Source organism: Ostrea edulis, chromosome 5 (assembly GCF_947568905.1).
Source record: "Ostrea edulis chromosome 5, xbOstEdul1.1, whole genome shotgun sequence".
Classification (NCBI taxonomy): domain Eukaryota; kingdom Metazoa; phylum Mollusca; class Bivalvia; order Ostreida; family Ostreidae; genus Ostrea; species Ostrea edulis.
In genome coordinates this window covers 36,545,646-36,617,734 of record NC_079168.1, presented here as the reverse complement: position 1 = coordinate 36,617,734, position 72,089 = coordinate 36,545,646, and the positions used below count along the sequence as shown (strand labels likewise).

Here is a 72,089-nt window from a genome sequence, read left to right as displayed (position 1 = left end):
GGGGATCACTTATCTCCAACTCTATTTTCGATTTTTGCAAATGACCTTGTTCATGAAATAAACTCTTTGGATTTGGGTGTAAATATCGCAGATGAAAAGCTGTCCGTTTTATTATATGCAGACGATATAGCCTTATTAGCTAAGACACCGGAATAATTACAATGTATGTTACAAAAACTGCACAACTGGTGCAGGCGTTGGAGAGTCCTTATAAATACTGAAAAATCCAAATGTATGCACTTTCGTAAAACTAGAACAAAAAGGAACAGAGTTTGAATTCACTATTGGAACAAATACATTAGAAATAGTAGATAGCTATAAATATCTTGGAATCATATTTACTTACACTGGAAATTATACAAAAAATGCAGAAAATCTTGCTATAGCTGGAGGACGAGCACTTGGAAAAATTATCTCTACAATAAACAATAATAAAGAATTTGAATTCATTGCTTACGAAAAATTATTTTACTCTTGCGTTTTACCTATATTAGTCTATTCGTCCAGTATTTGGGGGTTCAAAAAATTCCAGTCAATAGATAATGTTCAAAATTGAGCCATTAGATATTTTTGGGGAGTACATCGTTTTGCGCCTTTATTGGCAATCTATGGAGATACGGGGTGGATACCCAGTCAATATCGTCGATGGATTAATATGATAAGATTTTGGAATAGAGTATTGTTATTTGACAGTGAACGCATTACTAGAAAAGTGTTTGAAATGGATTATGATACATGTAGAAACAACTGGTGTAGTGCTCTGAAAGAAATTTTGCAAAATTTGGAACTGGAAAGTTATTTTGACTCAAAATTGTTGATAGACATGAATGTTCTTCAAACAAATATGCATTACTCAAATATCTGGAAAAATGAAGTATTTAAAGTACCTAAATTACGAACTTATGTGTCTATAAAATCAATCTTTGGTCGAGAAAATTATGTAACATTGGATATGCCAAAATACTTTAGGTCAATTATGTCGCAGTTTAGATGTGGTATTTTACCTTTAGGAATAGAGACGGGAAGATATTATGGGGAACCTGCTGTTGAAAGAATATGCTCATTGTGTTCATTAAATTGTGTGGAAGACGAAATTCATTTTTTACTCTATTGTCCATTGTATTCTAAACTCAGAACAACTTTGTTTGAAAACACGGGATTTAATCAAATGTCAATGTCAGATGTAGAGGTTCTTCGAATGTTAATAACAAACTACCCAAGACAATTAGCAAAATACTTGTACTCCTCCTTTTCTCTTAGACAATCTATTACATTTTGAAAAATCAACAACTGAGCTATTTATACATTATATACTTATTATACATGTATACACATGTATGTATATGTAATTATAGAAAATGTTATTATGCGCAATTATTTGCATTATATATTATTATATCAACGTTTAAAGTGGCATATAGGCCCGACGGGCCGGGTGTTTATTGATTTGTATATTGTGATGAAATTGGATGTATGAATATATGTACACATGCTACTAAAATAAATAAAATTACTTACTTACTTACTTACTTAAACTTCGTCTCAAACCATGGTTCGGGGTCCTCATAGCTCCAGATGGGAGAGGATCGTACATGATATTGGTCGTGGTTTGCGTCGATGGTCAATATATGTAGTTAATCATTTTGCGCTGCCATTTTTATCCAACAAATTAACAATATATCATTCATCAATTACATGTCCAATTTTAGTTAAATTGTCCATTGACGTGGCACTTTTGCACTGAACAAAACACCTGCAAAATTGAAAAGATACAGGAAAGAGCTTCAAGATTTATTTATGAGGATTACAAAAGCACACGTATGAAAATTTATATCAATCAAAATTGTCATCATTAAAAACCAGGAGAATCATCAGTGCGAACAATACATGTAACCTCTGGAAACTTTTTAAATTATTCACAAAATTAGCCCAGTTTTCCTACATGATTTAGTTTTTATAAAAACCATTCCAATTTTAGATATACGGATACAGCTGAAATACCCAAATCAATCTTGAACAACCAGGTATGGGATTAAATCTTTCAGATATGAGGCAGCAAAGCTCTGGAACTCTCTGCCAAATAATGTCAGAAATTTCTCATCATACAGTCAGTTCTCAAATTATATCCTAAATTGTTGTAGGGAAGTAAATTGTAAATGTAACTCATGTAGACTCCAGCCTCTCCTGTCTAAGTCTTGAAATTTTAATCTAAACTACATGTATTATTGTCACCCGTTAAATTTTACTTTTCTAACTGTGTTAGTGCTTTGTATCTTAACCCTGATTTTTCTTTATGTATCTGTGTTTTATATAGTCCCTGTATATCTGTGTATGTTTATATTTCCCATCTGCGTTATAATCAGTGTTGTATATCTTAATTACCCCATTCTTATCTCCGATTCTTTTTGTATAGATCTGTGATTTTTAGTTAGTCCCTGTATATCTATGCATGTTTTATATTTCCCAACTGTATTCATACATACTAATTAGTGTTTTGCTTCTTACTTCTTTTTTACCCCTGATTCTTCTGTATATGTATGTGGGGTTTTTTGTTTGTTTTTTTTTTTGTTTTGGTACACGTGCTGTTTTTTGGGTTTTTTCTTTTCTTTTGTTCACATAGTATGTGTCTTTTGTGTTTATTTAAAATGTGTTTGTTTTATGACTGTGTATGTATATATATATATATATATATATATATATATATATATATATATATATATATACATATATATAATACACCATTTGTGCTATGTGTTTTATGCTTGAATTTGTACATGTACATGAACTTTACACTATATAGGAACACTGTGGCTGCAACTCCTCCGAAATCGCTCAACGGATTTTGTTAAAATTTTGTAGGATCGTTTGTCACCATATGTAGATCTAGTTGATCATATTGCTTTGCTATTTTGATTCGATAAATTTTACAGGGGTTATGGCACTTTGTTGAATTTGTACATGCTGCACATATGAACACTGGACGCAACTCAATTGTAGGAATGCCAGTCACCATGTGTAGTTGATCATATTGCGCCGCCATTTTGATTCGACAAGTTTTACAGTAATTATGGGACTTTTGATATGACTACTCGTAGCAATCTTGATATTATAAAAATCAGAGTACGAGTTCTCCTGGAGACAAACTTTGTCATGTATGAGTTCTCCTGAAGAAAAACTTTGTCATTTCTATTTTAGAAATTTGGGTACGAGTTCTCCTGGAGAAAAATGTTGCCATTTTTAGGTTTAAAAATTGGGTACGAGCTCTCCTAGAAATATATAAATATTATCATTTCTATCATAGAAATCTGGTACGATTTATCTTAGAGAAAACTTTTTCACTTTGAATAGATAGTCATCAAAGGTAAAAGATGGATACGAGTTCAAACTTAATAGTATACATGTACGTATTGAATTCTGGATACGAGTTCTTGAAAAAAAAATTGAGGATCTTAAACATTATACACGATTTATGAATGAATGAAATATGTAAATAAATAAAATGTTACTTGTCTATGTTTTCTTTCATTGTTCAAAATGTTGTATTACTTAATCATATGAAGATAATCATAATTATTGCAATGAAAAACTCAACCGACAAAATATTTTTATATTGTTCCATCTTCCAGTATATACATGTATTTATGGGGTCTTGGATATATTATTATAATAATGTTGTAATTATTGTAAACCAAACTATGTTACAGTCTGCAGTTGATTTTGACACTACCCCGATTGTTTTTTTGGGGGGTTGGGGTTGGGGTTGGGGGTTGTTTGTTTTGTTTTTTTAATATGCGAGCACTTACACAATGTAATTAGATTTGCGGCGGAGAGGGGGTGCTATTCCGATCAGGATTTTTGTGTATTCAACTAAAACACTCAAATAACCCCATACCGGCTTATTTGGTCATTTTTTGAAAATTATTTTTGCACATTAATGGCAAAAATTACAAATTGTGACACCCCCCCCCCCTTGCGCTTGATCTCTAAGGAAGGATATCATCAGATATTTTGAATGAATCGTTAGAGAAAGTTGTAATTTATCACTTGTTAGTGTAATTTATCACTTGTTAGAATTGATGCCAATGACGCATGCCGAATAACGCTGTTGGAAATGCTTATTGTTACCCTGCCGACACCGCAAAAACATCAAAGTCAAGCACGTGCAAAATCAGCTGGTCAAAAGCCAAATCACCCACCTCTACAACAAAAATTCAAAAAATATTTAAATCCTTCTTTCATGGTTTCTACTCACAAAATTTCAAACACAATACTTGAATTTATACCTCACAAAAAAATTGGAGAGCCTACCTCATAAGGAAAGTCCCATAAAACATGCAAAGTTCCAGGAATTATTTTCTTTCGGCCATGATTCGACATAGAGTGATGTAACCAGTATGTGTCACATGTGTGTAAACAGCCTGCGTGCACCTCAGGAAGTAGCCTCAGCTACCAACATCAAATACTTCCTTTGTATACAACTGATTATTCCCGAAAATTACACAAAATTTCCTAATCAGGGGTACACAAATTAAGAGAAAAGAGGAAGTGAGAAGAATCGCGCAGGGGAAAAAAATCAATTACCGGTATGATACTTTTACACATTAGACGATCGATCCCAATGCCGGCTTACTTTGTAGAATATTGAATATACCTTTCTTTATGCAGAATGTGTATTGATACAGTAGTTCATATTTTCAAAATTATTTTTACCCCCCCCCCCCCACCCTTTCAAATTTTCCGTTCCAAACTCGGCTATATCGTATCGTACTCGTTTACCATGCCAAGAAATTCCTAGCAAAATCTCCGGTATAGAAAAACCGTTATAAATCAGTGACCGCAATTAAGAGATAATGGACGGCTACTATTAATCAGCATGTAATATGGTCCTATTGAAGCCAACGAATTCAGACCGGACGGGATTTCTTGGCATGGCGTGGGTATATGATTTCTAGACCAACAGGTGAAGAAGATGGGTGGTGCACGCTGTTTTGACTGTAAGAGATTTTAAACTGGTAAGTAAATTCTTAATTATTGTAATTATATTAAACCCTATAGTTAATAGTTTAAAGTATATATGCCTGAATACAAAATTACAAAATAATTTTAAACTACCCATCGAATGTGAAAGATGGAATATACTCCGAGAAATCGACGTTTCTGTTAAACGTAGGAGACGAATATCATTACATTTTTGAGTGTGACTTACTTGCTAAGTATTGCCTTAATCCTCTGGGAACTAGGGGCTGCAACCATACTCTTTCAACGTACATGGTTCTGGGTGATCCTCTTTAGCTCAGCCCGTGTTATTCCAGCAGCCTTCAATTCTTTGTTGATGCTTCTGCGCCAGATCCTTCTGGGTCTCCCTACTTTCTTTTTGCCCTGCGGGTGCCATTCAAGGGCTTGTCTGGTGACGTGGACTTTCGAAAAGTGTGGCCAATACAGCTCAACTTCCGTTTTCTAATTCCCAGGTCTATCGGAACTTGCTTGGTCTTACTTCAGAGATCTGCATTTGAAATAACATCCGGCCATCTGATGTTGATGAGGCGTCGTAGATATCTGTTGATGAATGTCTGGAGGTTGTGGGTCTTTGTTTTTGTTGCTCGCCAAGTTTCAGAACCGTATAACGATTTTACATTGGTGTTAAAAATTCTGATTTTGTTGTGGATTGAAATGGCAGAGGAATTCCAGATTCGTCTGAGGACAACAAAGGCATGTCGGACTTTGTTGATGCGACTATTTATGTCCTCGTCTGTGCCGCCATCTTTGCTGGCTACATTACCGAGATAGACAAACTTGTCTATTTGCTATTTGGGTTATGTTGGCGGTTGTTAACTCTCATCGCCTCTGTCTATTTTGTGTTGATCTGGAGGCCTGTCTTTCCTGCTTCTTTAGCAACACGGCACAACTTCTCTTGAGCATCTTGCTGCTTTTAGGAGAGAAGACTGATGCCATCAGCAAAATCCAGGTCATCCAACTGTTTGTTGAAAGTCCACTGGATTCCTGTCTTCTGGCCTGCTGTGGACTGCCTCATTACCCAGTCGATCACTATCAGGAAAATTGTCGGCGAGAGTTAGTAGCCTTGACGGACACCGGTTCTTACAGAAAAAACTTCCGTCAGCTTCCCATCAATTACAACCTGACATGTGGCATCTTTGTAAAGTTGCTGGATGATGGAGACAAAGCGTGGGAAGCCGTAGTGATGCAAAAGTTTCCAGATGGTATTCCTGTCAACATTGTCAAATGCCTTCTGGAAATCAACAAAGACTGCATTCAGGATGGAGGGTGCCTGCCACTCCATAAACTGTACAAGGATTATTCTTATTGTGGCAATGTAGTCGGTGCAGGATCTGTCTTGACGAAGCCTGTCTCTTCCTCACAGGGTCTTGTCAAGGGCGGTCTTTAGTCTCTCCAACATGGTTCTGGTTAGCACCTTTCCTGGAATGGATAACAGCAAAATGCCCCTCCAGTTGTTGCATGAGGAGAGATCTTTTTTCGGTAGCTTCACAAGGTGTCCTTTCTCCCAGTCGTCGGACACTGTTTTCTGTTCTAGGATCCTGTGTAGGAGGGGATACAACATCTCTGTTGACGTTTGGATGTCTGCTTTCAGTGCTTTAGGTGGTATCCCGTTGGAACCCGCTGCTTTGCCTAACTTGAGGGATTTGACAGCTTTGGTGACATTCGTCTTGGTTAGCGGACCAGTATTGATGTCCAAAGTTGGGTTGGTGGTGAAATATCTAGGGGTATTGGTCTGTTCAGTGTTTCTTTGAAGTGCTCTGCCCACCTTGCTCTCTGTTCTGTTTCTCCTGGGATTGTGTGTCCATTTTTGTCTTTGACTGGACGTGTTGGGTTGCCATTTTTTTCAAGAACACAGCAGGGTTAAGGTGTCCCGAGTAAAACATCATGAAATGCACCTCAGTGTACTTCACACTATATGACGTCACAGTATAAAAGTACGTCACGACGTACAAGTCTATAGTTGTATCGCTGGGAAAATGTCATATTTTCTTGCTATTTACTCCCGTTATCCAGTCTTCAAGCTGTCTATGTTTAAAACTGTTTGCCATAAGATTTTTTTTCAGTTTTCTTTCATAAGTCTCATGTTGTTATATATTGTGTACATTAAAGTAACCTTTATAATACATCGTGACCTTGAAATCGCCCCCGATTTGCATTGTCATTTAGAATAAAGAAAACCAAACCAACGTGTGTGCATATCGACTTGGCACAGGTGAAATATGATGATATTTTATTTTATAACTAGTTGCAGATTAAGGGTTTTGATACGGAAGGTATAATATTTTGCCTCGTTTTGATAAGATTTTGGGATTCACACAGTGAATTTGGGAAATGCCCAACATTTGAGTCGAGATTGTGGAAATTGCTATATATGAGAGGATATTGTACCAGTCCCGATCACTTTTTGATCATACTCTAACCCCAGTGTCTTTTCACATTTCTCTGTCCTGCTGCTGTGAGCTCATGGATGAATTTCTTCTGATCCTGTTTCTCACTTCTTTTGACTTGACGGTTGACTTCCCAGTAGTGTTCCTGTATGTCGTGTCTGTGATCTTCATCCTGGGTCTGGTTGATCTTGTTTTTCAGGTCTATCAGTTCTGTGATCAGAGTCCACGTTCTAGGTGTTAACCATTCTTTATGTCTTCTCGATTCCTTTTCAAGAGCTTTCTCGCATGTTGTCTGCCAGACCTCTCACATGCCACACCGGTGTTTTTCAACTGTTTCTTCATTTCGTTGGGAAAGTAAACGGAATTTGTTTCTTAGTTCCAGTTTGTACTTATTTTTGAGTGTTCACAACATAATATAACAATTGCCAGAAAATCTTTATTGTCTGAAAATTTAACAAAGAATTCAAATATATGTATTATGAATTGCATCAACAAATCTTGCACTGCTTAAAAGTTTATGTAAATTTCTATTTGTTGTAAAGGAATATGTGGACCTTTCGTATAATCTCATTTTGATAAAATTTAGTCTTGTGGTAGTGTTCATTTGTTGAATATTTTTTCTCCACTTTATACATAGCAATAATGTGTTGACGGTGATACCGTTTGAGCGAGCGCAGCTTCATGTATGTACATATTTTGTAATGCCCATGCTTTGATCAGGTTCAATTTAAACATTTATCTATTTGCCAAATACTCATGACATGAATTTATATTAAAAATCATTAAAACGTTGTATACATGAATGTGATTGAAATATTTTTATGCTATATATACATTTTATTTCTGCTGCCCTCACTGTGACTTGCTTAACCTTTGATGCACGACTTGTTCTGAACTGTATGCTCTCAGCAGTCGATTTTTTTATATTTTTTTTTACTCTCAATCTTTTCAAGTTACTAATTGTATGATAAAAATGCCCAAACCTTTGAACATAAAACGCATTTCAATATAATGATAATTTAGAAATAAATCGATAAACTCAACTACTGGGCATGTATATGCGCGGACCCCCCACCCCCACGCGCTCCTATCTAATTTTTAAAAATTGAAATATAATAATCCCCTTGTAGCAATGGTATGTTCCAAAAGAGAAAATTAAAACATTTTTTATAATATTGTACATACATATGTAATCCTAATTGTAACACAATGATAAAATATTTCAGCATTCACATATATAATTATTGAATAAAATTGCAACATCATTGATTTAAGCCCCTCTCCACTATTGTTGTGAGGATACATTAATTAAGATTAATTCACAAAACTAGAATTAATTAATGATTTTCAGTAGTTAATAGCAAGTGGCATGGTTGGTTATCATGAGGGAGGGGGGGGGGGGGGGTCATCATGGTTTGCATTACCGAACATGTTAAAAGGAAATGGATTCAAGCACTCATTATTTTAAGTCGCAAAATAAAAAATTAAAAATTTTAAAAAAATTATATATATAAAAAAAAAAAAAAAAAAAAAAGACAATGATTTTTAAAAAATGTTTTCAATCCGACCGAATTCCATCGATTTTTTGTATTTTTTTTTTAAATATCACTAATTCAGTACCAGTGCTCCCTCACACATAAATACACGTATCAACACTTCGCCTCGAGTAACGTCCCTTTGCGGGGTCAGCCAAAGGTCTATCGGTGAAAAACCAAGTTTTCCTTCTTTACCTTACCAAATGTAAGATTTATTACTTTGAATTTTAGCCAATTACCAAGTTTTTCGTACAAGTTAATGGGTTGCCCCAATCTGGGGCATTATTGTAGTTGACTGCAATTGATGGAAAAATAACAGATGTCAAAGCTACAGATAGGAAAATTACAAAGGCCAACGTAAGGAAATACGATTTTTATCCGGGAGATGGCGGACAAGGGACGTAACTTGTGCGAAGTGTTGATACGTGTATAGGGGAAAAGAGTACCAATTCATTTCCCATAGACCTCAATGTTACACTGTAACCTTTGGCCCTCTCACTAATTAACTATATCGATTTAAAACAAAAATGACCGCAAACATTTCAAAGTTCATTCCTAGTGTTGATAAAAAATGACAAAAAATATATAGGGTCCCGTGCCTTTTATAGGCCATATTTGTACTTTTTTACAGCACATGGCAATCTGCAGTAAATTACACACTTCATTTTAAGCACACCCCTACCATGGTAATTTCCTCAGTCATTTCTCGATTTGTGCGATAATTTTTAATCCTGACAATTAATTTGAACCTCTATAATATTTCTTTCAATTCCAAATAATTTCACTCTTGATATTAGCCAATCACGCAACACCTAGACATTTATACCTCCGCTCAATCTTGGGTCAACTGCGTCCGCATTCTCTTCCACAGAGTTATCGGTCCTTTCTCTCCCTTATATAAGGGAGAGAAAGGACCGATAACTCTGTGGAAGAGAATGCTGCGTCCGGGTTACGCATACGGGGGTTTGGTACCCTCATTCCATAGATTCCTATTGAGAATTTAGTATTTTAATCAGATTTGTGGTTTGCAGTCGATTTATACACAATTTGTATTCGATGCGTTTTAAATTTTACGAATAGAAAATCGTGAAACGCAAACGTATTGATTTGTATTTGGTAATCACTATTCGTTTTACGAAATATCTTTATTCCGTATTTTTAAAAACCATGTAAACAGATATGGCCACTGATGACAGTAACGATACCTATATTATTTTTGTCGACGAAACAGATGACATTTTATCACGGAAAAAATAATTGTTAGAAATAAATATTTTTCATACAATTGGCGATATTCTTGCTGCTAACATAGACGAAATGCAGTGCTATTTGGGTGTTTAAGGATGAGGGGAAGGTACCGTTGTTAGCGACTTTACTACTAGATAGCTAGGATGTTCTATCGTTAAAGTGATAATGTCCCACGGACCCGGTTTGAGTGTGGTGAGGGCCTGTTCCGAGATACAGTTAGATTATTCTAATTAGTGACTTTATACAATAGCAATACATGTCATATTAAATGTATTTGAATGCATGTACGTGCATCTCCGCCGTAAAAAAAAACAAACAAAAAAACAGGGAATAGAACAGCATGAAAAATTGCCAGATGCTATTGATATTTTAATGAACACCCGTAAAAACAAATATAACCAATTCCCAGATGAAAGGTATGCATATTTCTCAGAAATTAGTATACCTTGTGTAGTGGTGTAAAGAATTTGAGTATCAAATTAAAAAAAAAAGAAAAACAAAAATCACTTTTTTCGAAACAGGTGATAGAGAATTTCAAGGGCATGTCTTTGTGGGGAAAATGAGGTTAAAAATTATTTCATGGGATATAAACAATCTGAAATAAAAAATGAAATTGCTACATAAAATTGTAATAGTGCGTATACATGTATTAATTTGTTTTATATTATATTTGCAATTTGTAAAATCGTTGTTGAGCATATGCAGCAAAATTACTGAACAGCATAGTATAAATACTGGATACAGCAAAATTACTAAACAGCCTAGTACAAATACTAGTTACTTTACATCAAAGTGATATGACCTTACACATTTTCTCAGCTTATGTTTTACCAAAGTGTAACAGATAATACTTGTACACTGAATTTGAAATTGCATTTTTTTTTAAATTCATAGCATACTAGTCACTCAAAAGAATTCTTTATCTAATATTTAATACATGTTTTGTTTATTTGTACTCATGAAATGATGTTAATGATTCATTGAAAACAAATATATATATTTAAAATGTTTATTTTATTTTTATATTTTTTTCTCCCGACCGACCCTAATTTAAAAAAAAATCCGTAAACCAAGAAATTAAAAAACTGTGGCCTGATGTATGACTGCACATTTATGAGAATAAAGCATTGATTGATTGAAAAAACATCCCTCTACCGTCATTGTTACTCAGCATAGTGCCTTGGGACACTGGGTGTGAATTTGGGACTGGTGATACGCGTTGTCTTGGAAACATGGACGGGCGTCCGGTTTATATACCTAAATCATACGACTGCTTTGTGGTAGTCTGGCGCATAGGAGTGGAATGGTCAAACACTTCTTTAACCACAAAACTTTGTTGCATTCCTTGAATTGTGCGTGTATAATTTATTCAGAACTATTCACTTCAATAAGGTACTCCACCAAAGGTTTCTACGTTAGTTCCACCTTCCACCTTAATGGCATCAGAGATCACAGGCAGAGTTCATTTCTAGACAAGGCAGTGTCATCGATCCTTCCTGGTTCCTATCATTCATCAACGATCTACCAGAGCATCAATCTCTCACCAGAGGGCGTATTACGCTGCGCTATTAGTGGAGCGTAGCGGGAACGATAACTCTGGGTAGAGATTGCCAGAGCATGTGTTCAGGTCATCAGGAGTGAGACTCTTTGCCGGTGAATGCATTCTCTACAGAGAATTATCATCACCGGTACCCAGATGCAAGCCTATCTCAGCAAGACTTGTATTCAATACAATAATTGAAAGTCGACTAGGTCATTGGATTCTTTCCACGCAAGGGTCAAGTTCTACATATCACCAATTTGGCGTTCCTAATCGAGAGCCCTCAATACTATTTTTACAGTTTACATAAAATCAACAGAAGATTATGCAAAGAGGGTTTGTCATACAAAGACCAATGTAACAACTATGGTGATGACACCAACCTGGAAGACCATGCAGAGTAAAGGGTTCAGACGAAAAGAGTGATGTGAACAATTTATGCGTGCCAACATCAAAGCTCATGCCATCATTAGAGGACACGCACAAGGCTTCTTAGTGCTATATACACTAACATCTGCTTACCAAAACTCATTTTTTTCTGTCTCAATAGGATTAAGGAAGTCATTTTCCTAGAGGGCTATAATTATTAAGAGAGTTATCCAGCCATTGAGATTATAGAACACTTTTGTAATCTCTATCTGCATACCGTAAATATATACAAATTCTCTTTTAACCTGCATTCGGGGAACTACCTACACCTACACAAGCCTGCAACAACAGAGTGTACGACAATACCCAGGTACGACATGTTTTTAATCAGAAGAACATTGAAAATACTGAGTAATTTAATCTTAATTGTCCATCTTCCCAAAGGAACGACCAAGCTAAACCCTATTCACCGTCTTCAGCATCTTTCCAGTAGTAGTACGCTACATCCAATGTTAACACATTTCATATTCTAACATTTTACTTTAGGCAAGTCTCCTCTTTCACCTGAAATACATGTACCTTGGAAAATTAATTACACTAGTACCATGTACCTAGGAAGTCGAACTTTTCTTGAGAAAAAAGAAAGAAAGGCGAAAACTTTACTTGCACCCTTACTTAGAATATAAACAACGTCTTCAGTTTTATAGTCTACATTTTTCTAAAAACATTTTTTAAAGCATAACGCGCAACAGTAAGGTAGAATTGAATTCAGGAATACGTTGTGTATTTAGATATTTGATCTATATCATAGTACAAAATGTAAACGTAAATCATAACATTCTACATTGGTTAAATACACAACTTGTCCTGAAGTGTTTAACAACATTGTCAAGACTTGTTTCATCTTCCCTCAGATATTACAACTAGAATTATGTCAATACGTTCGCTACAAAAACAAATATTTGGAAATTAAAAGCATACATAGAAGCCAAAGAAGAAAATTGGTGGCAGTCCCTTTATGCTATCGCAATTATAACAAACACAAGAAAAACAAAAGAATACTTGTGGGTTGTTGGGAGTTTTTCCAAATTGATTAATTTCATGTATTCATCATTATAGTTATCAGAATTTGGGGTGGGTGCGAACGTTCAACAAGGTTCCAGGAAAAGTTATCTTTCTTGTCCTAGACAGAATGCATACATAACTGGTCAATTTTCGCAGTCTTGTACAACTTCACCTTACAATTATTGCTTGAGAATTACAACACTGCTGAATTATTAACATTATTTATGTATGTGTTCCTTATGTTCGCTTCATATCGCTATTATGGAATCCTATTTCTGCCACGTGTTCCATCGTACCATCGTCTGGATGACATGGTGCTACGATGGCGATGATATAATGTCACTATAACACGATAACGATGGCAACGACACAATGCTATCATCGTTCCATCAACCACTTTCATGTGCATTTATTGTATTTTTACGCATGTGTGAACAGGCGGAAGTATGAAAGGAGCAATGGCTAACATGAATATTATAGCCTTCTTCTTGTGTTACTGGAATTGAACATATATCGATTTCCATGATCAAATACACGCAGATATACTTAATTAACATGTAATTATACACGTATGGTGTTAAATTTGACAGAAAGTACAGGTGTATAATATTAAAGTTTTTCCTGGGAATGTTGATATTCTTATGAATGTACCTCTAGAAAATGGAAATGGGCTCATATATATGGACTTGAGAATAACACTTTGCAAACGATTACATGGGTACTACATTTAAGATTTCACCGGAACTCACAACCTACGGAATCAAATCTCCTACCTGCGCGTGACCAGCGCGCTAGACCGCTTGACCATCTAGGCTAGTCAAAAAACATGCTTTTGATGATGATGATGATGATGATGATGATGATGAAACTCTTTCCACTATCATATTTATTTAATAGTTCATTACAATCTCGGTGCTTTGTATGCAATGAAATAATTCGAATGCAGTGTGTATCTTGTATCATCCTCTTAAATTTACGTCAAATAACGATGCCCCATTTCCATTCTCAATGACGGTGTAGCGTGTGACAGCATGGCGAGAATTCTATCGTCATCTCATCATCAAAAGGTCGTGAGTTCAACCCCGGGTAGGGGAGGTAGTGGGGGTATCTAAGTATAGTAAATTTTCTGTGCATTATAATTTTATAGATTCAGGGTTTGCTGTATTCTTTGTCACAAGAGCCAAAATATTATATGATATTTCTAAAGTTTCATGACAACTGTCAATATCCTATTTGTCAATGCACATTCTTAAGATCAGTATTAAGAAAAAGACTACTCCAAACACCGAAATGAAGATGTAAAATCATAATTATGTGATCTCTCTTCCAAAATACTGCATTCTTACATTAATGTTTTCATGTGTGGCGATAGGATTTTAAACTTAATTAAAATGGTAGTTTTACTGCATTTTCATGGGAGGGAGACACTGTGACAGTAAGAAAAAAGTTTCGATCAGAAAAAGTGCCAACCCCTACTTATGATGCTAACTGACCTGCATTTAAATCACAGAGAAGTGTGAAAATGCATATTGGAAAGATATATAAAAACAATATGTTTTAGTCAGTTTTTCGATCACTCTTTGCTTTTAAACCCATGCGTATTTAATTGCTCTCGCATGCCTAAATACACAAATTAAGGAGGGCGATGACATGATGACGATTATGCCGTCGAACCATCTCGGCGGTGGTATGATGGAGCGCGTGGCAGCTTTAGAGTTCTACTATGTTGCGATGTCAAGGTGAATAAGCCGAGATAAATGTTCATCGTAGAAAAGATAAAACCGCTAATAATTGTAATTTTCTTTCAGGTGATCAGGTCTTTCACCAGTCTATTGGAATTCCCATGGGCACGAATTGTGCACCTTTGTTAGTTGACCTGTTATATTCATATGAAGCAGAATTTATTCAAACACTTCTACGTGAGAAGAAAAAATCTCTTGCTGTGGCCTTCAATTTTACATTTAGATATATCGACGACGTTTTATCTATTAACAACAATAAATTTCATTCATATGTCGATTCGATATATCTCTGTGAACTCGAAATAAAAGACACCACAGAGTCGTCCACTTCTGCTTCATACTTAGATATTTTATTGAAAGTAGATATTCACGGCAAACTAACAACTTAACTTTATGACAAACGGGATGATTTCAACTTCTCCATCGTCAACTTCCCATATCTATGTAGCAATATTCCATTACCACCTGCATATTGTGTTTATATATCTCAACTGATTCGGTATAGGAGAGCTTCTTCTGCGTATGATCAGTTTTTAAATCCAGACAGGCTACTGACAAACAGGTGATGGTGCAGGGATTTAATAGTCTCGTTTAATATTAGCATTTCGCAAACTCTATGGTTGTTATAACGATCTAGTTTGCCAATACAACATATCATTGGGTCAAATGCTGTCTGACGTGTTTCATACCGATTGTTAGGCCGTTCTTGGCACACTGATTTTGACTACGGATAACAGAGTTTACATGATCTGGATATAGGACTCACGGCGGGTGCGACCGGTCGACAAGGGATGCTTATTCCTCCTAGGCATCTGATCCCACCTCTGGTGTGTCCAGGGGTCCGTGTTTCCCGACTATCTATTTTGCATTGCTTATAGGAGTTATGACATTGATCACTGCTCGTTGTTTTCACTTTTCATCTGTCAGTTAGGGATCGTGGATTTTCGATTGTATGATTGATTGTATCTTGCTTAAAGCTGACATGAATTAATAAATATAGTATAATTCTATATGTCCGCCATATTTCTTTGCTAATCCGCCATATTAGTTGGATATTCTATTGTTATATGTATCAGAGTTCGCATGGTATATAAGGGGACGGGTTTTGCTACGCTTCACTTCAGATCAGTGACTTCGATTTACCTGTGCGGGTAGCTTCGACAGGTAGCTCGTACATCTCCGACACTAATTTATAGGACATCAAGAAGAAATGAAATCACGTTTTGAAACACCATGCAGTGCTAAAAATTACAATAAACATTTCGTACAGTAGTAAATCATTCTAAAAGCTTTGGATAAATAAATATAGAATGCCTTTTCTTTATGTGAATGTGCGTACATTTGCAATAAATATGTCAAAACTATACAAAAACGCGGAGAAATATTTCATCTATTATCTAGATCTATTGATGAAATGGAATAAGCAAATGGTATAAAATCTATACCATTCACACTTACTTCAAGCAAAATGCAAATACAATGTACATAAATGCTACTGTACGTATAAAGAAGACATGGTCATGTATGCTCGCCATGAAAAAGCATCGAATGCGGATGACTATTTACCTGGGTCTACTCGTAATATCAGTAAAGGACCGAAGATGTACGTGTACACTTGTCGAAAATACTCAAAGTAGTAGTAAAACTCCCTTTATTAGCATAATCCATGAAACAAAACGATACACTCCATTTGTATTCCAACAGTAAACAACATTGTCCATTGTACAGACTGCGACACACTTAGCCCGTGCCGATCAGCTATCTTCAATCAGGGGAAGTATCAGAGTATAATATTTACCCTGTATTGTACATGGATCCTTATACCGTATGATTTACTTGTCAGAGTATTGCAGATTTATAAATCAGGAAATCATTTAGGTACATAAATTGTTTGTGCATAGATAATTTGCACATACAACACTGCGCGAGTGTATGGGAAGAGAGAGAGAGAGAGAGAGAGAGAGAGAGAGAGAGAGAGAGAAGGGGGATTCAAACGATGATCTTGTAATAATCGCGCTCTTATTAAGACAAATGATACTTTAATTCAATATAAGAGAACAGTAACTCAATAGCTCTCATTAATTGATAATACAGATTTATTTGATTCTTGGCATACTGATTTTGACTGCGGATAACTCCGTTTGCCTGGTCGGGATGTGGGGCTCGCGGCGGGTGTGACCGGTCGGCAGGGGATGCTTACTCCTCCTAGGCACCTGATCCCACCTCTGGTGTGTCCAGGGGTCCGTGTTTGCCCAACTATCTATTTTGTATTGCTTGTAGGAGTTATGAGATTGATCACTGTTCGTTATCTTCACCTTGCATTTAAAGCACGCAATAATTAAAAATTAAACATATCTTTAAATAATGTTATTTTCAATTACTTCATTTTATGCTAATTCGGCGCTCAATAGATCTTATATATCTATGCCATTTTGCTTTATTACATTCTGCGTTGAACTCGACGCAAATTGTAGTAATGCAATCACATAGAATTTTTTTTTATTTAAACATATTTTATTGAGAAACTCAACAGGCATAGCCTATGTAGACCCTCTCCCAAATACAAAGGTCAAGTACAAAGGTACATAGAATCAAGGGGAGGGGACAAGAGTGTCTGTCCCCCACCTTTGATAACAATATCCATTTTTTTTTTTTTTTTTTTTTGTTATTCTGTTTGGTTTTTTTATGTTTTCCGCCACACTCAACCAATTTTTCAGTTATCTGATGGCGCCCAGTTTTTGTTGGAGAGAAACCAGATACAATTTACCTGGGAAGAGACCACCGACCACCGACCTTCCGAAAGTAAACTGGGAAACTTTCTCACTTACCGGCGCGAGCGGGTTTCGAACCCGCGCCGACAGAAGTGAGAGGCCGTTATTTTGTAATGCAAGTAAAAAATATATAAAAAAATATATAAAATGAAGATATTATGAGGCACTCATAGTAGAGGACTCTAACCACCCCATCCTATCCCCAACGATGGAAGAAAATGAAGTGTAGGGGGAAATTATTGAGGCAGTCAAAGTAAAAGACTTTTAAATAAAACATCTTGGTTTGTTTGGGTTTTTTGTTTTATTTTATTGCTGTTTTCATTCATCTTTTTTAATTATTATTTTGAATGGCAAGAAATTTTTAAGAATCCAATTTTCCATTTTTTTCTTCCTGTTGTACCGATTTAGATATCAATAAAAACAAAGCTGCATAGTTTGAGGGAGGGGGCTCTAATGAGTCTGATGAAATTAAAAGAATGAACTCCACATTTGCATTCAAACTAGATGTACTTCAAAATGAATTCATTTCTGCTCTGACTGAAAGCATGATTCTAAATTCGGGAACGAATCTTGCATACAAAATAATAAATAGGGGAACACATAAATTCGAGCTCCTTTGGAATTTAATGAAATGCAGATATGCACCTTTCTTTCAACACGAATTGATATGTTGTTTCAGGCACGTACACAGGGGGTTGGGGTGGGCAGGGAGGCTGGGCTGGTCTGCTCTCCCCACTTTTTTGACAATTTACCTTTTTCCGTTATTCTAACATACAAAGTCAGTATTTTCCACATGCACAGTTTAAACTGATATATTATTTTTTTAAAATTTGTAATGAATTCAATTATAAACATCAACTCCTGTAAGTTTTTAATATATTGTCAATAACAAATTTTTAAATAGCTGGAATGTTTCAATGCTTGTAAGCTTACCATTATATCAGTGATCAATTTTCTTTCCTTCTGTGAAATGATATATTGTACATCGAAGTAGGACACACACTCTCTCTCTCTCTCTCTCTCTCTCTCTCTCTCTCTCTCCTGTTCAATCAATGAATATGGACATACAGAGACCGTAAATAATTATGTGGTTCCCAAAGAAACAATAAAACTGTATTTTCGTTTATACATTTCCTTTTATATGTGTCTTTGTGTAATCAACTGTTTATTATGGATTGCAAATGTAATACCCGCATTTTTAAACAGATGTATATTTTTGATCATTATTCCCTTATTTGTATATCCAAATTTGTATATGATCATCGATAAATTTTGAATTGAGTACGCAATATATACCAACAGATGCTCAGTGTATATGATTAGATTCCCGATTTCTATAAACTGCAAAACCTCGACCAGACAAGCATTCAATACAGGAAAATTTTTCGACTCTGACATCTCCCCTGATTGAAGACACCCGATTTGGCACGGGTGAAGTGTGTCTCAGACTGTATAATGGAATGACAACGTGTTGTAAAGTTCTAACGAGATACAAATGGAGTTTATCATTTTGTTTCGTGGATTTATCAGAATAAAGAGAATCTAATATTTTCGGTAAGTGCACATCTCCGATACCTGTTGAATAAACGTCCGTATTTGATACGGTGGTGTGTTTTTTTTTTGTTTTGGTTTTTTTGGCGAATACGCCATGTGCATTACATATTATGCATATGGCATGGACCTGTATTTTGCAAGAATTAATATAAATAATATATTTTATGCTCTTTGCTTATTCCATTCTATCAGTATGTAATTGGCAAATGATTTCTCCGAATTTTTTTCATAAGAAACTGCAAATACTTGCATGCACTTGCAAGTATGCAAGAAAAGCTTCCCTTTTTGCAATTTTTTCCTAAATTATCTAAACTTTCGGAATGTTGCATTGGTATACAATAAATATTTTGTAATTTTGAGCAAAGCATAATGTTTTAAAATGTGATTTTATTTGTTTCGCATTCCCTATATATTACTATCGGAGATGTGCAGTGGTCGAGTCCACCTAGAAAAATCACTCAGGTGTGACAATCACATTTGGGGTATATACGGGTTGAGTAAATTAGGCTACCTGAGAGAAATATGGCGGATAAGATGAGAAAGGTGTACGTATTTATTAATTCATGTCAGCTTTAACGTCTCGCTCGAGAAATTTTCACTCATATGGAGACGTCACCAAGACCGGTGAAGGGCTTCAAATTTAGGCCTATGCTCGGCGCTTACGGCCATTGAGCAGTGAGGGTTCTTTAGCGTGCCACACCTACTGTGACACGGGTTATCCGGTTTTTTTTAAGGTCATCTCCGAGGACCCGTGACATTCCTACCTGATGTCGAGCGTTTGGCGATGGAACTATCATTATCCTGTTTTAACGACTTAGGTCTATCGCGACCGGGATTCGAACCTCGGCCTTCCGCATGCGGGGGGATTTTCGAAAAACTGTATTTAGAATGCTACAACCTGAATTGGAATTGTGCATAAGTCGGCAAATGTTCCTATTCAGTGAAGGAAATTTGCAAGGGGAAGGTGTTGCGACCCAAACGTATACATTTCCACCCCCAAAAAAGAAGGATGGAGACCCCAAAATAGCAACAATAATCATTTTCGTTTCAAATATTCAACCAAATGGGGATTGCAAATCCCGTGAATCCATCTACATGTGATTTTTCCACATGAGTGACGTTTTGTTCCATATGAGTTTGAATGCGTATCTTTCAGGTCAGGGAACACCCATATCTCAATACATATCTATAAATCTATGATACAACATTTGTTATATAACATCAATTACTTCAGGATCGCATCACAAAGAAAGTCATCAATCAAATGGTTATTACGTTAGATATCGATAGGTGAGTGCTCGATCACAGAAACAAACTACACGATCTATTATGATACTCTGGTGTCGTCGTCAACGTGGTCCATGGACAGGAGGTTAAATCTTTAAAGGAAAATTTTGTAAGAAACTTTATATTATTAATCCTACATGATTCAAACTTGCATGAAAGATACATTCAAGGCTAGACAGTTTTCACGATTCTGTCTCTGCAGCAGGTCCAGTAATCAGTAACCGTACTCTTCTATAGTTCACACTTGTATTGTTGGACACACATAACCACTTGGGATTCGGATCCTGTATCTGACTTACAGGGTCTGGATGAATCATCATGTTTTGTTTTTCGTAATGCAGCTTTTGTGTGTTCTGTTTATTTTACGAAGTAGAATTATTCCATTCTGATTTAGATGTACCTCATTAGTTCATTCTGGGAGGTTTCTCATATTATCTGACAACTCTTGTTTGAATATACTGTATTGCTGTTAGATGTCGAAATATGATACGTCATAATTCTATTTTTATGCTATCGGCAGTGTCGAATTGTTACTTGTATGACTATTAAGATTAAAATTTATGACAATCCCAAAGAATATTCTCAACTATGTTTTGGTGACAACTGTAAGAAAATTCTCAGATGAGTAATTCTCAAGATTTGAGATAATATTTATTTCAGAATTCTGAATTTTTATGGCGGCGGGGCTAGACAGTAGGCAGTATTGTTCTTTTGGATTTACTTATCGTAGTTCTTTTCATGATGCATGTAAATTGTTTTGCTTGCTGTCTGACATGTTTCATAACAATTTCTACACACTGATTTTGACTATTTTGTATTGCTTGTAGGAGTTATGAGATTGATTACTGTTCGTTATCTTCACCTTGCATTACTCTCTTTAACCGATCGACATATAGGGCTTACGGCGGATATGACCGGTCAACAGGGGGTGTCTAGTCCTTCTAGACATCTGATCCCACCTCTGGTATGTCGAGGGATCCTTGTTTGTCCTAATCTTAATTTTGTATTTCTATAGGAGTTAGGAGATTGATCACTGTTGTTATCTTCACCTTTTCATTTATCTTTTCCTTTGGTGAAAAGATTTTGTAACTTTCAGATTCATTGTCTTTTAGTCTTAATTGATTTATGCCATGTTTGAATGAATCCTCGGGATACCAATTAAATATAACAACCATAATGGTGTATATCTTTTTCAGTTCAGTATTGCTCATTTATATTTCGTAGACATAAACCCTGTCAAGGATGAGAAATCCACAATCACCCATCTCCTGCAAGAAAATCCATCACCACCTACCCTAAAGATTTCACCACACACCCGAGGATTAATCCACATTTACCAAGAAGTCCAAAAGAAATGCACCACCACCTACCCCAAAAGAAATGCACCACCATCTACCCATAAATATTTCAACACACACTCGAAGATTAATCCACATCTACCACCTACTCCACAAGACATCCACCACCATCTTCTCCAAAAGATATCCACCACCACCTACTACAAAAGACATCCACCACGCACCTTAGGAAAAATACTCTACCACTCCTTCCAAACAACCACCACCACAACAATACAACCATTCCTACGGAGAAATCCATCATTTCCATCCAGGATAAACCAACCATCACCAGTCTCGGAAGATCCACACCGCCTGTTTGTTAATCATTTTAATAAAACTATAGACAAACCAGAAAGACCACTTTTCAAAAAGAGGGAGAGGGAGAGAAGGAGAAATTTAGCCTCCTTGAGTCTCCTTCTAACTCTTTTTAAAAGGGTTAGAAATTTATAATGTTGACCCGATATGTTGGTTTATATATGTATATATAAGTTCAACTTAAGACAATTATCGAATGTAGTAAATAAATGAAAAAGTTTGCTTTTTAACTACAGTACATTTGATAGTTATGATAGAAATGTATTGTAGTAAAGCATACCAATAAGTATCATTTGGCTCATCGGTTTACAAGTTCCAATATACATGTATATATCCTGCAGTAATCCATACATTTACCTCGGGCATATCCATATTACAAACGCGAAATGTGATGACTTAACTAAAATATCTGCTAACAATTGCAATGACGTCCTCCATTCGGATATCATCACTCTTTAATCAAGATCCCTCAATAACGTTCCAAGTCCTCGAGTATTGTAGCGGAAGATTGGTGTGATGAGGAAGTTAAAAGCACCCTAAACCGGATCATCAAGGAAAGTAGTTCCATATCAAGGATCCTGATTGGAAATCATTTTGCAATCCAATTCCATATGCGCTATCAGCAATGTCTTTAAAATCAAATTTTACGTGGTATTTTCTTCAAGACAAACACTGGTATACCGGCAATAATTGGTTTCTACGACGAGCAGCTGAAGCGAATAACGTTATTATGTCGTTAGTCTTTCTCAATGGTCCGCTCGGGATCAAATTGCAACGATGTAAACATTCTTTTTTGAAGAACGGTTTGGCTTTTCTGTAGAATAGAAAACAGAGAATGACCAGCAGCTATGAGGAATTTTCATTTCGTCTTGAGAGTGAGAACTAATAGAATCTTCCACTTCAAACAGCGACAGAATGAATTCTAATCCACCAAACACAAGGGGCAATTGGATGTGACTTCTGGCAAAAGTTGTTCTTTAGTTGAATATTAGACGGCAGATATAAAATATTAATTAAGTGAGGGGGAAATACTCAATCATTTTCTGCATATACAAGTAATACAAAATAATAACCCATTTTTATCGTAATTGTTACTGTAACGATGATGGTGATCTATTGGTGTTATTTGTATATTCGAATTTAGATCGAAGCCTCCAAATCAACATCTCTTATTCTTGCAACTTATCAAACATTTTCAGTCATTCATTAAGTGGTCTATTCTACAGGACCTGGTATTTTAAATATTCTGCGGTATCCGATTCAAACTCATTCATAGCTGCTCCACACTGAATAATGGGCACACAGTACACGCACTACAAAAACTGTAAAACAGAACAAAGGTGCTCAGAGACCACAATCTCCTCCAACGCTCTTCAATCCATCTTTTTTGCAACTGTTCTCGTGCACAAATCTATATCAAAATTTAATCGAATTATACGCATGGCTCCTTTTCGCAATTATTACATCTCGTCCTCAATGTTCACCCCTTTGGTATTCCGTGTCTGTTGCGGGTGTGGTGTGTAGAATGCTTTATGGTTTCCTGGTTTTGCGAAAATGTAATTTATGTTTCAAAATAAGCATTTCCTTATTTGAATGTATGACCATCATAAGATCATATATATGTTCGCTCAATATCTTGAAAACTCTTTTCTTGACATTCATTAAACTTAGTATACTGGTAGCCCTAAAGAATTGAGTTCCAATGACCAGGGGTCAAACTTCTCCGTACAAAAAATATTGTGTGCTCAATATCTTGGAATACTGGTATCCTCTAAGGAGTAGATGATCCTTACTGATTTTAAGATCATAATGTCAAAATTCAGAGATCAAACTTTTTTCTGCACACATTGAAAATTTTGTGAGAACCCTATTTTGTCATTAGCATATAACGGTAGACAGGGGATGCTTACTTCTCCTAGGCACATAATCCCGCCTCTGGTGTGTTCAGGGGTCCGTGTTTGCCCAACTCTCTTTTGTATTGCTTTTTGGAGTTAAGACATTGATCACTGTTCGTTAATTTTACCTTTCATAAAGGTCCAAGAATCTATTGAGTTCACTATTTTTTTCTGTTATGATACATATCTCGTAATGTACTACATAGTTTGGTTTCCGGTCAAAATATCATTTGTTATTATGACTCCTTTTGAGTTTGATTGTCATAAGGTCATACAATGTACATGTAGGTCAAATAACTCTGGAAACAAAGAAAACAGCCTTCTCTTCTAAGTATCGTTTTTTTTTAACGTAATGGTCCAAATACTCAAGTGAGCTATTCTGATTAGTTGTGTCTCATCGTCGTCATCTATGATCTTTGTTACAGAAAACTTTAGAACCCTTTGCCATAAAGCCATCAAATGGTTGCACCTGACTAGTAGGTAATCCTGATATTTTCATTATCGTTGTATACTGTATATTGTAAAGTTTAAGTTGACCCTTTTCAATTTTACCCCACGGGGACGGGATTCTAGAATAGTTCTTGTTTATGATAACTATCACGTGTCTTTTCTTTGCAAAAATACATGTAACTTACAGTATAACTTACAATATATTTATAAAATTCTGTAATTTCTGCTTTGAACCTGTATCTTCTATTCCTGGAGAGTCAAGAAAATCGTATCTACGACGACAATGTGCACACATTACTCTGATGAAAAGCATGCATACGTAAAGTATGTGAAAGTGCATTCCTCATATATTTTGAGAAATGTCATGCTTAAGGTTAAGCGCAAAATTTGCGGTGTTTCAAGTTTGCGCAAGTGTGCTTATTAGAAATAATAAAAATACGTTAAACCTGAAAGCAACTTTAACACTGGGATACAAAACCAGAAAATCACAGATAATGCTCTCCCGATCGGTTTCCATAATAGTTGATTTGTCATTCGATATAGTCACACATGTTTAAGCATGCATTTACATTGTAACTGGATTTGTTTATTGTTTTGTTATTTTTGACATGTTTATGATTTCTGTATTCACTTATGCCCACTGCATCAAAAACAACACAAAAAATTAAAAACATGACAAGGTATGAGCGTTGTTCTATTACTGTATTTACATTGTATATATCAATGTGTAGATACATGTATACAATTACATACAACGGCGACATTGCGGAAGACTTCATTCCCACATGTATAATGTTTGAACTGGAAAAAACCTTTGGAAGACATTGTACATGTTGGGTAAACAAGACCTAATACCGTATGTAAAACAAACGATTAACATTCTATTACATTTGTTTTTATTATATGAATATTTCATTCAGGAGGGAAAGGAATTGATAACAGCTCGTCTATGAACGTTCTCTCCCTTATTTAATTACAAAGGTAACACGAACCGGACATGTTTTATATAGTTATATACACACACACAAAAAGCAAGAAATTAACACAAATCATAGAAACTGTTTGGCAAGCTTTTTTCGTAAGTTGAGTATTCGAAATTTTAATTTTCCATCGATAATAGAAAGAGTTTATTTTGGTCTTAAAATTTGTTATTGCATGAATTCATAGAAGGTGCATATTGCTTTTTCATTTAATCCTGTATACCATTCCGGCATTTTGTTATTGGTGGTAAAATACCATTCAATTAAGACGTGTACACATACTGGGATATATCATATATTCTGAAACTGTTACTCTGGTGTGAGGTTTAGTGTAAAATACTGACCGTGGACTTTGGAGTGTTAGTGTTAAAATTCAACAATCCCAACCCTGTTTGCCCGCCTAACCTATGTCAAGGAAAGGACTGCCAATTTCTGTTTTACAATGCATCTGTTGCATGAATCTCGAGTCCTATCAATCTAGTCATTAAATGTAGTCAAATAAAATCAGTTTACCAAATATACATCTGTATTCTTATGTACCCAATAATATCCATGCCTCTATCTATTGACAATGATATAATTTATCGGTTTAGAAAATATTCAACTGTATTCTTATTTACCAAATAATATACATACAAATGTCCTCTATCTTGACAATAATTAAGTGGAAATAATTAATGTATTATATATGTGTTAAGTAAAATTAAAATCAATGTATACAAGGTATGGTGCAGGTGATCATTACACTAGTGCTACATGTATGTTACTGCCCTATCTCATTCTACAAATGACAGTTTGGGTCGATTAACGTGATCTTAACGTAGCTGTAGTCAGGCATCAGGAATTCTATTAACATGTTTGTCTTCTAAGTTAGCAAAACTGAAGTAAAACATAGCATGACATAACATGAGTATGGCACTGATGTTTTACTTTACAATGTGTTGCTTACATCATGTGTGTCAATGGAAAAATAATAATTAAAAATTAAAACTGTAACGACCATCACAGCAGATTGAAATCAATAACATCTTGAGAGTGTTCAGAGACATTGTATATTTTATGGTTTATTTAACCAACCATGTTTGATATGCTCTGTAAATGTGTCAACGAGCTTTCAATCGTGTTTGAATGTTTTCATCACAATTTTATGAGGCATAAACAAAATGCATGAATTTGTCAAATTGCAATATCATAGTACTGACGCAGCGTCGTCAGCTTCATCTACAATCGTCATCTGGTTTGAAGTAATGGTACACGTATATATGCTTTGTACTGTTATAGTTAGGTCATATAGCCTAACGTACAACTCTTGGCAGATTGATAACTTATCTTATCAAATTCCCTTTAATCCCATAAGACTGGACTCTAAAGGGGTTACATCAAATTTCTAGGAGTTTGGGTTGACATACATGTACATATGTGTGTAACACTGTAGAACAAATGGTGTCTGTGACTTCATTCTAACGTCACTCCGTCTCTACATAACACCATACTTCAGAGTGCATGGTCAGAAATTTACATTGTATGATACACTGTAAGTATCGGGAGAATTACCATTGATAAATTTTGTTTAAAAATATACCGATATTTTTCCTAGATTAATCAGACGCAGTCCTTTGTTGTTATTATTTGATCTGTGATTATATCTCTCAGGAATACTCAAAACCAACTTCTGTATATACAAGATCTGGTTGGCGTAGGCATGTACAGCAGAGTATAGTTCAATAGATCCGCTGCAAATACAAGTTGCTTGTATTTAACCATTTACAGTCCTGGTCGGCATGAATTTGATATTTGGAATTTGGGTTAACTGAATTTTCTTCAGAATTCATGTATTGATTTCTTCCTAAAGTGAGAATTATTACATCTACATGTACACTCTACATATATATCCTTTTCATAACAAAATCGTCTTCTACAATTTTCTCCCATTAATTTAAGAAAATTGCGATTTGATTATCTAAAATCAATAAATAATCAGACAACCTTTACATATTGAATTATATTAATCTTAGCTTGTTTTAGAGAAATCTGTACAGATTTACTCTCTTTTACATCTCCGTCGTACCAGACACATGATACCTCCGCAGTGCCAAAAACACAACTTCCTTTTTTTGCGCGATTCCATAACATCTTCATTTCAATCATACGCCAAGAAATGTAAATATATCATAATTTGCGACAAAGTTTTTCAGCAGACCAAGAAATTTAATAGTCTTGTCGCAGTTGGAGGACTATTTAGCTGCGCTTGGGTTTCCGCTGCGCTATTAGTTGTAAGCGTTTTGATCCTTCGCAAGACACGCGATATCCGGTCCTGTCAGTGACAACGCGTTTTCCATAGCGGTCTCCGTCGGACATAATCTTGACGTACTCATTTACAGAACCAAGCTCTATGTGGCACAACAGTGCTGAGATTTTCATATAAATTTAGCCTTTTTTTCCAAAGCCATAATTACACCTAAATTTTCTCCTGGCCATTATTTATGAATTTAATAGCTTAGCAATATCTTCTAAATCGGCATTGTGAAATGTCTCAGACCAAAGTGGGGTGGATCCGTATGATAAAACGTGATGTAACAATCCTACAAACACCTTGTTAATTCTACCAGGTGCAAATTAGTTTATTAAACGAAGACTGATCAATTTACCTGCTTGGAATTTATCAGTTGGACGTTGCCTAAATTCTCGGGTTTCCACCGATTCCCACGAAAGCTAAATAACGGCTGAACCCAGACCAATTCACACCGTATTAACGTTCCATTATAAATTGATGATGTATATCTGCCAAACATTGTAGTCACTCAGTAAGGGGTTAATGGTGCTAAAAAGAGTATAATAGAAAGTGTTCACAGTTTTTGCCACGGTAAATGTCAAACATTCGTCTAGGTTTCAAATTTATTAATGGATATACCATTTTACTAATATTTAACATAGACTGTATTGTAATTAGTTCCACCTTTCATTTCCAAATGCTTAAATTGTTTCTACTAAAGCTTACCTTAAAGTACACTTATTTATACATTACACTTATTTTTGCATAAAATCGTACATAATATAACTTTCCTAGAGTCATACGGAATGGGTCTTGTGTTTACCACGTAAAATACACGGAAAGAATACGTGACCATTTACAATGTACCAATGGAAAACAGATTGGGGAGTGGAAATTTTAATGTCAAAATATTGACAATGTTCTCTGATTTACAAAAGTACCTTTAGAATGTTCATCTTTCATGAGATATACCTCCGCACGAAAGTCGGCAATAAAAGCAATTTTCGTATACTTTTCCTGTGTTTTCATCAATTTTCATATACATTAAATTTCTTTGATTATACTCTATTTTCTTTCTTTTTGAGCAACAATTGTGCTTTGTTATTCACTTGATTTAATTTTTAAAAATTCGAAACAAAATTTCAAAGCTATGGTATGTGATACATGTATATTGCTGTCTGGACCAAAAGTTCAGACACACTACAAATACAATTTTGTTGTACAACATTTGTATTTTTCATTAAAATATAATACCGTCGGTAAATTGAGTGTTGGATACGTGGCAAGACCTCTTGTAAATTAAGTAAATTAGTTGTGGCTTGAGTCCATCAAAGAAAATGTCCTGAATTCAACCTCAGGGATAATTGATCCCAAATTAATCTTTTTTATTGCTTAGATGATATTGTAAGATTTGTTTAAAAACAGATTTATCCGATTTATATATATATATATATATATATATATATATATATATATATATATATATATACACGTAAGGAATATCATCACTTTAGTAATTACAAGTATACAAATATACTTCATTATTTACGATATTAATTCTCTCCATCTTTACGTTCTCTATGACTGCGTTCTCTATGACTATTTTTATATACTTCATTATTTACGATATTAATCCTCTCCATCTTTACGTTCTCTGTGACTGCGTTCTCTATGACTATTTTTGTTTCGATGTGTTATATAGAATGTGTACCCGTCTTTAGGTATAATGGGTTTTTTCCCAATGTGACCGTTATAGTAACCAGTATAACAAAGAAGCCGAGTTATTCTGTTTCTGTTCACTTTGTAAAACACTGAGATGCAAACGTACGTACTACCGTGTTATACTAGGTTGAAACCGATTTAATATCTTATAAGTATATATATTTCACAAATGATTTAAGATCAAAAACCTTAATTACCGTAGCATTTAATTTCAATCGCATGTCGTAAGTTTTTGCAGATATCTATTCATTATTCCTCGATTCATTTTTTTATTTGAGGAGTTGTGTATGCAAGTTTAAAGGCGTTCCATTTTATCTATATCATTTGTCGGATTTGTACACCCGCCGTGAACGATCGTTAACTTACCGACACGTGATTGACGGACAACAATGATTGACAGCCCGATCTAACTGCTTTGCAGCGGGGGATAATTTTCCACCAATCAAATGGTTGTGACGCTAAGAGCAAGTTGATTCAACCTGATAAAGTTTATAACAAATTTTGTTACAAGAAATAAAAATGATAAAAACCTGTGAAGAAAAGATTGGGCTCCTCCCCCCTGATTTGTGTGCTTAATGATGTTGACATATCTCCAAGAATCATTGAGTTGTCAATTTAAAAACCTAAGGAGAGCGAATGACATATGTGTATTAATCCTATGTCTTTCTTGGATAAAACCCCTGTATGATACGGCCTATCACACCTATACAGAAATACACTCTCGGCGGAGAAAGAAGCAGGAAAGAAAAACTATTTCTTGTACTTTCATCATGGCTTCTTGAATTTATCATCTAATATTCTGATGTTTTGATTTCTCTCTCCCGGGATTTAAATATTCAGGTGGGAAGAGTTCTTCGTATCAGAGACAAAATGTTTGCTCTTCCAACTTTGCACTTCACACCTCAACAAGTTGCGCAAGTTTGTGAGACTTTGGAGGAAAGTGGAGACATTGAGCGTTTAGGACGATTTTTGTGGTCTTTGCCAGTCAACCCTTCTGCGTGTGAGGCTTTAAACAAACATGAATCGGTTCTGAGAGCCAGGGCACTTGTTTCTTTCCACACAGGAAACTTCAGAGACCTCTATCATATCCTTGAGCATCATAAATTCACTAAAGAGTCTCATGCCAAATTGCAGGCAATGTGGCTGGAAGCCCATTACCAGGAAGCTGAGAAACTTCGAGGGCGACCCTTAGGTCCAGTAGACAAATACAGGGTACGAAAGAAGTTCCCCCTACCCAGGACGATATGGGACGGGGAACAGAAGACGCACTGCTTTAAAGAGAGGACCCGCAACCTTCTAAGAGAGTGGTACCTCCAGGACCCTTACCCGAACCCGACCAAGAAACGGGAGTTGGCAACAGCAACGGGACTGACGCCTACCCAGGTTGGCAACTGGTTCAAGAATCGACGACAAAGAGACAGAGCTGCAGCAGCTAAAAATCGGTAAATTTTTAGATTTGTTTGAGAGTTATTTTCATAAATGTAAAATTTTGTACTAGATATACAACGGTAAGTATTTAAATCTGAGAAAGTTGGCCATGGAGCTGACCCCCTGAGAAGACCAGATTACATTTTAGAGTAAAATCAGCTTTTTAGGATTCTGCTGATGAGTATTAAAGCTTTGGATGTTCATTTTCAAGTGTAGCAGAAAATGAAATTTTTCATTGATTTTGTTTGAAAATTATAAAAATTATCTATATATTTTTTATGAGTTTAATGATTTTTAATTTATTGAAATTAAGTACAAAAATTAATCAATGGTTGTACTTATTTAGCTTTCAATGAAATCTTGAATGGCGTTTTCCTCCCGTCTTTTGATTGTCTTATTTTGCTAGCCTTCCTCCGTAAAACCTTAAAGTAATGTTATTTCATGAACATGCAAAATTACCTTACAATTTAAAAAAAAAAATACAATTTCTGTGGGCTGGGGTTTTGATATGAGAATAAATAAGTTCATAGCTTTTAATTATTATCGTTGGGTGAACATCAATAGAAAATTTCAAAATAATGTGAACAAATACGTTTTCCTCGTCGTGAATTTTGTATTTCATACATCCTGCAAATAAATAAATAAATAGATGGATACACGAAAAGTATTAAATGAATAGATAAATTTTGCTACAGGTACATAGGCAAGTTCTTTACATTGAGTGATTGTAGCGTACAGTGTATATTGGTAACAAAAATATATATTCAACACTTCTACTAAATACAAGATAAAATACAAGATAACTCCAAATACTTCATAGTTTCTTAGACTCGGTGTGTGTTTAGTTTTGAACTATGAGATGATTATCAATAACTGAATACCGCAAGGCCCCTTTTTATCGACAGAGAGTGTTGAAAGACATATTCGAAGAAGTGTATCTCTATCTAAACAACACTTTTACTTGTCACAATGTTAGTTACAGCCTTGAGATATCCTTATCGTAAAATCACCGTCATAGTCATCAGTTAGACAAATGCGGTAAACATAATCAGTTATGCTATCAAGATTTTATTTCTCTGTGTAGTTTCGGTATGGTACAATATTCTAAATACTAAATCAAAAGCCTAATATTCTGTGTCAACATAACTATGACACAACGTATGAAAGTATTTAGAAGGAAAAAAAACATACATATTACGATAATGTGTTTGCCATGTTCTGTACATGATAATCTCCGCTACTTAATCATGCTGTCGAAAAGAAAAAAGAATAGGAAAAAAAGAGAATCTGGACAGTCTTTTGGTTCATATCTGTAACTTTTCCACGAGTACGCATGTGTAAAATATTTTAGATTTTTAAGATACTAACTAGGTATCGCGACAAGGACGCACAGATGTATGTATTCACGATTCATCATTTCTCCCAAACTGAAAAGAAATATATGTATATATAAGCAATGTAATGTCGGATAAAATTTTCAACATCCCTCCAAACACAACACAATTATTGTTGGATCCGGGATATCACAAAGATATTTTCGTCTGACAATACTGCAGTAATTATAACTATTACGATAGTTTCAAACAAAATGTGCAAATTTCCTTTTCATCTATCATTTCATCCTCTCTTTAAGCTCTATCGTGAAATAGTCACCACAATTAAAAATTAATATCAACAATACCTGCGAGACATCGCCCGTCCTGGCGCGGGTTGAATCTAAATTGTAATGTTTATTAATTTGGGAAATCTTTAAAGTTTTAGTGGGTAGTAAATTTTTATAATTTGGTGCATAATGAACCAAAATAAAATGTTTCATCGTAGTAACTTTCGTGGTGATAATTTTCTTTATTTCAAAAAATCACACACATGTTTTGTCATGTTATCAAATTAGACACGTTTGTTTTCTTTCAATGTTTACGAATCAAATGCATGTTGAATAAAATAGATTTTGCTGTGAAGAAAAGTGAACATGATACCTGTTTGAAAAATAAACAACTTCAAATAATTTCCATGGTCAAGTGCATATACAAACTCGTGAAATCTTGTACTTGTTAATCTTTAGCCAGAATCAATATTTATAATTCGTCTTACTTACCGAAAATTTAAATATCGAAATTAAACAAATACAGAGGTAATTCCCAATTAGATATACTACCGTTTAAAAGTATAACAAATCTAATAAAAGTTTTCGCCCCAATCAAATAAATCAAACTTTTTAAGCCGAAATTAAACTGAAAAATATTTTCACTTATAGGTAAGGAAATTGCTCGGTAAATTTGACCAGTTTTGTTCAGTTCTAGAGATTATAGATGTTTCTTTGTAGCGAGGTTTTACCGAACAAACGTGGGTTTCTTTTCAGTTTATATATATTTGTTTTTTCTGTGAATAAAGGCCGTTATATCATGATAGCCTCTTTATATCAATATGATGATCAGGTGTAAATGGACTTTTAACCTAAATTGTCAAAATAAGGCAAAGAAAAGCGGTTCTATTTTGAATACCTAAGAGCGACCACGGGGTGAATAAATTTTCACTAACATTGAACAAGGAATGTCTTTTGGTTCATTGTAAGCCTAAAAATTGCATAATTTTGTTTTTAAATTCCACTGTTCAAAAGATCACAGCCCTTTTTTCTACGTTTGATATTTATTCAATTTCACTGGAATCATAAATGTACATTGTGCATAAATTAAATTCTACACAACGTAAAAGAAAATAATCTTGTAACAATATTTTTTGGAAAAAAAAGGGAAGGATAAATGAAATTCATGTATTCTTAATTTCGGAAAAAAAATTAAGAAAATCTTATCATTAATTCATAACATTAGCTAAGTTTCATTATTTTTAACACATATGTTCACTAAGTGAACGGTAACGGAGAATGTTTTCCTATGTTCTGTAGAGAAATTGATTAATAGAAGAAAAAAATACAATCAACAAATGAAGCAAAATGTTCCATGAGAGAAATTGAACTGTTTGTTCAATAGCCCATATATGAGTGTTTTTGCACAAAAAATGAATTCAACATGAAGGAAAATGCGTGCTGGTAATACATGTAAATTCAATACGACAAAATGAAAAACGTAACGATATGTAATAAATGGCAGTTGATTTCTTTTTTATTACGTTTCCCATTAAATGACAATGTGATAAAATTGTTAGAATTCATTTTGCAAATGAAATAAAGATTGTTTAATATCATCTGCTTAGCAGATATAATTCCGTTTTGTTCGGGCTAAGATGACGTCATATTTATATCTTCCTTTATGAAAACTGAAAGTTGACGTAAAATTCGTCATCTTACAACCAAAACGAATAAAAAGGTTTTCTTTGATCCTCTTCTATTTGTTTGGATTACATACTCTTGGATACAACAATCTGTAGAGGTTTCACGATCGAGTTTTCTTGAAATGAATCAGTTTATGAAGGATTAATCATAAGCCCTAAACAAATGCCTTAGGATAGTTGTATTCTTCATACACGAATTTTTGCACGTCCGTCCAAGTTTCATTTGGTCAATATTTACCCCCACTGTGAAGAAGATATAATGGCCTTGAATGGAAAAATTTTACAGAATTAAGTCATTAATACTGGGAGCCTAAATATATGAACAGGAATTCTTATAAAGTTAAGAAATATCTAGTGTTTCGGTCACGTCTCTTTTTCTTCAATATGACATTTGCCTTTCATTTCTGTCGGAGTATGAATGGATAGTCATTCAATTTGGTATTGTGATTATAGATACTATTGTGTATAAAATTATATACACCTGTCTTGGATGCTTAATACGTTGCTTGTATTCATATTTATTTGATAAGAAGTTCACCTTTTCTTTATGCCTTTGTTTACATCTCGCACCTGCTATCAATATTTCAAAGTAGAAAATCGTAATCGGTTTCAAAGATTCCGATGTTGAGAGGAACGCCTCGCACTTTTTCGTCTTGTTCTTATGCAAGAATGAGAGGTTTGATTCTAACCCAGGAGATTAGCACGCATTTTGTAGTGTTAAGATATTCCTAAATATATTAACTCCTCTATCAGCTGACACGAGCTCATAGTTCGAATCCCAAGTTTATCCTCTTAGCTAAGTAAACTGAAAACGAATCGATCTTCTTCGATAAAACGCTATCTCTTTAGACACAAATTATCAACGACTATGGGATAATGGACCATGACTAGTCTTGTTTCGCTTATTTATGTAATGTTATTTGTTTACTTCTCGCACAATAGATAAGATAAGAAAATCCGTGTAAAACAAACCCGAGGATAATAGTCCGATGGTTGGTTTTCAAATGGGATAAATTGCTCAAGGGAAGTCTACAATGTTGTCTACATAAATTTCATTTCTAAATATTTCTGATCCGATATCCATTTACACTGTTGCAAACTCCGAAATCAAACCCGTATACGAGTATTCTGCCAAAAGTAAATTGAAAATGTTTAGTTCTGATACACAGTAATTTTAACTAACTCAATTCATTCTTATTTAGCATTGTATTTTTCAAACTCAAGTCAGGAAATTCAAGGATGGTGGATAGTTTGTGCAGTTTTTATTATTACTAAAACGCATATTTGTTACGACTCCCTCCCCTACATCCATCCATATTCGTGCATACTGAGCTAAAGCTGGGTGTTCATATTCACGTTGAAATTCAATAACATTGTAGAATTGAATCCGTCCAAACACTTCCCTAAATAAATATCTTCATGAAATTTATATATTTCTGTATTTATGATTAATTTACATCGTGGAAAAAAAACCTATGATACGAATAATTTTCTGCCCTTCTCTCTCTCTTTCGTATCAATGTTGATATAGATAGTTATATCTCCCCATTTTATAGTGTTAAAGATTCTATGATAAATTTAACCAACGGTGATATTAGCAAACTAATACGTACGTTACAAAAAAAGACATACTAGTGCGAAAATGCTTTTTTCCAACTGCATAAGATTATGATAAAACATTGGGACAAGACATTTATCTATGATGAAAATATCGTAAAATGAATATATGACACTCATTCATGGTCCTTATTGGAATATCTTTGTAAGATATTATGATATCACTGTTGAGAAGAATTTTAAAAGATCGCCGCCTTTTCGAACATGCGCTAAACGCTACCAGAATCAGTGTGAATACTTTATTCAGAATTGATTTTTCAATGAAATTAAAAAAGGCTTATATCTGTATTAAATTTCAGAATATTTAAACTGAAAACGAGCTTCTAGAATACGATATTTCTGGGGCTGTTACTTACAATTAGTCTGTCTGAATCTGAGAATTGTCACGTGATCTCGTCAACGTCACAGGTCACCCACGATGTAGAGTCATTCGGTGAAGCAGTTCACCGATTATATACTTATGAGGCCTTAACAAACGGAATTCGTTAACACCCCGTTTGACAGCTAAAGGAGAACTTGTTTGCTTTTCGAAATCAATTGGGATGAAATTGTTAACTGTATGGCTAGGTTCTATTCAAAAAATCGCATTTCTTCATTCATAGTGTCAAAATTTTCTTTTCAGATCAATTTCCAGAGTAAATACGGTGATCTCGAGAAAAATATTAGAATAATGTTTGAATTGAGTTATTAATTCTCGCGGTAAAAAAAAAAAAAAGCCGTGTGTTTATGATCACTATTTCTTGAGATTATATTATCGTAATAAACATTTTTCAGGGGAAATGGGGATCTGTCAAGAAATGACGGTGCTTTATTTATAACCTGATGACATTAAACTAAAGGATGGTTAAAGATTTTATTAATCAACCGTTATTTCATATTGATAATTTTTGCCTTCAAAATTCAGCTTAAACATTAAAGAATACGTGTATATATTTACCGGCTATGAGGACAATAGCAAATATAATTCACCATCCTAACCCCCGAAACAGCATTTTCAGTTTGTCACAGGTGAAGACGAAGGGAACAACATGTTGTCTCACGGGAGGGGGGGGGTGTTACTGTTTACGTTGTTCGAGAAGCCCGTAAATATGCATTTTAGTTTCCGAAATATGATTAAAGAGTCCTTTAGAAAAATAGAAATCCTTTTAATTCATATTTTGTAACTCATTCAAGTAAGTTGACGTCACAATTCAAAGTGTTGGATTACGTGCACCGCTGGAAAATTACGAATATAATCGCCCGTGGTAAATCGTCTTCTCAGTAAAAAATATTGTACTTTTTTGGTGGTCATTTACCAGCATATATAAAAAACAATCTTTAGAGATATAATAACTATCTACGTTTCATTGATGTAAGGTATCGGCTTCTATGCTGTAACTGTTTGTTGATATACAAGAAAGAAATTGTTATTAGATTCAAACTCAACATCATTAATGTAAAGTATTTGCAAATATTAGGGGGAATATATCTAAATGATATCATAGACAAGTTCCAGGGATTTAAATCATTTTCAACTGTAAATCCAACCAAGTTACTCATGCAGATTAATGATAAAAACACTACATGTCACCCTGAAGAATTAAGATATTTATTTCTGCGTTAATTATCATTTAAAATGTATATTCCTAGTCTTTAGTCCATATTGATAGGTACATGTAATGCGTTTATTAAACGTAACATACTCCATGTGTATTACACATGTTAATGAATCATCTGGGTGGCTAGCGATTAACAAGGCAATACACGCAAGTTTCTAGTTAAAACTCTTCTGAGCCGGAGATGTATTTAGCATAATTTTGGACGATGAATTGAGAGTAGATTCACACTTGATGGGAAAGCTCTCTGGAGTGCTAAAAACTCGGACGCAATTTTTAACTCGAAATATAGATTGTGTCAACGAATACAGAGCATACAGTGAATAAATACATCAAACATTTTTAAAGAATCATATACTTGCTAGTATTTGGGTACATTTTATTGTCTATTCACGAAGTTTTTCCTTGTGTTTCAGACTTCAAAATCAACAAAGCGGCGATAAACTTAGCTGTCTGGGAGCATCATCACCAACTGCAAGATCAATGACGTCATTCGACGATGATGAAAAAATCGATGTTGACGTCGATGACGACGATGATGATTTCGATAATTTGGACGACTCTCGCAGCAGCACGAGTTCCCCAAACTCCCAGGTTTCCGCTCAAAGTCCAACCAGCCAACTGAAGTTGTCGCCCACGTAATCAAGTGATGTTGTTATATTGCTGCTATTCGCGATTATGGATCGACACTGACGATTATCGCTTATTTTTTGTTTAAGACTTATGTGTAAGAAAAACGATTGATAGATCGACTCTTGCCATCTATGGATGTTGTTTGTTGTTAACATTACATTTGCCTGATCGGTAGTGGGTGTTTCTTTGCTTTTGTATTCTGTTATTGTATTGATATAATGAAGTTTTCTGTGTATTTTTGCCTCATCATATGGTTGTCTTGGAGCATTTTCTTACGCTGAAGTGCTACTGAACAGACTTACAGCATTATATGGATTCAAATATTGTGTTTTATGAAAGAAAAGTACCTCGTAAATAAAATTTTAACGTGTATGATAGCACCAAGAATCTACGAGGAAAAGCTTTCAGCAGTGACAAAATGTTCTCATAATTATAAAGATTTACCGCAATATGGATTTTTATGATTAATTATTTGAAATGTATAAATTTCCAACATACTTCATCGTTGCCTTTTTCATGATCAGTATACCTGTAATCTCTCATCATAAATTACCCGGGCGCCCCAGCCTAGATGTCAGCGAGTTGAAAGTACAGGTGTAACTAAATCAGAGAGAGGACTGCCACTCAACAATACGTGTACGTTCATGGTAAAGTCATGGTATATACATGTGTAATTTAATTTTGGCAGACCATAATATGCTGAGATTTTTTTTTAAAAAGTCTAAGGCAGGTTGAAGTTACAAAATTTAATAATACACTGACCAAAGAGAACTTGATCCGTTCCCTCCATGTATTGTTTCCACTGTTATGTTTGTCATGATTAAACTGATGAAAACATTATTTAGTTGTAGTTTCTTTTATGGGAGAATACGTACACGAATATACGTGTATGTTGCATTTTGTACAAATACACTACATGTAGCAGTTTGCCTGTTCTGTTGACTGTGAAGAAAATTATACTGAATTTCGAGCCCGATCAATTCAATTTCGGCAAACAGCGGGATCCTGTAAATAGGCCTGAGTGAAGACGTCTCTCTTTAGCCATTAATCGGGGTGTTGTAGACAATGTTCAGCCTTTGTGTGCGATAGCAAATTAATTTACAATTTTTATTCAAACGTCAATAAACTGTAATTCGCGTTAAGGCCAGTGCGAGCACTCTCACCACGGGCAGTCATTTCCCTTTTGTCCTCACTCAATTGCCCGCCCTGTCTATCAGTTCTTGATTTGAGCTTCTGAAGAGCCGTTACCTTGTTCGACAGCTTCAACATTGCTTTGTCAATTTCCAGTCGTGTCCTACGATTCTTTTGTGTACGGTAATACTCCCGGATTTTGACAAATTACCCGAACAAAAAAGATCAAAACCCCCTATTTCCTTTCTGTACAGGGCTTAATATACCCCTAAACTTCATTAGGACTCTATAATGATATCAGATGACCTGGTTAAAAACCATTTATATACATAATTTATTCATTCATCTTAATTATTTTATTTTCTTCATTATATATATTATATTTCATTTATTTATCTATTTATTTTGGGATTTCAATTTTCATTACCTTTTATCAAAGGTCGTTTAGAATGGATTGTTTGGCGATAGTCATCACCAGGCATTTTCTGGACTCGATATAATGTACATTAAGAGCCACAAAATGCATACGGAATATGATACCGAAAAAAACCCATTGTGGAATCAGAGCTCAATGATAATGAATACGTAACAAATACTATTCGAGCAAAAAGGAATCGAAAACCAGGCTTTCTCGTAAACAGTAGGGAGCAGACTTGCACAGTTTAATTGACAATTGTAATTAAATAACACACGCCAACAAGATACTAAACACACAGAAGGACGACACGTAGTAGATGTTTTAATTCTACTCCCATCCATACATTACAGTTCATTAATCAAAAGATACGTATAGGTCAATTTTTCATTAGAATACTTCCTTTCTTTGGATATTAACATGCCTAATAATTTGAGACATCCGCACCAGCAGTAGAATACGTTGTCAGATGGTTCGCTGGAGGGCAACACGATTCGAAGCCTCTCACAAGCTATAGTGGAGGGTGAATGTAATACATATGTTAATCTCCATCAAACAAAATAGGCTTAGTTTTTTTTATATTAGTCCACCATTATAAAATTAGAAGAAATTAAGTAGGAAGGGACATTTGACTTGTAGTGTCTTCGAGCTCGAATTGGTTCAAAGGTGGTTTCTTTGCAGAGAAACATTCTTCGTTTTTCACGAGGAGTCCGTGGTTTTTTGTTGTTGTTTTTTGGGGGGTTTTTTTGTGTGTGAAATATTTGATGTTAATTAAAAATAGTTTTTCCGCGATACCTTTATTTTCATATATTTTTACATTTATATTTTCACACACTGTAATTGAAATTTAAGTTGATTGCGGGGAATAGTCATGATTTACGTATGCAACTGTTAATGAACGATATCGTTTTGATAATACATTGTATTAATTCACGGGGTTTTTGATTTTGAAACTGATATTTCCCCCCTATTGCTGCATTTGATATAACTTCATGCAACAAATGCAAAATATATTGAATTCTTTAAGTAACTCAATCTGTCATTTTGAGAAGCGGTAGCGGATTCAAAACAGCTAATTTTAATTAGATTGGGAGGTTCTGGGTAATTTTTCGGTTCTAGAATTTCAAACGTCAAAATTGTAGAGAGGGCTTTTGGGGCACATATTTTACATGTACAAATCCCTTTAATTTTTGTCCACTTTACTATTGAAATCAAAGACATATCCGGCATGAAAAACTATAATTAGCTATCTCTTTTCTGCATACAAGTGGCACATCAAACATTTGCATGGAAATAATGGTGTCATCCCAAGTTATAATAATTTGTCACTGCTCATCCAGCCACCGTATGCAGTTGATATCAACGCCTGAGCTGACAAAGATGTCGTTGATATAAGATTTTTAAATTGCTTTTGTACAGTATTGGGATCATGCATAAATGCTATTCTTAACATGGTTTCCTGATGTTTATTAGTGGTAGACGGTAATAAATGCTGTTTATTTGCTTAGTTTTATTATCAGTTTTTGGCATATGATTTATTGATAAGGTCTGTGAGCCTGGATAGTGAAATTGGTTCCCGATTGAAACGGATGTGGTGAACTATTTGTATTATGAAAATCATTTCACCTCGTTTGTAAAAATACAGAAGAAGTGAAGTTATTTCTTTTGGAAAGAACGTCAATCAAAAAGTATTCACACAATCTGTGTACCTTGTGAAACAATGACGTAATCAACATTACGTGACACTGAACAAAATATAACACGTCGAATCCTTTTATCTGTACTATGTGTAGAGTGGACGTAACATTTATATATACACGATACACAAAAGAGTAGAAAGCAATTTTCTGCTAGAATCAATTGTATTACGTCAGTGGTTGTAAAAATTTTACCACAGATGTACATCCATCCCAAACTATAGATGCTTACTCTAAAACTGATCCAATAAAGGCATAATCATAAACTATAGATGTCTACTCTAAAACTGATCCAATAAAGGCATAATCATAAACTATAGATGTCTACTCTAAAACTGATCCAATAAAGGCATAATCATAAACTATAGATGTCTACTCTAAAACTGATCCAATAAAGGTATAATCATATACATTTTCAAAAGATTATTTTTTATTCTAATACATAATGTGAATTTCTGCAAACAGTTCGCATTACATGATGCTAGATTTAAAAAAAACCCACCGAGAATGTAGAGCCACTATCTGAAAGTCATTACATGCCATGTGAGCAGGTGGCGGGACCGTCATTTAAAAAGGAAAACATTCTTATCAGCTAATTGGCACGGATATTAATTTTTAATTTCAGAAAAATACTCCCAGAATTGAAAGCTACACAGAAGTACGAGTGTCTGTAACCGATTCATATAAATGAAAGCATTTCTAATAATTGCGACAAAACGGAGGGCACGAAGCGGAGAGGGGGCGTGTCGGTTCGTAATAATTTTTTTGCACAGATACACAGTTGACTGTTAGCAGAGTTCAAAATTTCATTAAGACATCATTCTGGTATTCATTCCTCTCTGTTTGGAGACGAAGCAGAATTCATTATAATTTTCATCTTAACAATAGCTTTAAATCGCTATGATCGAATTGCATCGGTGTCGCATACGTGTTATAATTGAAGGATTAGGTTAAAATGGGTGCGTAGAAAAATATTACTGATATTGTAAATACGAAGGAGGTTTGTGTGTTTGATTTGTATTGCAACTAGCTGATAATTGATTACAGAAGAATAAATATCACATAAAGAAGAACTAATGTCTCCTTCTTGCTTCCATTGATGCACAGTACCAGCTCTCATTGATCTCTTTAGTAATGTAAATAATATAATATTGTCATACTTATTTTTGATTCTCAATTGATGTATATATACGCTTCATAACCTGGAAGGCAATTACCGCTAGGTATACACAAAAACACTATAACAATGGATAGGCAAGATAAGTCAATGGGATATGCCTCGTTACAAAACGTTTTTCGATGGAGAGAGAGAGAGAGAGAAAAAAAACAAGTCCCATGACCTTGGTGCATTAAAAATATCTGTCAACCCCCAACAGCCCCATGTTGCATGAAAACAAGCCTGTGTGCAATGGTGTATATCCCATCTATTAAACGCGCTGTATAAGTTTTCATTCTTTCAAGCATGGAAACAATCAACAGTGTTATATGTATCTATTCGGTGACATGCCTAGGATAACATGTATGCTATATTGATATTTTTTAAACTTCTACTCCCATGAACATTTATTTAATAAAAGAATTAAATGCTTGATCATATATTGAAACGAGATTTGGAGTATCATGCCAATTTGTTCCGGTCTCATCCCGGCCATAACCTTGCTTGGTTCCTAGTTTACAATTGAAATTCAAAAACAAAGGACAATACATGAGAAAAAGTAGGCGAGTATAGCTGAATAAAAAATGGACAATTTGCAACCATCAGCACTGGAGGAAAATTAGAAGAAATTGTCCAACTCTTCACCCAACTACATGTATGGAATATTACTACTTATTTCTATTTTCTTCATATTTCTAAACAATGCAGTTGTGAGCTTTTCAATGATAATACATTTAACAGACAAGTTACATAGTGGAAAGTGTGTGATGGTTTCATAAAGCAGATTCAATGATCTCGCCTTATTAGAGCTGGCATAATTATTAATATCATAAAAAGGAAATATGTAACTTAAAACACACAATAATGTGTTTCGTTCGATCGGTGCATTTTTGTAAAGATTCTGAGATAGTATTTCTTAATCTGATGCCAGCGATATCCAAAAGGGAATTCTCATCAGTCTAATCTATTTACAGACTGCCATTGTGAATTAACCAGAGGTTCATGAAAATTCCTCTGACTTTTTCCAATATGACAGAACCAATTTCACGATATGAAGTATACAAGAATGAATTTTAATATGTGATACTGACTAACGAATAACTGTCAAATACAAATCGTGTTTGCTGTATCTCATAAAGAAAGGGGAGAACATAAACATGTAATGGTTGAATATAACCATTTCAATAGAACTTAGAAGTATATTAAAACGGCAAAGCGTGTTTGTGAATACTGGTATACGCGTGAAGCTACCGATAGTTGGTCAAAAACCAGAGAATTGAACAGAATGAATTAGTATGTTTTAGGTTCAATGTAGTTACAGCATAGTGTGAATGAATAGACATGGGTAGACGCGGGTTGTTTGTCTCGTCGTATTTACAATGTGCATGTATAATACAAGGCTCTGTAACATGAAAGCCCACACGAGAAACAAGACAACACAACAGAAGAAACACTCAACGATTCAACACCTCTACAACAGTCAATGTTCCATGTACAGTATCATTGATCGAGACAACAACAGATTCTTTTATGTGAATATCGTTTCATTTTCAGACATTGTTTTGCCATTCAGAGGCAGACGAGACAAATTCGATGGCTAAAGGTATTGTGCTATCGGCACCGCAATGTCTCCAAAAGCTAGTCCAAAAAGGAAACCCACTCAATGGGATCACTTACTACACACAATGATTTTTTCATACTGGGAAGCAGGATGTGCATTAGAAAGCAAACATATATTGACGATTTATAGACACAACGTAATAATAGTAATCGGCGGGAAATGTTGTCAGCCACGGTATCACTTTTCATTAAGAAGACTTGCTTTTTCCTTCTGACACTTAGGTTGTTTGAACAACCGGTTACAAAAGCCGGCTTGTCCTCTTGACATTTAGACCCGTCTCAGTGGATATGAAGACGAACTTGTAACGTGTTTGCTAACTTTGAAAAACTCTTATGGACTTCTCAGTTTCATTTTAAGCCTCAAGTAGTTCGAATGGCGTCTTTCGGTCCGACAACACAATATGTTTTGTATATCGCCTCGCCAAAACAATAGTGAAAGTGTTTGGCAACAGAATCTTTACGACAAAAAGGTTGGAACTGCTACAAAACAAACATATGGTAACAAAAATGAGTCTGTACGCAAGTCTCTAATTTATTTCTCCAAAAACATGGTGCCAAGCCAAAAACATTACACAGTGTGCAATCGATTGTGGCAATATCCTCATGATATTCGGCTTGCAACGTTGCTAAATAAAGATGCACTGTGCATCATGAATACTTGTAGATATTGGCGCGGGATCAAAATTCATACTGACAGAAATAGTCATTAGAAATTATTTCGATCTCGACTTAATCGAACTATGCAATATACACGTAAGTCTTGGGAAAAAAGACTTTTATATTTGTACGTATTGTGCTTTAATTCATTAATCAAAATGGAATCCTTAATTTTTTCTGAATATTTGCATGTAATCACAACAATACTCAATGAATATATATCATGATTCGATAGGAAATGTAATAAAGCACACTAAAGGAATAACAAGACTTAGGGTCCTCATTTCAGTGGTGGAATGCAATACACCATTCTTCCTTGGTTTATAAAATCATTTATCAACAAGCCATTTAGGAAATTTATTACAAAACATATGTTATCTAATCTCATTACGTTGCGAATAGGTCTTTATCGCAGTTGTAATGTTGTTTGTACAAACATTTGATGAAAATACATCAAATCCGGATAAGAACGGATTAAACGATCATTTTCTTAAGTATCTACCCTTGAAAACGATATTTCCCCTGGTGTCAATTTCGGATGAATATTTAGCAATGTTTTCATAGTGAATTGGAGAGAAGGGGGTTATGCAATGGGAATAAACCCCAACAATACTCAAAATCTCTCCTTACAGCTAAATATGTCAATATAATTCCTCGTAAAAACAGGTGAGTCAATACTGTTATAGATTGCAACAATAAATGAGGAGCAGGGATCGTTTCTCCAAGATAGAGTTGTTGAAAATATTCAGATTATGATTCCAAATCTCCGTAATCTATTAAAACAGCTCCGTCTACAAATATTGGAGAATCTTTTTATGACATGTTTTCATATTGTTTTCATATCTGTATAAATCGCAACGAAACCCCTTAGGCACATTCCGAACATATGTTTGTGTACTAAGTTCCATGTGAAATTGTGCAGTTATGGCTTCTCAATTCCCAGACTTTGTAAAGATCTTGTAATCCGGAGACAAGATTTGGAAATATTTGTGTAAGCCTTTCTAGGATAGAATACACCGATAACTTTTGAAACTCTTTAAACAAGTCCACGTTATTAACCCATGTATGATAATGTCTTTATTGCATTTTATAACAATATTACTTCAACATACCGAGGATTAGTTTTCTTTAAAAACTGTCACAGAGCGATGATTAAGTTTTCAGAAAGATGGATATGATGTACGACTAGTACTGTAGCTTGATTGTTTTTAATGTCCAGTAAACTAAATATAAATCAAATAAAATCACTAATAAAGTAAGCAGTATTTGACAGTGTATATATAGGTATCTCATTATAACTTGACAGAGGTGTCTTGATTCGATAGTCATAGTATCTAACACCAATCTCTACACATGTTTGACACATCGCACTTTTTAATACACAGTTCTATTCTGTTGTCTGCGAGGCTGCTCTCCACGGTACGGACTAATTGAGGGTAAGACTTACGATAATCCCCTTTCAGGCTGGGCCGTGTCACTGATTCGGATGTTGGCCGACCTCCCCGACTGACAAACCAAACCGAGGGAGCCCTGCTGGGTAAATAACCATCCGCGTCAATCAGGGCCAATCTACGGATCTGGCAGGTACTAACGGCGAGGAGCCACCGGAAAAGACACCATTGGCCGTTAGAGCGATTATGGACGACCACGCAGGCTACATTGCTGACACGCTTCCTGTGCTAGAAATCGCGAAGAGGAATACAATTTTTACAGATTCCTTGAATTGCTAACTGTATGAAGTAAACCACCCGTCCATTGAAACATCGCTATTTATGCACAGCTCATAATTGGCAAGGGCAAGTGCCGCCACCCAATATTATTGGTCAAAATGCTTTTACTAAATTTGAATTTTATCCTTAACAACGACAGTACAATATCATTAGATTAACTCATGATTAATACTTGTACATTTGTGTATATTTACATCTCCAATGTATATTTCATTACCAATTGAAATGATAGCCATTTCCTCATGAATGCGATGCAGTTGTAATCAATGCGCGTATGAATCGTTATAAATATACATGTAGTACGTCTATTCAACGGCTGGGAAGTCCGACAGAAATGAAAGTAGAATGAAAATATTTCATTTTTGAAAATACAGAAGGTTATTATGAACTGCGACGCTTCATAGCAACATCCGCGCTTCATGAAGGCGTGCAGTTTATACCCTCATGTATTGTCAAGAATGAAAATTTACTTCTTAAATGTAACCATTTTGCACTGAAAAATAACACTATAACATAACTCATGTTATTTGTGAGAATATAATGCTGTAACCTTCAAATGTACATTTCTTGAGGGTTATTTCAACTGGGGTGTCCACCAGCAAACTGTACGTAATTAGCCAGATTTACCATGACAGGAAAATTACCCTGTATCCGAAAATGATAAGGTTTGGGGATTCATAAAAACGCGATGGTAGATAGCAAGAATTCATCTATATAGTATAAGGGTCATTATCTGATGCCTCCTACATTTCAACACAGCAAGCTTAAGAGCTCTTCATTTCAGATGTATTTCTTATACAGGGTGTATCAATGTCAGGCTATAATTAGATGACTCAACGATAGACCAGTATTAATCTGTTAGGCCACCAAGAATGAAACACGGGATTTTACATGGTATCTGTTTAATATCCTCGGGCAAAGGTATTACTCGAACGACTTAGTTTTCATTTTAAAAATCATGAAGAAAGCTCTGTGTGCTATCCAATTCAAAGGGCAGGTGCTGTGTTCGGTGGTCTCCCTCTCAGTACTTCTACCTACGAATGTTGCACAACTTAATACAATGAGACTCAGAGGAATACATTTACAGGACTTGCATTACCTTTTACATATATTTATATTTCCAATGTTTTTGCCTTCCATATCTTTACCAATTGAAAAGATAGCCATTTCCTCATGAATGTAAACAATGTGCGTATGAATTTTGATAAATATAGTACAACTATTTTAACAGCTTAGCCATTTCCTTATGAATGTAAACAATGTGCGTATGAATCTTGATAAATATAGTACAAATATTTTAACAGCTGGAAATTCCGACCGAAATGAAAGTAAAATGTAAATATAAATAATAAATTTCCTTTTTGAAAAATTTATGAGGGTATGAACTGCAAGGCTTCACGCCTTGATACTTTTCATGAAGCGCTAACGTGCCTTATAAAGTATCCATGTATTGGGATAAAGCGTCGCAGTTCATGCCTTCATGTTTTTGTTTTTTTAAAAACGAAATTTAATTTCTTAAATGCATAAATCTTTCAATGTAACACATATACTGAAAATGCGTATAACAGATGGACATAAACTGCTGATCACCGCATGATTATGTACCTAATAATAGTGTTTTGCCATATCCTCTTATGAACTTGTTAAATGGTTCTTTTTTCATTCGCTATTATCATTTGTGTGTACTTTGCTGTACTTACTGAAACATTAGACACATATTAAAGTCCTATCTACGAAAACTCTTATGAAGTAAGTATAGCTCATATAAATTCCTACGAGGCATTACACCGAATTTCAAGTTGATGGACATCCTCTTATGATCTGAAAAGAAAAGAAAATAACACGTGCTAGAAATGTAATTTATTCCTCGTGCGATGACATATTTTGAGAACATGAATTTGAGATTTCAAATATTTAAAGATCACTTCTGCATGTAAAATGATACTCTTTCAAATAAAAACTGAAAGAAATTCCATGTGTCTTGCTGTAAGGTACACACTTTGAAATTAAAACAATATTACCACTAGATAATCAATGATGGAGTAAACACAATATAAAAACAATCATAATCTCCATTCAATATTTTAAAAGTAATTTGGTACATGTATATAATTAATACATAGTACGACTTGATTATATAACTGTATGAATAATTTCTACCCGTAGGCTTTTGTGGGGAAAAAATAATTTCTTAAATAAATATACTTTTACATGTAATACCTGTCTTAAGATGATTGATTTTTTTTTTATCTTCCTTTCTGTTTTACTATATCAATTCTATAAATGAAATTTTACCACACAACGGTCATCACAATATTTCCGGAATAATATTGTCAATACATGTACATCACAATTATACAATTATACGGGGAATGTAGAATGAATGTAATACATTGCCCGCTTCGCAATCAGACTAGCGATCTTAATGCATACCTTCTTTTTTATCATTGCCTTTCAAGTAATCGTTTTTGTAATATCTGTGGCAATTTATGTAAGGATAATTATCTTTATTTTCCTGATAATGTTCAGAGAGAGATACTCTTAGACAATTTAAACTCTATCATTAATGTCCTTGTAACACACGGAATATTGTTGTAACGTGTCTGTGTAGAGTCATTTAGTACCAATACAAAAGTATTTGATGCAGTACATACCATAATTCAAAAAATTAAAATATTCAATATTTGATACTTGGGCTGATATAAGATGCGATAATAAAATAGCTATTCCATGATTTTTATAGAAAATCTGAAAGAAATGATATGAAAGGCTCTGTGTTCATTTCCTCGATATCACGAACTATCGAGTTAGCTGTTTGTTCAAAAAGACGTCGATGTCAAAACATGACGTCATACTCGTATATCGGAATTTTGAGACGCATGTCGATTTTTAATCATAAAAGCCGATGATTTACGGAAAGGGGTGTGATATAGCAACTGTAATTATTCGGTGCAATATCAATTGAGGTTAAAATTTATATAACACGGAAGTAGAATTTTCGATTTATATTAAAACGGTTCGCACACGAGTTAACCAATTTCTTCAGAAGCATATTATTTATTTCTTCATGTAAGGAATATTATAAAATTAGAAACAAAATACTGTGGTTATAGCGCTTGTTATTGAGCTACAATGTGTTAAACTTGGTCTTGTACTTGATTTATTCGCATGAAGTCGATTTGTCTGTTTGGTATCAACACAACAAAAGCAACACAAATTGATCATTGCATCAAATAAATACATTCTCATGTCTTCTAACAATTTAGATGTAACGAAGTTTAATGCTAATGAATTGGAAATAAATTATGAACTTTTAAAACTTATATACGGAAAATCTCATCATCTAGAATATGAATAACATATTGGGAGTTTTGTCCGGTTTTAAAATTGCATGAAATTTGCAGTCTTGCCTTAATATAGAAAATGGAGGTATAGATCTATTGGCCAGCCGTTTAGTAATCGGGAGGTCGCTAGTTGGAGTTCCGCTCGTGTCATGGCCGCGTCAAACCTAGGACATAAACACTTCTTCGACAAACGCTTGACATTTAGAAGTGAGAATCACGGGTTTTCCCGATATAACCTTAAAAACAAAGGTACCTTGTTGCGGCAGGTGAAACCTCACTGCTATGGTGGCGTCTCAGTATGAGTGAAAAGTTCTCGACGGAACGTAATATAACCAACCAACCAACTTTCGGGTACATTGATATGAACGTTTATAAGAATCAGTGTTCTGCTTTCAAAAATGTAGCAACCAAATTAATGAATTTACAACATTTGAATTAGTTTAAAGTCACTACTACTTGTATCATAAATTTCAAAATTGATATGTACACATCTACAAATGTAGGAGTATACATATTGGCGATATATTGGATGAATCAGAAACTGTAAAATTGCGATTTAAAACTTTTTGAAGAATCAATCCTTCCGCCACAAAATATAGATCTTTCCATATCCTTTCAAAATTTGAATTGAAATAAATTTTGTTGGATAGGTTTAAGTAATAAATACCGTATAGCAGCTTTCATCCGCGAGGAGATAAATTTGGCTTATTATAGCGGTTAGATAGCTTTCTGCCAAAATTTCACTCGCGAAATATGCACCCAATTGTGACTTCAGTATTTGCAAGAGAGATAATTCTTCCTTGTCCGCCAAAATTTATTCCGCTAAAATTATTAGCATTACTTTGAGTCAGCAAATTGCTAAATTTTAAACCCGCGAAAAAAGCCGCTAAACGGTATATAATGTTTGGAGGGACGAAATCAGTGTTGAAGAAGTACCTACACAGTTATAACATACGTGTATCATGCGCAGTTGTGCTCTAAAACTGAGGAAGTTAAACCTCGGGGCGAAAACCAGTATATTTGCTATAAGTATACGATATAGATATCAGTGTTCCGAGTCTAAAGTGTTGTACATGTATATAGTTTATTTTTATCAGAACTGGTACACCTTTATATTGTTTTCTCTATCCCCTCCTTTTCTATCATTTTACTTTCTTTCCTTTTTTCTTCGACTATCTTTATTACTCATGCTCTGCTATAATTGGCCTGTGTGTGACCAATGGATATAGGGTTTTTAGAGGGATTGTGTCTCCTGTGTTTATGCAATTATGTACATGTATTGTTGATATATGTACAGTGTATGTATGTAGGTACATGTAGGTAGGTAGACTCCTGGATTTTAGAAATAAATATACAGTTGTTTCTAATGTTTTACAGTTTGATGTTGTCATTCATTATCTAAATTTCAGTGCATTTGGTACATAACACCAAGGACCCAAAAAGTATTTCCGTAAAGTGGGTAGAGATTCATATTTTAAGGTAAATGGAATTCGTCAGCAAATTTACCAGAATTACAGACTATTTCGATCAATTACTAGGAAGTATTAAAATCCCGCATTAGACACATCAAAACAAAAGTACGTACCGTCTATCCTTCTGTGTTTAGTAAACCAGACGTGATAAAAGAATTAGATACATATAGATGACATTAGATTGAAGAATGTATATGTTTTGGTTCCAGCTGACAAAGCTTGTAACAACATTGTCTTTATTTGTAAGGCTAATTATTACAACTGTATTTTAAACGAACTTGGTATTAATTTCAATTTTGGTAATCGTACTTATACTCCAACTACCCTTTCCAAAAATGAAATTCTTCAAAACCATGCTTAAATTTTAGACACATTTAATGTCCCAGGCAATGTGTCGGATGAATACGAGTTACCGTACCTACATGTATATTGGATTCCTAAACTTCATAAAAACCCTTACAAACAAAGATACATTGTTAGATCCAGTAAATGTTTTACCAAGCCCTTATCTTTGTACCTTACGAAAATATTAACAGCTGTGAAGGAGAAACTCAAAACGTACTGTGCGACTACATATGCCAGAAGTGGTGTAAATCAAATATGGATTCTTACAAATTCTAAAGAACTTTTAGTAAATTTTAAATCGCAAAATTTTCCCCTAATTTTTCTCTTATCAACTACATCAAAACGTACGACTTTTCAACACTTTACACGACCATGCCTCACGATAAATTAAATACTAGACATTTTGACATCATAGGCAGTTGCTTATTCAACAAAAAGTGGAAAACGGAAATATTCATACATTGTATTTAGTGATCATTCATCCAAAAAATCACTTTGTTAAACACCACTCCGATTCCACGCACAAATACTCTGAAGTTGAAATTAAAAACAATTATGCTGGAGTTCGTCATTGACAATATCTTCGTAGTCTTTGGTTATCAGGGCTTCCAACAGTCTGTTGCAAATCCCATGGGCACGAATTGTGCTCCTTTGTTAGCTGACCTGTTTTTATACTGTTGTGAAGCAGAATTTATTTTTTTTTAAAAACAACTTTTACGTGAAAAGAAAAAATAGCTTGTTGTGCCCTTCAACTCGACATTTAGATATATCGACGACATATTATCTGTTAACAATAATAATTTTCATTCATATGTCGAGATCCCGGCCGCGACAGACCAAAGTCGTTAAAACAGGTAGTGACAGTTCCATCGCCAATTGCTCGGCCTTAGGTCTGAATATCACGGGTCCTCGGAGATGACCTAAAAAACGGATGACCCGTGTCACAGTAGGTGTGGCACGCTAAAGAACCCTCACTGCTCAATGGCCTTGAGCGTAGAGCATTTGAGGCACTTCACCGGTCTTGGTGACGTTCCATCTGAGTGAAAAATTCTCGAGAGAGACGTTAAACAAGATACAATCAATCAATTCTTATGTCGATTCGATATATCCCCGTGAACGCTAAATAAAAGACACAACAAAGTCGTCCGCTTCAGCTTTATAATTTATTGGAAATAGATATTAACGGCAAACAAATCAACTTTATTACAAATGGGATGATTTCAGCTTCTCCGTCGTCAACTTCCCATACATGTATTTATGTTTCCCAGATTTCGTTATCACCTGTATATGGTGTTTATATACATGTAAAACTTATACGGTACCAATATTGATGCACCAGATGCGCATTTCGACAAATAATGTCTCTTCAGTGTATCTCAACTGAATCCATATGCAAGAGCTTGTTCTGCGTATGGTCAGTTTTTAAATCGAGGCATGATACTGACACACAAGTTGATGGTGCAGGGGTTTCAACAGTCTCGTTTAAAGTCAATATTTCGCAAATTCTATGGTCGTCATAACAATCTAGTTTGCCAATACAACCATATGATCAAATGTTGTCTGACGTGTTTCATACCGCTTTTAGACCGTTCTTGGCACACTGACTTTGACTACGAATAACTCCCTTTATTTATCAAGATATAGGATTCACGGTGGGTATGTCCGGTCGACAGGGGATGCTCACTCCTCCTAGGCACCTGATCCCATCTCTGGTATATCCAGGCGTCTGTGTTTGTCCAACTCTCTATTTTGTATTGCTTATAGGAGTTATGAGATTGATCACTGTTCGTTATCTTCACCTGTATAGGAGTTATGGGATTGATCACTGTTCGTTATCTTCACCTTTATAGGAGTTATGAGATTGATCACTGTTCATTATCTTCACCTTTATAGGAGTTATGAGATTGATCACTGTTCATTATCTTCACCTTTATTGGAGTTATGAGATTGATCACTGTTCGTTATCTTCACCTTTATAGGAGTTATGAGATTGATCACTGTTCGTTATCTTCATCTTTATAGGAGTTATGAGATTGATCACTGTTCGTTATCTTCACCTGTATAGGAGTTATGAGATTGATCACTGTTCGTTATTTTCACCTTTCATTCCATACCATCTACATGTTTTTATTTCTATGGGCAAATGGTGGTTTGATGTTCTGAATGTAACAAGGGGTTTCCAATTTCTCTCTCGAAAGACTGCTTAAGTATTTTTCGAACCAACGTTTAGCTTAAATTATCTTAAGATTTTGCCCTTTGACGAATTATTGATATCATTTTTCCACACGGTATAAACAGGGCTTTTTGTCTTTCTTTAATTACAGTAGTAATCCATTTTACATTAAACATTACAGAGAATTGTTCTGTCCAAATTTTAGAAAAACTACACGAATCTAAACTGTTTCGTATAAAAACAAACCACGAGTTAAGACTTTCATTATTGTACATGTGTCGGCTAAATGAATATCTATATACAGTAAACACAATCTTATTTTCTTGGTGATGAAACATTTTTGCCCAGTACGAGATCATCGTAACAGACAGGAAAACGACCTGATTCACTATATATGATGGCGTACGTACTACTTCTCACAATTCATGTTTTAAATGTACTCTTTCAAGAACATGGAATAGTACTGGTACTACTACTTTATCAAACTGATATTTTAAAGGTAAATCAAATTGTCTTATTTTTCTAATAACGCCGTACATTGCTTTCTGTGCTTGTCTGACACGATGTCTTTGGCTTTACAAAAAGATCCACTTATAATTCTAGAAAATTCAACACCTAAATATTTGAATTCGGACGTCTCCATTTGAGTGAAAAATTCTCGAGAAAGACGTTAAACAATATATAATCAATCATTCACACTTACAACTACATTATTGTTCTAATAAAAATATTTATAGCCTTATGGCCTTTTTGAGAACACTAATACAATGCACCTTTGATTTCTCTACATTTATATTCAATTTTCATTGAGAACAAGTCCCGTGGGGATCCGGGTTAGAATTGGTCCTCAGTACCCCTTGTTTGTCATAAGAGGCGACTAAATGGGGCGCTCCTTCGGATGAGACTGCAAAAACCGAGGTCCCGTGTCACAGCAAGTGTGGCACGATAAAGATCCCTCCATGCTCAAAGGCCGTGAGCGCAGATTATAGGCCTAAATTTTCCAGCCCTTCACCGGCAATGGTGACGTCTCCATATAAGTGAAAAATTCTCGAGAGGGACGTTTAAACACTACACAATCAATCATTGAGAACAATACACATGTAACTCATCTGATGCTTTTTGAAGGTCACCTGCGGTCTTGGCCATAATAACTGTATCATCATATAGAAAGCTTTAGGTACAAAAACAAATCACCTTTTATAGAAGAACTAATACTTTGTAACCCAACAAATATTTGCTCTATCAAAACCTCATCTAAGTCATCATTATAAATAGAGAATATTTTCACCTCGGAGAATACCGACATTACCAAAGAAAAAATCAGATGACATACTCTTCATACTTGACATGTAATTCCTCTATACATATTTCGATATATTCCTGTGAACTCGAAATAAAAGACACTATAGGGTCCCTCACATCTGCTTCGTACTTAGGTATTTTATTCAAAATAAACATTAACGGCAAACTAACAACTCAAGTTCATGACAACTCAACTTTATTACAGCTTCTCCATCGTCAACTTCCCATATTTATGTAGCAATATTCCGTTAGCACCTGCATATGGTTTTTATGTCTCTATACTGATTTGATACACGAGAGCTTGTTCTGCTTAACATCCGTTATTTGTCAAATAGAGACAGGCTACTGACAAACAAGTTGATGTTACAGAGGTTTCAACAGTCAGCATTTCGCAAATTCTATAGTCGTTATAATAATTTAGTTTGCTAATGCAACCTACTATTGGGTCAAATGCTGTCTGACGTTTTCTTACTGATTGTTGGGCCGTTCTTGGCCCATAGATTTGACTACGGATTACTCCGTTTATCTGATCAAATATAGGGCTCATGATGGGTGTGACCGGTCGACAGGGGATGCTTACCAAAACAGAGTTGAATGAGTTGTACGTTAAATATTACAAAATTACATGAAAGAGACTGGAACAATACACTACTGGTACGATTTAGAAACACAAGTTCGATAATCGAGGCCAAAATCAAGTGCTCTAGAAGACAAAATGACGTGAAAGAATCCGGAACAATAATAGTAAGAAGATGAGTTGTACTTAAATTATATAATATTTAGCATTAAATAAATTACAATAAGGCGATTCAACCCACAAAAATAACTTAAACAACAAAGACGCACAAATACGAAAACATCTGACAAAGAAAAGTGGGCCCAATTAGGTCAGTCGTACCTTAAATCATATTTACCACTGAGCAAATTAGATCAATAAGGGATTTGAATGAATTACCCTTTTGGAAGACGAAGTTATGTGAAAGAATCCGAAACAGTACAATAATGGTATGATTTGAACGCGTGGTCAGTATATAGAGCGGCCTCATTGCTAATAACATATGTAGATCCCTGTATATTAGCCCATCCAAAGTCAGGTACATATTCATGAATGCAAACAAAGATAATGCCTAGCCTGAAGACCTCAGTTCTTAATGGTTTGCAAAATGAAATAAATTTGATATTAAATCAATATTCAAGGCATTGTTAATGAGGATGGGTTATTAAAATCTGGTAAACAGATTCTTTAAACTACGAAAAATAAGATGATAGAACTTGCATATTAAAAAAAAATGATTTCACATATTAATTTTCTAAAATTCCCTTTATCAAATCACAAAATCAAGTTAAAGCTTTGAATATACGTACAACTCAATCGTGTTTTTAACTTTTACTCAACATTAATAAATAATAATAAAACATAAATTTAAAAAACCCTCGCTTACAATGCAAAATTAAGTAATTGACAAGAAGAACTGGGAATCAATATTTTTGATTTAAAATATTCAAGAAAAATACTTAGCATAGTTTAATTATATTTGGTGTATATATCTCTCAACTGATTCGATACACAAGAGCTTGTTCTGCATATGGTCAGTTTTTAAATCGAGGCAAGCTACTGACAAACAAGTTGATGGTACAGGGGTATCAACAGTCTCGATTAAAGTCAGCATTTCGCGAATGCTATGGTCATTATAACGATCTAGTTTGCCAATACAACCTATCATTGGGTCAAATGCTGTCTGACGTGTTTCATACCGATTGTTAGACCGTTCTTGGCACTCTGATTTTGACTACGGATAGCTCCGTTTACCTGATCAGGATATAGGGCTCACGGCGGGTGTGACCGGTCAACAGGGGATGATTACTCCTCATAGGCACTTGATCCCAACTCTGGTGTGTCCAGGGGTTCGTGTTTGCCCAACTATCTATTTTGTATTGCTTATAGGAGTTATGAGATTAATCACTGTTTGTTATATTCACCTTTCATACGATTAAACAACTTACTGGTATTACTTAGATATTTTTTTGAACATAGATGTTAACGGCAAAATAACAACTCAACTTTATGACAAACGGATGATTTCAGCTTCTCTATCGTCAACTTTCCATATTCATGTAGCAATATTCCGTTATCACCTGCATATGATATTTATGTCTCTCAGCTGATTCGATACACAAGAGCTTGTTCTGTGTGTGATCAGTTTTCAAATCGAGGCTGGCTACTGAAAAACAAGTTGATGTTACAGGGGTTTCAACAGTTTCGTTTAAAGTCAGAATTTCGCAAATTCTATGGTCGTTATTACGATCTAGTTTGCCAAATTCAACCTGCCATTGGGTCATATGCTGTCTGACGTGTTTCATACCGCTTATTAGGCCGTTCTTTACACACTGATTTTGACTATAGATTACTCTTGTTTACCTGATCGAGACGGGTGTGACCGGTCGACAGGGGATGATTACTCCTCCTAGGCACCTGATCCCACCTCTGGTATATCCTGGGGTCCGTGTTTGCCCAACTCTTAATTTTGTATTCCTTAATTGAGTTATGAGATTGATCACTGTTCGTTATCTTTGCCTTTTCATTCAGCAATAATCTCCTTATTAGTAAACGGAACAATAATGTAAATAATGAATAAAGGTTTTGTAACTGGGACCAAAAAAAAACCCACCTCATTTTTCAATGCATCAATGTACAATATACCGGTATATGGAGGATTCCGGGCATTGTTTGAAATTCAAAATTATTTAGAAACATGTTGTTGGATTCTGTTTGGTATATACCGATGTACAACTACTATCTGTCTTTTATTGCTTTCAGGATTTATAGATGTAAATTGTACAAGGTGAAGATAACGAACAGTGATCAATCTCATAACTCCTATAAAGGTGAAGATAACCAACAGTGATCAATCTCATAACTCCTATAAAGGTGAAGATAACGAACAGTGATCAATCTCATAACTCCTATAAGCAATACAAAATAGATAGTTGGGCAAACACGGACCCCTGGACACACAAGTGATTTTATGAATTATTCTATTAAAGAATACATTAGATTACACTGCGCCGTTCTATCGCTTTAACACAGAACCAAGGAAATGCTTTGTCTACAAAATGTAATCATACTACTATGATTATTTATAAGTTCGTATCAAACCAATCCTCTGAGAATGACAGTCCCTCAGTTGAAGAACAAGGGGGTACTTTCATGAACTCTTGTGTTATCGTGTGTACCCCTCTGTATATACGTAATATTTATATTCAGTAATCTATGTACTTTTATTGAAACTGTCAAAAATACGATTATAGATCTGATGTGTTTTTCTTTTTCGAATATAAAGAATTATATTGCTATCTATATACCAACGGAATGTTCTTCCGGTTGAATGCACATGTACATGTATGTATGCCAAATATTCCTTCATAATTTTCATATCTCTCTACATGTAGTAGTAGATAGACTAAAATATTCCATGGATACAAATGCATGTGCCTAATCCAGTGGGCCCCTGGCACTTCAGGTAAGGACTATGTAAGGGGTCTCTAAGGAGGCTTTACCCTGATTATTGTATATTGATTGATTGTATATTGTTTAACGTCCCGCTCGAGAATATTGTATATGGAATTTGAAAAATAGAATATACCTGTACTAAAAAACATCCGATTAAAAAAGTCCAAGAAGACACACACACACAGATATTACATGTAAATCAACATTTCTTACTCCTTTTTTCAGGAATGAAATCCTACAGAAATATCTGGGCCAGTATTGGTTTAGATTAAAAATGTAAAAGTCAGTTCCAAGGTCATCAGAACGGATAGTTTTAAGACGATTTCCATGTAAATACATGTAGGTGTGTTGTGTATTTTGTAGTCTTATTTTAAATGCACTTTCCGAGATGTTATATTACACAAAGGTTTTGATTCCTAATAGTTTCCAGGGTGAAATATAAAAAAGGTCACCCAAAATCCTTGTATTCTGATTTCAGTAGCAATACTATGAATACTTTCTTACAATGTGTCATGTTGCGAGGGGGATGTCCCGCCTTACTTGTTTTACATTGCGTGGTCAGTCATTATGGCCACTTTCTCTAGATCGTAGTATTGTATTCTATTTCTCTGCGTCATTTCACTAATGGTCATTAATAGTTATGTGCAATAAACCCTCTGAGTGATGTTGAAATTTGTGTGGTCCCTTTTCCTAAATTGTCGTCATCAGAAGCGCTATCGAATTTTTCGCCCCAGGAAACCACATGGTTTTACTTGGGTTTTTTTTCGCTGAAACTCTTCGACGGTTTATTTTCATTTTAACTAATCCTGGTTACCAGATATTTTCATTTAGATTGGAAATGTATGGAAGTAATCTAGACACGGTTTTTGATGATATCATGCCATGCAATCAAACAAAAATTAATTCTATAAAATATGTTTCATGAAATTTATACTGTTGATTAGAAGTAAACGAACTCTTTGACATTTCGGATCGTTTCATTTCACAGATAATTAAAAATGCACAGTAGCTGTGTTCTGAAAATGCGTGATGTGAGATGACAGCCTTATCACGTGTGTACGGGATCAACTTCTCACCAACAACCCCTTGCAGCAATAGGGACTGAAAATTTGGGATAGAGATTGAACATAGTATTATCCGTTTTGTAACGTAATATCGCAAAGCAGATTGAAGTTCTGATAGTGATGACTATAACTTTGAATTTTTGCAAAATACAAAAACAAAAACAAAACTTACAAAAATCAAATTTTGTTGCACATGTATTAGTAATTTACGACAGACACGTGGAGTCTTGCAGATCATTTTCCCAGAAATACCACGTTTCAAGAAAATGAGCATGAATATATGTAAATCATTTTGTTATCATACTATAAATTATATACATGTATGTCAGTAATTGATACCAATAACTGAAAATTGCACACCTATTATAAGACTGTAAATAAGATTCGAAATTACACACCTAATACTATACAATTTTAGATGTATGATCAAACTCCCTTTTTATTCCGACACAAAGTTTCTTACCTAATGTATGAAAGGTGAGGTGTGTTTGAACGGTTACCATGGAGACATTCTGAAACCGTGTGCTGTGTGAAATTTCGCAAAAATAGCAGTTGCAGATTAATGTAGCTTCAAGATGTGTCAGTTCCAGTTAGATTATGTATAATGTAGGCTACTAGGCTAATATTCGGTAAGGTAATCACCTTCTCAGACGGTCTTAACATACATGTACTACCAATAGCCTCAAGGCACTAACTAATTACCAACTTGAGACAATACCTCCGCAAAACTGGGAATCCTCTCGCGATATAGTATATTTTGCTCTCCAATTAATTACTTTTGAATAATAAAATTGACACTGTCCCAACGGAATTTCCTTTTCAATGAATACTTTACATTTGACCTTGAAACTAATACAAATCCAGCTGTTTATGCAAATTACTATAATTGAGAGTTTGATTGAAAAATGTATGAATTGTCTGTATAGCTTAAATCTCGTGAATTATTTGTACACGTATAGCTTAAATCTCGTGGATTATCTGTACACGTATAGCTTAAATCTCGTAAATTATCTATACATGTATAGCTTAAATTGGGTGAATTATCTGTACATGTATAGCTTAAATCGTGTGAATTACGGTATCTATATAGCTTAAATATCGTGCATTTATCTGTATAGCTTAAATCTTGTGCCTGAGCCACCGAACACACGAATATTCGGGGAAGTTGCTACATTTATGTCTATTTGTTGTAAGTGTATAAACATTTATAATTTTACACATCCTATGCTATTGATTTATATGCCTAAACTTTGAAAATAGGACATTTCTAAGAATGAATAAACACCCAAACAATATATTGAAGCTCCCTAGAAGAGTTTTGAAAGTATAATCATTTTTTTTTAAATATTACAATGAAATGTCTGGTTAATTTCTTTGCCAGACTTAACGTAAATCTGTTCTAGAAGTTAATGGTACTTAACGTTTCCATTTACAAACAGGAGAACGTGAAGTTGATGCTGAGTGTCATTTTCACAACACCGCCAGGTGGCGGAACTAGATGTGTGGTGTCACTCGTTCCACGTTCAAACCTCCACACAAAGCCCTGTCACGAGTAATCTCATTAGAGTATCATTTGAAAGCCTAAATAAAGTCAGTGTCCAAAATTAAAGGATAGCATCAGACATAATTAAGTGTGAAAAAGAATATGGCCTTTAGTTCGCAAGCGATTCTGAAATTGACGACATAGTTTACTTTCGTAAAAAGATTAAAAGTCCCCCGTCTCGCTCGTTAATTAGGGACAATTGGAAACTTAACGTTTTTGTTCTTTGAATACGATCTGGCATTAAATCACCCGAAAGAAGCCGAAACTTTGGCTATAATAAAGCAGCTTGATGTCCCTGACAGCCCGGAGGTGCTGGAAATCCTGGGTACACCCGTAGATGCTAACAATAGTTCAGGTGTTGAGGCTAACGTAGATCGCAAGGCTTTTGAGCTAAGATACACAAATTTATTCATTCTTTGCAACAATTGCTATCCGGACGCAACGCCTTATTCAAATAAGAATCCAATTTGTGTCATGTGACTGTGAGGCAATTGAGAACTTACAATTAGGAATGAGTTCACAAGTGCACTATGCACAGGAAACCTGATCACACGATTATAGCCAGTATCATTACATAACACAACTCAAAGCAACTGGTTTATTTTATGCACACATATCATCTTTGTCTGGAGGAATCAGAGAAAAATACCATTCTTGAGAAGTAAACTATTCCACGAGGAGTTTCCGCCCCGCGTTTTTCTCTAAGGATGTTGTATATCCATTCATAACCATTATTATTGCAAATCTTTATATGTATAATAATAATAATAAAATTTATATAGCGCCTTATATAAAACAAATTACTCTAAGGCGCTTTACAAGGGTAAGAAGAGGAGTGCAACAATAAAACACAATTAAATGAGTTTGACATAAAATCTTACATCTCTAAGATTATCGAAATAAAACTAATTAAGATCGATAGGTAAAGGTTGTTGTTTTTTTTTGGGGGGGGGGGGCGTGATAATTAAAACAGTCACAGTTTACACATGTTAAAATCTAAAAAGCTAATGTGTATGCCATTTAATATCATTCAATATCATATTGTTTGTGTTTCATGAAGAATACGTCAGATTTAGAGCTTTCATTTGGTAATAAGTTCGATATTTTATTTTGAATTCTCCTAAGACTAAATAGCTAACATTAAAATTATTTTAATTTTTTTTACAAAATTATATCAAAATAAAATCTCCCGTAGTCGAGGAGTGTTATAACTAGTTAGCTTAAATTGGAAATACTAAATGCAGTGGCCAATTAACGATAACATCTTTAATACATGTAACTTCTTGTAACGGTAAGTAGGTTTGAAATACGTGAAAAGGTTATTTTTGTCATTTTACATGTACATTGTACAACAGCAAGATAACCAATTTTGATTTAATAATACATGTAATTCCATATACTGTTTGAAGTACACTTGGTCTGAATTTCTTAAGGAGTTTTAAAAAAAATATGCCATATACATTTCAGTCGATCTCTAAATCGTAATAAATTCGATGTAAATGTTAATAACCAACACGTGTAAAACCCATCAGTTGTTCCATACAACTTAAATCGTTTTATTATGCACACTTGCAAAAAGAAACTCTGCAACCGGTAATTTACAAGCACTGAACAATGAGGTGGCATATACTTGCTCTACCAACGGCCGTGGTACCTTGTGTTCCAGTTGGCAAAGACATCTCAACTGTACAAGTGGTAGAACTGCGACATCATTCAACGGCAATTGATTATATGGCAACGACAGAAAATTATTATGTATGCATGTCTTGGTATTGTGAATATATTTTTGACTGGCAAGAATACATTTCATTTATCCGAGAATAACCCCCAGTTCCTTATGGTAAAATGGTTCTCGAATAAAATTAGTTAAAAAATGCATTTTGACACGATATGCATAACCCTTTCAATTTGTAATTATACGATATATTGCTAAACGGTCATTGAAAATATTATTTAAAGTGCTTAACACAGATTTCGTATTGAATTGGGTTTAACAACATATTTTATCGATCTTTTCAATATAATAGCCACACTGATATTTTAAATAGTAGATTGGAAATTGATCATATTTGTTTAACACTATCTCAAACGGTTCTTTTCAATATGGCTCGACTGAAGAATTACACGCAACAGGGGCTTCTTCCTTTTTTGTTCCCACAGAGATCTCTAATTAAAGACCTTAATCAAAACTTATTAAAAAAAACTGATAGAGTGATATTATATACAATTAAAGAGATATCGACGGTCGTGGGAAATAGAGTTGATATGAGAATAAAGAGACGGTGCAATAGAAAAATCGTATAAAGTCAAATTACAGGTTTGACTTCAAACAGATACTGTACCAAAGATCTGTTACTCACCACGAAGAATACTGGAAACCTTTAACATGATTCACATGCAGACTGCAAACAATATACTTGAGATCAAACAAATATGGAAAAAAATCATGATTAAGTATTTTTTTTTTTTTAAAAAAGATATTCGAGATGAAAAACAAAACCCCAAAAATTTGTTAATCAAAAAACATTCTGATGAAATTGGCAAAATGATGACCAGTGAATATAAATATATGTATAGCATAACATTGTTTAACTTTAAAAGTAGTTCAGCAATTGATATCCCGCAAAAAAAAGTTCAATCAGTGCTCGCCAGTGTGTTATATGGACTTTTTTGACGGAGTTTCCCGCCTCTTTCATTGTAAGGATATCGACTTGCCTCTGACATATGTCACTGTTTCCACGCCAGGGAAAGGTGTTTCAATAAAACCATTTGATGCTCATTATATTTTATTATAAGTTCCATTAGTGTCAGGGCTGGTTTGCAGGGTTCGTTTTGTAAAGACGCGATGGAGACGTAATAGTCTTCCTCATATTTCTCATTAAATCTCTCATCGATTTCAATGTTATTCAAAGATTTATTTAGATCAAATTGCGTATAACTGTATATTACATTTATTTTGGAAGTGACCAGGTAATTAGAATATGCGGTGAATCAAAGCAAATATTTAGTTTTCTTTATTAAACTGAATTGGGAAAAGAAGGGAATACAAACTGTGTTATTAAGCCAGATTTAGATAAAGTGAAAGACCCGCGTACCACTGCGATTCCGAAGGATAAGTATAGCAAATTGACATATCAGAGCTTGACATTTTCAGATCATCCATGGAATGTCTCTTATTTGCGACATGTGAGACATCCCATAGTTAAGAATTTGATTAACTTGATTGATTTCTGTGATCGGTGATGAAATTTTACATTTTTTGTTTAATTTAAGACAGTCCCAACCGTAGAATGTACACGTTGTCTTCCAATAATCTGACAGGTAGTGTTATTTGATAGTATTTTAATGCCATTATGGTGTAGATTGTGAACGTTTACATTAATACACACTCTTTGAATTTGCAGAAGGTTGTATCTACTCGGAAAATCATTCAGATTGGCTGATGTATGTGATTGAGATGTTGTGAGGGCCTTTAAAGTAAATATTCTCATTTATATAAAAAAATAAATATATTTTTACAATTTATGACAAGGTCACATCAAATCGCCATCAACATCAAAGTTATTGGCCACATACATCCACCAAAAATGCACGTGGTATAGTCATGCAAACAAAGCTATCATGAACAGCAACACGAGTTGACAAATTATTCATGCAAGCAAAGCTATCACAGGCAGGTAAAAGGGTTGACAATCGACGGCACCAGTGGTCAAAGAAATAAAGTGTAATCATATTTCGAAGAAGACATTATCAAAAAAAATATTTTCACGAAACAAAAGTTACTCAAGGCTATAGACACATTCTAGAAATATTTGCATCCATATTGTAATAATCAGATGCCACGAAAAAAATGCACTTAAAGACGTTTGATTCACTCTTATCACACAGCTTAGGAAAACATGTAAGCTATTTCTTTTCATACAAAAACAATACAATTGGCAAACTCAAAAATGATCTCATGCTTATATTAGCTTTGTTAGTGAGATACGTGATTCTGGAGTCGGTGCTACGAAGCTTAGAATATCTATCAAGAGGGACGCCAATGGGAGGCAAAGGTCGCAGGCGGTATGCTCTGCTGATCAAATAGCTCTATCAGTTCTGGCAGTAAAATTATCTTGCGACTTGGAGAAGACGGTGAGATTTTGCTAGTCAAATTGGCTAGTTATCGCAGAGAAAACTGTATGTGTGGCGCTTGATGAAAACGCATATTTGACTATGATTAGGGTCGTTAAGAAATGGAGTATTGTAAGCAACATTTGGCATGTACAGGTATTGAAACTTTCTCTACATAAAATATATCTTCGGAAACTCTTTTCTACTCAATATATTTACAGAAAATTCAAGAATATATCTGCAGTATACGTTTGCTGCGCAGTATATATAGAAGACATGACAAATTGTTTTGACATAAATATCATATTAGCAACCTCTAAAACTGTAACAATTAACGTAAGGACTAAATACATGGTATAATCATTATTACAATAATGACTATTACTGTAATAATTACAATTGTGACATCAGTTGCGAAACTGTAGTTGATGGGCATCAGTTGTGATACTGTAGTTGATATGAGTTTTACTGGACTGTAATTGATGTAAAATCCACACGGTACCAATTTGATGCACCAGATGCGCATTTCGACAAATAATGTCTCTTCAGTGATGCTCAACCGAAATGTTTGAAATCCGAAATAACAATGAAGTTTTAGAGCTATTATACCCAAAAACAGCGTGCCAAAAAAGTGGAGTCAATATGAGTTTTACTGGGCTGTAGTTGATATGAGTTTTAATGGGCTGTAGTTGATATGATTTTAACTGGGCTATCGTTGATATGAGTTTTACTGGGCTGTAGCTGATATGAATTTTACTGGGCTGTATTTTACTGGGCTGTAGTTGATATGGGTTTTACTGGGCTGTATTTTACTGGGCTGTAGTTGATATGAGTTTTACTGGACTGTATTTTACTGTGCTGTAATTGATATGAGTTTTACTGTGCTGTAGTTGATATGAGTTTTACTGGGCTGTAGTTGCTATGAGTTTATTGGGCTGTAATTGATATGAGTTTTACTGGACTGTAATTGATATGAGTTTTATTGGTCTATAGCTGATATGAGTTTTACTGGGCTATAGTTGTTACGAGTTTTACTGGGCTGTAATTGATATGAGTTTTATTGGGCTATAGCTGATATGCGTTTTACTGGGCTATAGTTGATATGAGTTTTACTGGGCTATAGTTGATATGAGTTTTACTGGGCTGGGTTTGAAATAGAGTTAAAACTGTCAACTGTTATAGTCAATTACATTTTTTTGTTCCATAAAATATACATGTAAAAGTTCGAATAGTAAATAGACACAATATACAAGTTCTGATACAAAATTTACCAGTATTAGATAGACAAAATACATCCGCTCTAATACTAAATAAGCAAAATACATCAGTTCTAACATCGATAGGCGAATTGTATACCAGTTCTCATTACTAATAGGCAAAACGTATACATGTTTCAATTCTTATATTCGTCATTTTCATTTTTCGTTACTTTTCATATATATATATATATTCCATTATCACCTGCATATGGTGTTTATATATCTCAACTGATTCGATATGCAAGAGCTTGTTCTGGATATAGTCAGTTTTTAAATCGAGGTAAGCTACTGACAAACAAGTTGATGGTACAGGGATTTCAACAGTCTCGATTGAAGTCAGCATTTCGGAAATTCTATGGTCGTTATAACGATCTAGTTCGTCAATACAACCTCGCATTGGGTCAAATGCTGTCTGACGTGTTTCATACCGATTGTTAAGCCGTTCTTGGCACACTGATTTGACTGCGGATAACTCCGTTTACCTGATCAGGATATGGGGCTCACGGCGGGTGTGACCGGTCAACAGGGGATGCTTACTCCTCCTAGGCACCTGATCCCACCTCTGGTGTGTCCAGTGGTCCGTGTTTGCCCAACTATCTATTTTGTATTGCTTGTAGGATTTATGAGATTGATCACTGTTCGTTATCTTCACCTTACATATATATATATATATATATATATATATATATATATATATATATAAACTCTAAACACTTTGTTGAAATATTTCGACCGTGTTACCGGTCTTCTTCAGTCGTGTTTATATGTCATAGCAACGTAATAGAGTTTTTTCTGTATTTTACTTCCAAAAAACAGACATATATATATATATATATATATATATATATATATATATATATTGTTACTGGTCAGTTTTCGGGCAGTGTGGAAGTTCAGTGAAAGGTGAAGATAACGAACAGTGATCAATTTCATAACTCCCTATAAGTAATACAAAATTGAGAGTTGGGCAAACACGGACCCCTGGATATACCAGAGTAGTCCGAAATATCTGACGTTTTCCTGGATTTTTCATTATTTTTATGTTTACCGTGTCAGGAAAACGTCAGAACCGTCGCCATTACGTAAACTGGAAATTCGCCGCCTCCACCTGGAGGCGGCATTCTCGGGCCGATTTTAAATACTTTGGAGTCGAATTCAATGTTAAACTCATAATTAATCAATAAAACGATGCTTCATGTACTTACTAATACCGATTAAAAGAAAATATCACTCCAAAATTCGATAACGGAAGCACACAATTGTAGTCAACCGAATTTTCGCTGTCATTTGAGCGAACGAGTCACGTGACTCAAAACAGCTCGACAGTTTGTTAAAATGTTTTCATGACGCTGTTTATGTGATGATTGAACCCATAAAATTGATATTAGTAAGTACAAGAAGCTTCCTTTTATTGTTTAATTATGAGTTTAACATTGAATTCGTTATTCATTGGATATGAAATTTGAAAATTCAAGTCTTTCAGTTTGATTTTTTTTTCTTTATTAATATTTTTCATGATAAGTTAATGATTTTAAAATACATATGCATTAGTATGAATTATATAAAACGGTGGATTCTGTGTATGACTTCCCGCTCTTTCTGTAATTTCTGCTTCCCTTGTTCATGATCAACCTTTTATTTTGCAAAATGCTGACCTCCTCATAACATTATTACATACAACATTTTCCGTGTCCCGTTACGTTCCGTCTTCCGTTCCACGTTTTATCAACACCCCCTGTCGACCAGTCACACCCGCCGTGAGTCCTATACTTGATCAGGTAAACGGAGTCATCCGTAGTCAAAATCAGTGTGCCAAGAATGGCCTAACAATCGGTATGAAACATGTCAGACAGCATTTGACCCAATGATAGGTTGTATTGGCAAACTAGATCCTTATAACGACCATAGAATTACATAGAAGTACAAGTAATAAAGGTCGCTTTAATACCACTGTGCCTTCACCCAATGTCAGTTGTGAAATTTTTAGTTTGACTGATACTGGTTTATTAAAAGCGATCCTGTAACGAAAACAACCAACCTATTCACGTTTACTGTTTTGGTTTACTTTAAATAGTCAAGAAAATATTCATTTTCGGAGGAAGGCACTGGGGGAGAAAATACATAGGAAGAACAAACCAGTTCTGATGCTACTTTTGTAATTATGCAAACTATATATGTAACCGTTCAAATACTAAATAGGCGAATTATCTGTTTTGTATTGCTTGTAGGAGTTATGAGATTGATCACTGTTCGTTATATTCACCTTTCATATGTACCCATTATAATAAAATATACTGAGTAGACGAATTATATATATAGTAAATTACCTTCTTTACATGTAATACAAAGTACGAAATACATACATACCAGTTCTCATAGTAAATAAGTGCCATGTAATCAACATTAAATGATGTATAAATGTATTACCAGCATAAGAACAGCAGGATAAGTCAATGGTCAAACAACATTCGAAAAACGCGCTTCGCGAGAAATCCGGTGTGAAGTATCGCGGTTAATACCCTCAAATTAAGTACGGCAATACTTAGACCATAGACACGTGTTTCTAACAGAAACAAAATAGTCTTAAATTGAAAAAAAGTTTTAACCCCAGAACTAAGAGTCATCCTTGTATTTCATCTGGACCTGAAAGTTCAAATTCAACAGGGGACACCATTGGGTCTAGATAATAACGTTTTCGTTCCATACCTTAATACAATAATATAAATTTGGGAACAAAATACCTTAATCAATTAATATAAATCTGGCAACGAAATATTGATGCTCACAGGCTTGAGAGACGTTTTTCATTTCAAAAAGCTTAGTAAAAGTCCACAAGTGATGTCCATTTTAAGATATGAACAACAATATATTACTACTTTGGTTGAGCGTTGCATAGGTGGATTTGTTGTCATATAACTACATGTTTGCATAAATGAATTAGACTCCATAACATTAATCGTTTATTTTTAAAAACAACAAAGTCTTTTTTTCACAATCCATAACGAACTCTATTTCGATAAACGTGGACTTGCGCATGTGCAAGTTGACTCCCGCCCTCGTATCATGTGCTACCCTGTTATGTTCCAACCTATAGATAAAAGTCGCGTCCTAAAGCTCCGATAAAATTTGTGCACGCGCAAGTTGACTTTTCCCCATAACAACCGGTTGAAAACCGATTACATAATGTATATATATATATATTTTTTTTTTTTTTTTTGGTGGACCTGAAGGAAATTTATATGTTAAACATCACTATTCCTATCCCATTGGAAATCATTACATAACAATTGTCATGCAATCGTTTCTAACTTTAGACAGCTATAACAGTCACAATCATCGTTATTAGATTTGTTAACATATCTAAAACAACAGTTGCAATATTACAATATAGAATTAAAATACCTGTCGAGGATAACGCATAACAGAATACAAATGTACGTATATCATTGAACTTTTTAAATATTTCCATTCATTGAATCTGTTCTCATATATTTCGTTTGAAATTGATATTGCTTTCATCAAAGACAATTAATACATGTTTGTTGCAAACTAGTTCGATTTGTTTTTTGGTTTTTTTTGTTTTGTTCTTTTTTTTAAGCTTCCACTGTCCGCGTGATCATTACCAATTATGAAGCGTCGTCAAGGTCAAAGGTTGCATTGACTGGAAATTTTAAAGTAAACGATATGGTATTTCAGTACTTAATCTAGTTTACATTTTTTTTAAATACATAAAAGTATAAATAGAAACAATAAAATATCTTTCTTTGTTGTTATCTGGTGATGAAGGTAGTAAGCATTGCAGAAATTCCTAACCCGCGGAATCTACATATAACTACCTTCATCACTCGATAAAACAACAAAGAACAATGTCATTCTTTTTTAGGTTGTCTGAGATGTAGTTTTGATACTCGGGGATCTCCCTATTATAGGGGTTGTAAATAAGTTGTCAACTTCTTCAATCGTCATTAATAAATGACAATTTTCAACTAACAATATGTATTCTATTGTTAATTGCCAAGAAAAATAACAAAGCTGCGGGACATGAGAAAACCGGTTTCTTCGAATAGTATTTCATATTCTTATAAAAATGGAGAGTTTAAAAGAAAGTTTTTATTGTTGAACTGTTATCACTTTTCGGGACAGTTTTTAAGTTGATCGTTCTTATAAAACTAACGCTACAGAGCCTTTAAAAATGATCACGTTTTAAAAGTAAAATTACTCTCAAGTCCGCGCAACTTCGTCGGGTGTTGTCCTGTTATCTTCAAAGACCATCACTGGTTGTTTACATTTTATAAATAATCAGGATAGTGTATCGATTTTATGCTACATTTTGTTTTGTACGGTTTCTTTCTTTCTTCTTTCTTTTCTTTTTTCTTTTTTGTTGTTATTATATTCATTTAAAGTTAAATCACATATATAATACGCATTTTAGCAAATATAAATCACTGAATTAGTTTGATATACATTTATTTGCTTGGGGGTCATTTATGATCGATATATAAAACAAAAAATTTCGTATTGGTCAGTAGTCTTTTCCTTTTCATATATTTTCTTTCCGCTAGAGTCTTATAACTTTTATTCTATATTCCAAACAAAAGTGTACATCTAATATGATGTAAAGATTTTTTAAAAAGTCATTTTTCACGTTATTCTCGTTTCAATGATAAACTACTTAGAGATTTAGTTAAAGAACAGCATTCATATCCATGATAATAGCCAATTTTGCCCCCCCCCCCCAAAAAAAACACCCCTCAAAATTTAAAACAGGTTAAAATCTTATTTCATTTCATATAGGAATTCATCTCCAAAACAGTTTCACATAATCCATGTCTTACCCGGTATATTTAAAGTCATTTGGAGTACATAAGGGACGCATTTTTTCATATACATTTAAATTTTTATAAAATGGACATTTTCGTGAACGTTTTGCGTTCACGTGATATAAAGGGTAGCTTTAGATAAACAAAATATTTCAACCACTAACGTGTACTAAAAGGATATATCACAGTTATACACTGTATGATATTTACATTTCTGATGTTTTTGGCTTTGATACAAATTGTAATGATAGGCGTTTCATAATGAATGGATTGCAGTTGTAAACAATGCATAAACGTTTGAATAAAGATACCGTACGTCTAGTCTCTTTTAACAGCTGGGAACTCCAATAGAAATGAAGGCAGAATGTAAATAAAAGATAAATATAAATTTAAATGTTTGAAAACACGTGAGGGTATGAACTGCAATGCTTCGCGCAGGCATACTTTCCATGAAGTATGCATAGCTTTTATTCTTAAAGAAAAATAACGTTTGCCCTTAAATTATCATTTTACGTCTCAATGGAGAATTTTTTTTCACCCCTGTAGTGACGTTACTCTGGAAGTGAACATGCGCCGAAAAATATCCCTTTTAGTTAGAATTACCGAAAACGGCTGAAGAACGTCATATTTATAGTGTCATAATTCCATCATTTCAAGCAAGAACGGCTGAAGACCGTCATATTTATAG

At 34.6% G+C, this 72,089-nt stretch overlaps 1 protein-coding gene across 1 annotated transcript; it reads left to right on the top strand.

Annotated features, from left to right (window-relative positions):
• The first annotated feature begins 30,031 nt into the window (after positions 1 to 30,031).
• Positions 30,032 to 38,889, top strand: LOC125649327 (homeobox protein SIX6-like). Its single transcript, XM_048876772.2, has 2 exons — positions 30,032 to 30,930; positions 37,833 to 38,889. The coding sequence occupies exons 1-2, from the start codon at positions 30,359 to 30,361 to the stop codon at positions 38,056 to 38,058; spliced, it is 798 nt and encodes a 265-aa protein (XP_048732729.1). The 5' UTR covers positions 30,032 to 30,358; the 3' UTR covers positions 38,059 to 38,889.
• The last annotated feature ends 33,200 nt before the right edge of the window (positions 38,890 to 72,089 follow it).

Bases quoted from the DNA above. Each gene is read 5' to 3' on its own strand.
- LOC125649327 (XM_048876772.2), top strand. From the start codon at position 30,359: ATGTTTGCTCTTCCAACTTTGCACTTCACACCTCAACAAGTTGCGCAA. The intron at 30,931-37,832 runs GTAAATTTTTAG...CTTGTGTTTCAG, and splicing joins GCTGCAGCAGCTAAAAATCG to ACTTCAAAATCAACAAAGCG.